Source organism: Syzygium oleosum, unplaced genomic scaffold (genome assembly GCF_021117445.2).
Source record: "Syzygium oleosum isolate NSW1041296 unplaced genomic scaffold, Sole_v2.1 Sole_v2.05, whole genome shotgun sequence".
NCBI classification, from domain to species: Eukaryota; Viridiplantae; Streptophyta; class Magnoliopsida; order Myrtales; family Myrtaceae; genus Syzygium; species Syzygium oleosum.
The window spans coordinates 2,521,309-2,590,624 of NW_026607489.1; the positions used below are offsets into that span (position 1 = coordinate 2,521,309).

At 39.5% G+C, this 69,316-nt stretch overlaps 6 protein-coding genes across 11 annotated transcripts; 4 read left to right on the forward strand and 2 right to left on the reverse strand.

Annotated features, from left to right (window-relative positions):
- Positions 1-3,960: 3,960 nt before the first annotated feature.
- LOC115661588 (protein OSB1, mitochondrial-like) lies at positions 3,961-6,990 on the reverse strand. 2 transcript variants are annotated; one of them, XM_056311190.1, is made up of 6 exons: positions 6,500-6,990; positions 6,148-6,286; positions 5,993-6,049; positions 5,666-5,744; positions 4,533-4,973; positions 3,961-4,312 (listed from the first exon to the last, which is right to left on the reverse strand). In XM_056311190.1, exons 1-5 carry the CDS (start codon positions 6,823-6,825, stop codon positions 4,702-4,704), a joined length of 873 nt encoding a protein of 290 aa, XP_056167165.1. In that variant the 5' UTR covers positions 6,826-6,990; the 3' UTR covers positions 3,961-4,312; positions 4,533-4,701. The 2 variants fall into 2 exon arrangements, with proteins under 2 accessions (XP_056167165.1, XP_056167166.1); XM_056311191.1 differs by lacking the exon at positions 5,993-6,049 and having other exon boundaries at positions 6,500-6,987.
- An 11,913-nt stretch (positions 6,991-18,903) lies between these two features.
- LOC115680849 (uncharacterized protein At4g02000-like) lies at positions 18,904-19,827 on the reverse strand. Its single transcript, XM_030604691.2, has one exon. It carries the CDS (start codon positions 19,825-19,827, stop codon positions 18,904-18,906), a length of 924 nt encoding a protein of 307 aa, XP_030460551.2.
- Positions 19,828-31,651: 11,824 nt separating this feature from the next.
- LOC115680792 (mitogen-activated protein kinase kinase kinase 5-like) lies at positions 31,652-38,070 on the forward strand. 3 transcript variants are annotated; one of them, XM_030604626.2, is made up of 11 exons: positions 31,653-32,350; positions 32,931-33,479; positions 33,551-33,638; positions 33,765-33,827; positions 33,915-34,078; positions 34,350-34,425; positions 36,190-36,249; positions 36,329-36,457; positions 36,905-37,111; positions 37,276-37,329; positions 37,436-38,070. In XM_030604626.2, exons 1-10 carry the CDS (start codon positions 32,010-32,012, stop codon positions 37,285-37,287), a joined length of 1,689 nt encoding a protein of 562 aa, XP_030460486.1. In that variant the 5' UTR covers positions 31,653-32,009; the 3' UTR covers positions 37,288-37,329; positions 37,436-38,070. The 3 variants fall into 3 exon arrangements, 2 of the variants coding, with proteins under 2 accessions (XP_056167793.1, XP_030460486.1); XR_004005683.2 differs by lacking the exon at positions 37,436-38,070 and having other exon boundaries at positions 31,652-32,350; positions 36,329-36,500; XM_056311818.1 differs by lacking the exons at positions 37,276-37,329; positions 37,436-38,070 and having other exon boundaries at positions 31,652-32,350; positions 36,329-36,500; positions 36,905-37,115.
- Positions 38,071-39,646: 1,576 nt separating this feature from the next.
- LOC115680825 (uncharacterized) lies at positions 39,647-49,445 on the forward strand. Its single transcript, XM_030604672.2, has 17 exons — positions 39,647-40,015; positions 40,829-40,944; positions 41,022-41,285; positions 41,376-41,473; positions 41,748-41,910; positions 42,027-42,137; positions 42,654-43,685; positions 43,774-43,926; positions 44,009-44,108; positions 44,200-44,294; positions 45,520-45,711; positions 45,813-45,869; positions 45,944-46,015; positions 46,147-46,245; positions 48,346-48,477; positions 48,584-48,757; positions 48,966-49,445. Exons 1-17 carry the CDS (start codon positions 39,994-39,996, stop codon positions 49,134-49,136), a joined length of 3,051 nt encoding a protein of 1,016 aa, XP_030460532.1. The 5' UTR covers positions 39,647-39,993; the 3' UTR covers positions 49,137-49,445.
- Positions 49,446-51,517: 2,072 nt separating this feature from the next.
- LOC115680824 (CST complex subunit CTC1) lies at positions 51,518-60,044 on the forward strand. Of its 3 annotated transcripts, none has more exons than XM_030604669.2 (17): positions 51,518-52,691; positions 52,834-52,952; positions 53,467-53,541; positions 53,631-53,709; positions 53,813-53,875; positions 53,990-54,067; positions 54,241-54,441; positions 55,179-55,283; positions 55,417-55,683; positions 55,759-55,957; positions 56,039-56,241; positions 56,336-56,947; positions 57,064-57,155; positions 57,994-58,195; positions 58,318-58,435; positions 58,557-58,891; positions 59,130-60,044. In XM_030604669.2, exons 1-17 carry the CDS (start codon positions 51,588-51,590, stop codon positions 59,316-59,318), a joined length of 4,041 nt encoding a protein of 1,346 aa, XP_030460529.1. In that variant the 5' UTR covers positions 51,518-51,587; the 3' UTR covers positions 59,319-60,044. The 3 variants fall into 3 exon arrangements, with proteins under 3 accessions (XP_030460529.1, XP_056167763.1, XP_056167764.1); XM_056311788.1 differs by having other exon boundaries at positions 58,560-58,891; XM_056311789.1 differs by lacking the exons at positions 58,557-58,891; positions 59,130-60,044 and having other exon boundaries at positions 58,287-58,480.
- A 2,834-nt stretch (positions 60,045-62,878) lies between these two features.
- On the forward strand, positions 62,879-64,094 carry LOC115680899 (uncharacterized). Its single transcript, XM_030604740.2, has 2 exons — positions 62,879-63,194; positions 63,505-64,094. The coding sequence occupies exons 1-2, from the start codon at positions 63,026-63,028 to the stop codon at positions 63,735-63,737; spliced, it is 402 nt and encodes a 133-aa protein (XP_030460600.1). The 5' UTR covers positions 62,879-63,025; the 3' UTR covers positions 63,738-64,094.
- Positions 64,095-69,316: the final 5,222 nt, after the last annotated feature.

Below are 69,316 nucleotides of genomic sequence, written 5' to 3' on the forward strand. Positions count from 1 at the left end.
GATATTGGTGACACAGGAAAATAGTTTGGGGTTTGGCGCCACAATGGGCAAAGTTCATAGCTTTTCTTTTGTGGGCGAAGGGTATTTTTGTTACACCAGTACAATTTTGGGCTTTGGTGATAATTTTGTTTTTGGATATTAGCGTCACAATAAGTATAATTCTCAATTTTTAGTGGTATTTTTCCTATAATTTAATACGCCAAAGAAATTTTTATTGTAGAGAGCCATCTAAACCAAAGCATCATAGAGGGAGATACCAAAACTTATCGAATCTATCCTCGGCTATGCGTAAGAAGTTAGCACAAGTTTAGCAAGACGATCCGTACAACCAAGCATTTCCCCCAAATTTCGATTGACTAGTCCCGTGATAATTCGAAAAAGACACTTTCGATGGGATCTTCTAGACAAAGAAAAAAATGTATTTTCAGATGAGTACGTAATTTCACCTGTCGACAAACCAAAGACCGAGCCTCGGGGGCCAATTTTGTAATTTCACCTGTCGACACCTAAGATTTTGCCAAAACGTCTTTCTTACTTATTTTCGAATGAAAAAGGAAACTCTTTTTCCTTCAAAACAAATAATTGATTTATTAAAGGTTACGCTCCTGTATTTTAAATTAATTAGGCATACCGAGATTAGGTTCTTGCATACATTTTTTAGATCATTTTCTCAGGTGCGACAATTCTAGAAGTAAACCTTAACCTGGCCACGGGGTGGGTTAAGTAACTAGGGTTGTCGATGGGTCAGTTCGATTTGGTTTCCACCGATACCCGAATCGACTTGAACGCAAATGATACATACTTTTTTATGACCCAAACAGAGACCCGGACCATTTAGAGCCCGAACCTTTCTTAAAGTATGGAATTGGCCAAATTGTTGCACCATCTGTTTGACTTGCAGAACCAGTTTTTTCCTTCTCATCCCCCTCCGCGACATGAGTACATCAACTCAAAAACAAGTCAACATCCAACAACATCCTGAACTAACAAAATCCGCAGGTCTAATGACACAAGGAGGCAAATCTTGGACAGGGACGAAGCTGAAACAAAGTGCTACAGAAAGGCCCGAGAACATAGGTTTAGGGCAGCTGAAGTTTCTGCATCTAGGAGTGGGACATAAGTGGTGCACCTCTCTGAATATACTACCGGTTGAAACCTCTCTGAAGCACAGAATGGAAGTGTCGATTTGGCGTTGAGAACTTGAGATTCATTTACTGAAGCCGCCCACGCGATTAAGCTATAGCCTGCTTCTGTACTTTGCTCATTCCAGGTTCCTACAACCTGCTTCTGCTGAACTGCAAGGGTATCAGCATCGCTAAACGAGATATAAACCGCACGTAATCCCTCACTAGCAATCGTATCTGGCTTACTTAGGCTCTGTTCGTTTCGCTAAAAACTATAACGTTTTTGGAAAATGTTTTCTAAGAAGTCATTTTTAAGGAAATTGACATTGTATTTGGATGAAACTTGAAAATGAACTAGAAAATATTTTTCACCATTTGGTATAGATGATTTTCCTCTGTACAATCCTTTTAATAATATTTTTATTTTATTTTTTACTGTACTCTTTACCTTTTTTTAAAAGTCGAATTTTTATTTTCTTTTTCTTTTTCTTTTCCTTCTGTTTCTTTTGGGATATGTTCACTAGAAGTCCTAAAACTTGTCACAAAAGTGCAATTGAATCCTAAAACTTACAAAAAGAACAATCAAGTCCTAAATCTTGTCAAATTGGTTAAAATGAGTCCTAAAGTTAATATCGTCAAACTTACTAATGGAAAATGCTGATATGGCGATGATGTGGCTAAAGTATGAACATAAGACTAAAATGACGTCGTTTTAGCCCAAATTTAATTTTTAATACTAATTTTATTTAAATTAAATTTAAAAATAAGCTAATTTTTTTATTAAAAAAAAAACAGGGAGGAAGGAGGACAGGCGGGGAGGGAGGACTTGCCCTGCCTCCCGCCGCCACCTCACCATTGTCGGGAGGAGCCGGTGAGGGTGGGGGGACGGCAGGTGGGGGTCACCGCCCCCTTAAGACTTAATTACACTTTTTGCAAGTTTTAGGACTTGTACTTTCGTGACAAGTTTTAGAATTTCTAGTGAACATATCCCTTTTCTTTTTCATTCTTCATTGGCCAGTCACTGGCTGCCCGGTCGAAGAAGAAGGAAAAGGAATAAAAGAAAGAAGAAAAATAATTAAAAATCATTTTTTAAAAAAGAAAAAGAAAAAAATTAAAAGAAACAAAGCAAAGAAAAAATAAAAATAAAAGGAAAAGGTGTTTGGTGAAAGAAAATGCTTAGTCTAGATGTGAAAGAAAGAGGATGGAAAATGTTTTCGTTGACTAGCTTATTTTCCGTAAACTAAACGTCGGAAAATTCAAAAAACGTTTTCCTGGAAGTTGTTTTCCGTGAAATGAACGGGTTCTTACTGTCGATCCACTTCAAAGGGGGGGAGCCGGGGAGGACACTACAGACCATGCAACTTCAGGTAGGGTCCCCCTCTTCATTTCTCCCCATACCTTAATGTGCTAATACTAGAACGGTAAAATATTTAGAAGGCAACACAAACGCGAAAAAACGAATGCTCATCATATAAGGAATCCCCCTCAGAATACAGGGCGTGCAATAGGGTGGATGATCATCACTTAAAGAATCCACATTTGGTTACGACTCAAGCGGAATCCACTAAAGAGATACGGAGTTAAGTTAAACTTTAAGTCAAGAAGTTAATTAAAAAATTCATTAAAGCACAAACTTACCCTCAAGAAAACCTTAAGAGGGGTTCATATGGACACAACTTGGAACGACCCTTCAAATACGGCCAAATACTGAGACACCAGCCTATCATTATCCAACTCAATGACTCTAGAAACAAAGTCAAATGGTTATGACTCAGTAAGTACACAGAAAGACTAAGACTCTTCTCGGGTTTTGCTGAGTACTCGGGGCATAATTTCGTCTGGAAGACTCCAATTTCCATGAAACTTGACTCGTTTGAAACTAGAGACCTGGAGCTTTCCATCAATATATTATAAGACCACATTGGAGCACGAAACCATCATCAAATGTCATAAGAAAGTGACCCTTGAAATTCTGTTGATGAACTTAACCTCTTAAGTAATTTTGCATAAATTGTTGCATAAAGCTTAATTTTCTCGAGATGTTCCTTCATCATGCTCATTTGGAATCTAGATTTAACCCCTATCACCATTTGCATGTTTGGCTCTTCGTTGTTGTGAACCGCTTTCAGCCGTCCATTTTGTTTTGCAGAACCAGAATAGGTAGATAGGTTCTGCTGTGACTTTCCCCTATACATACCTGTTTCGTATCTAATTCGAAATGGAGTAGAACAGAAGAGGTGCCAAAGATTGATGATACCCTCCTTAACACTACCTTGTACTCCCGTTCAAGACTTGGGAATATGCTTCCAACCAAATGTTTCCCGCTTCGGGGATACCGAGTCATTCATGCACAATGCCATACAACCGTCTCCATACGAGATACCAATTGGTGATTTTATCGGAGCCCTCAGATGACAGTGTTTTGGATTCACCTCATCCCAGGGCAATCTCTAGTTAATAGGAATCACAAGTTCAGCATAGAGGAGAATATTTTGGAATAGTTACAGCCAGGAGCCACCTGAAGCGAACTCCAACTTCCACTCCATTTAGCCAACTTCATGAATCTCACAATGACAAATCGTCCTCGTTGCCATTTTGAATTTTCCTAGACATATGCATTTGTTGACACAGGCATCTGGTGGAGACTAAAGCAGCTGTCTGAATTGGTTGAGGCTGGCTTTTAGTCTCATCCTTCCTTGTCCCTTTCCTAGCTTCTTCTTTTCCGAATCTTTCCGACGTACACTCCGTCTTCCAGTATCGTACTTCTTTCTCATTCAACACAAACTCAACCTTCAACAAGAAAAAGAGGAAATTCTCGTGTCCTCTAGGCACTTAGTGACCAAATTTCATGCATGACTAGCGAAAATTAATTTTCTATGTAGAGGTAGTAAATTACAGTCATAGACATCACAGGCACTACAAAAGAATTACAACACAGAAAACTATATATTGAAGCTTTGGAAAATCAAAATTGGAGGAATCAGAGAAACGCGGAGATTATCACCACTCGTCTTTGAGTTTCTTCGCTACTTCCCTGACTACCATCATGAGCTCCATAACAGACACCTTCAGTGCTTCCAGATACATCTTCCAGAAAATATCATCTGACCAGTCCAATCCAGTTATGTCCACAAGAAATAACGAGACGCCGAATCATAATTCAACTTTCAGGAGAAAATACTTGCGTCCTGCAAAAATTATACGCTATAATCCTGGAAAACAGAAAAACAAAACTTTCAGTATAATTTTTATATATATATATATATATATATATATATATCACTCATAATTTATATAAATCCACATATATGTATAAAACTGGAAATGAGTAACTGGAAGTTTCTTTAAGGGCAACTGATATGCTAATACTGACTTTATAATAAGTCATGTTAAATTGTACAGATTTACCTCCTTCCATAAGGGAATGGCAATTTGCCGCTCGTACAACATTGTTTCCAAGGACAGGCCTTGCTTCAGTGCCGCAGGAGAATTTCTAGGGGACATTATCCGCTCAGTTGAATAGTGGAAAACCTCTCGAGTCCCCATTAACACTTCGGCTTGGCCAACAAAAGAATCCCTATTCATCATACACCCATGAAGAGATACGGCGGGGAAAATGATTCCCTGGTAGTCCTTTTCCTCCCATTCGTGAATCGAGCAACTCCAGTTGTCTTTGAATCCATGGAGGATCATCTGAACAAAGCCAAAGGGATTCACCCGTATCCCTGTGCTTAAAATCAGGTTGCCTTGGGTTCACCTTGCTTGTTCTGTTATCCCACCATTCATATGGATTGGCAAAAAAGATTTGCCACAACTGCAGGCGATCTTTACGCTTCTCAGATAAAGCTCCTAAATTCATGATAGACTATGGGTCAATGCACAAATGAATAGAGAATTGCAAAGTCAACTGACAATAACAAATCACTTTTCATTCTGAGATTAAAAACTGTTTGGTCAGACACTCCATTATGTGGTTTATTGAGTAGGCCAACAGAATAAATGTTAAAGTCCCAGCAAAAACAAGCAACTACTTCTATTTCCCATCCAATCCAGATGGTTCAAAAGTTGCTAAGTTTCCAGCTAAATCAAGCAAGAATTCCTATTTCCCAGACCCAATTCCATTTAGAGGGTTAAAAAACTTTGGCCTCGTCTAACAATTATGCAAACAAAGCGAAGAAACAGAGAAATCCGTGAGCCAACAACTCCAACAGCAGAAATTAGCAACATTCCCCATTGAGGAAAAAAGTGCCCATTGTCAATTACAGAACTGATACTCTGTGCAGACAAAAGTTCCATATATAAGACGTTGGGTACCTAGTTTCCTCAGTAATCAATCAAGTCAAGTCCATACACTCATTAATGAAGCCCAAAAAAATCAGGATATTTTGCTTACACTGTACCAACAAAAGCTAAATCCCTGCTGAACATTCTACTCAGCTCTTTGTCCTACCCAAATTAAGAATCCCTCCAAAACCATAACTTGACCTTTGATCCACCACAAAAGAAAGTATCAAACAATAAGTTGGGAGACATTACTTAACCTGATTTCGATTCTGCAGATGTGGGTAAACATTGGTCTTTACAAGTTTGAGCGACATAGTTTAACTCTTTGACAATTACCTAAAGATAACAGACAGAAAGGACAGTTTTATTAGTCAAACATACTCTCTCAAAACAACTTTCCGTTGCTAGTCATAATATGCATATGCAAAAAGCAAAAGACTCCAAGGTTTTACAATTGATGACACCCTAAATAAGAACAAGCATGTGAAATGATAAAGAAACAACAAGGATCATGCACGTTTCTATCCACTGCCCCTTAAATTGCGGAAGAAAAAACTTAAGCTAAACCATTAGAATCAAACCACCATTCCGCCAGTGAAGTTAGAACTCGAAAGAATGCTCTTTTTTTGTCCCTCCCTGTTCTGAGATCCAGTTTCACATTATTAGCATGATAAGCAAAAAGCATCGATCATCACCCAACAAATTGGTCGCAGATTGTCATGATATTTTCAATGGTTACCTCGTAATAAGTTCTGATCTGTCCACCCTCAGAAGCCTTCTCGTAGCTCCCTAATTGACCTGAAACATACACGAAATCCTCCGGCCTCAAATGCTTCCACGATATCTCAGCCATCTCGTCCCACATCTTCAGCGATATCCTGTTCACAAACCGCACACAAACTTCAAGCTCTTCGGTGACAACACTTTGTAATTCACAGGTAACAAGAGGGAAATAACCGGACACAGAGGAGTGATCAAACATCAGGTCAATGACAATCAATCCGCGACCTCCTATCCTAAGATTCTACGCAAAACCTCGGCAACGCAATGATCTGGTTCGATACCGAATCAAACAACCGCGACCTTCTTACCTAAACCCGCGCCCCGAATCGCGAGGCGTGTGGACGCGGAGCAGCGTCGAGACGCCGAACCGGCCGTCGCCCGCCGAGACCCGCCGCAGCGGGAAGAGGACCGATCCGATGAAGCTCGCGGAGTTCGCTACCTGCTCGTGCCACCGGACGGTGGTCGGCCTCTGGAACCGGAGGGCGTGCCGGTACACGGCGCTCCCGGAGGCGCCGGGATCGCCCTCCCGCGGCGCGGGGCCGGCGGCGGGGGGCGGCGGGGAGGGAGGGGAGAGACGGCGGAGCGGGAACGGCGCGGTGTTGCGCATGAAGGTTCTGAGACGGTAGGTCGTCATCGGAGAGAGAAATGGGAACCGGTGGATGTCAAAAATTTGGCCGGCGGTGTTTCTGAGAATGGAGTTCGTTTGAAGAAGACGGCGGTTGAAGTTGCGCTTGCTGGCGGTACTAGACTCCCGAGAATAGGAGTGATCGGTTCCGGAGTGAATCGTTCCCTTGAAACTGAGAATCGAACCAGAAGGGCCGGCTTTGTGAGACTGGGAACCAGCCCACTTAGTCTTGGAACTGGACCGGGATAGGCTGAATCCAGGAACCGATAGTGATATCATTCTTTTTTTTTTTTATCTCCAATTTACTGCAAGATTGCAACTGTTGTTGTTGCATAGTCTAAGCTCTCATTTTTTTAGTATTTTGGATTTTTAATCAATGAAAATCTTGGCGGAAAGACGATAAAGATGTGATATAATATAATCGAGTATCATTAACTTGCTAATAAAAATATGTATTGGTCCGGTCCGGGTGATTCGGTCTATACCTGAAATTGGGAACCAGACTGATAATCACCGGTTCCTAATTTTAGGAATCAAGATCTAAACTGGTTCTCGTGGAAACGTCCCAGAATCGGCCGGTTTTGGTGATCACTCCTACTTTGAGACTTGTCTTCGGGATAGGGATGCATTAAATGGATGGATCAGTTCGGATTGGACTGTGATGGATTGGAAGTGGGTTTAATTAAAAAAATTCATACTTGTTTCGACTCGGACTCAATTCATACCAAACGCAATATGGAATTCAATTATTAGCGATTTTTTTTTAGGAAATAGTATACTAAAATCAACAAATTAATTAAAGAAACTAAACATGGAAAAAATTAGGAAATAATGAAAAAAAACGCTTAATCCTTTAAGCTATTGGAATCTTATCTTGTTATTTCTCTTAAAGCTAGAAAATTAAGCTTAATTAAGCTACAAATCAGGCTTTACTTGATGGTTATTTATAGTGTTGACAATTAGACCTTTTCCACTTCCTCTTTACCTAAAACACTCATCGACACAGTAATCTGACTATATTGCCTTCTATGGGTCCCACTTTTTAATATCCCTCTTCGGCCAATGTTTCAATTAATTGTTTCATTTTTCCTAATCATGTCCCCTTTTTTCATTGATTTTCTATTTCTTTTCTTATGGGTCCGACGTTCACTTTCTTCTTCCTTCTCTCCTTTCTCTCTCATGTAACCACCCAAAGCATTAGAGAGGTAGAGAAATGGAGGCTTCGACGCATGTGTAGGCGGAAGCAGTTGAGCTAGTCCTCAAGGCAGCACCTTCTTAAGTCGCCTGAGTGAAAGACTCTGCACCACATGCCTTACGGCAACAAAAGGATCGTGTTCACGGAAAGTAGCGCTTACTGGTGGGGCATCAAGAGGATTTACACTTTGCATCTTATGAGCCCGATGAAGGTGGAGTCATTCGCGCCAATGAGGAGGAGCTGGAAAGGCTAATGGGGAGGCTGAGGGCGGCGGCCTTAAGGCATACTATCCACAATATGAAACACTTCATCAAAAAACTTTCTCTGAACAAAGAATCAATAAGATTCGCAAAAACAGCATTACTCACAAACAAGTCATTTTAGCATTTCATTACCTCCAAGAGCCCGAGAGTCAATTTCCTCACCTTCTCCCCATTTATCTGTCGAAAAAATTGACCGACCATGTGCTATATTTCAAAGAATTGAGCCTTGTACCATCTTCAACCATTTCATCGAGCAGCTTATGTACAGTCCTCAACTCGCCAACCTTATATTACCCATTGATCAAAATAGTGTAAGAAACATAGCTTGGGCAATGCCCCCAGCTCCTCATATCCAAAACACCCTATACCCATACCTAGTCTCAAAATATAACACCACTAATCAATCAAGCGGTTAAAATTAGTCAAGGAACACATGTAGGGCTTGACATCAGCCAAACTCCTAATGACCCATAACATGACATCTTTGTCCAAGACAACATAAAAGGAAGAAACGAAAGAGACGAACCGATGATGCGCCTCCTCGAACCGTTTCGCGTTGCAAAGAGCGTGAATTAGCTACTGAAGTTAACGAGTCAAATTGGTAGCCCCAGAGACGGTGGGTTACAAGGAGGCGGAGGGCTTCGTCAACGTCTTGGTGGCGAGTTGATGTGGCCTTGACTAGGATATGTGAATACAAGGACATGACCTTTCTGATTCTCCATTTTTCCGCATTTGAAAGAGAACGGAGAGAAGAGAGAAGGTTAAGGTAAGTGGATGTAGGATCCACAAGAAAAGATATAGAAAATCAATAAATAAAAAAAAGGGACACCACAAAAAATAAAAGGAACACTTTCTTAGATAAGAAGTGGAACCCACAAAAGGCAATATTGTTATAACACTGTGTTGAGAACTCTTTTAACCAAATAGGGGTGGAAAAAATTTGCCCATAAACACAAAAACCAAACATGGTCTTTACCAAAGGAATATTTGCATAAGGAAAAATAACACAATTCATCGACGTTTATATTCTTTTTGTTTTATTTTATTTTATTTATATTTTGGGTTTGATCTAGTAATTAAAATGGGCTGAATATGGATCCAGTGGAAACCACAAAGATCCACATAGACCGGGGCATAATATTTTAAACTCATTTCGACCTATTTGTAAAATTTAAATGGACCATTATCAATTTGGCCCACTAAAATTAAGTTGAAAGATGGATTTCTAGCTCATATTGCCATCTCCAGTGGAGAGGAAAATTCCGATTTCTCAGTTCACTTGTCATTCCCATTTCATTTTTGCACTCTATTAACTGGAAAAAAGAAAAGACAAGAAAAGAAAAGGAAATGTTATTGGAATTACTTTTGAAAATAAGTTTAGATTATCGTAGGATAAGATAGGGTATTTCTACGAATCCACAATTGGGGATTGTTGACTGACAGTTGGAATAGATATCGGTCATTTATTGAAACTCTCAAATTTAGATACATAAGATATTTATGATAAAGATGTCATTTAAATTCATTACTCTGGATTACCATTTTGTCAATTGTCAGTATAGGGCCATATTTATTTATCTTCTGGGGGCATGGATATTATTGAAACTTTATTTTGGCAAGATACGAGTTTGAAAGGTTGCTTTGAGTTTACTTTATCATATAAAGAGAAAGTCCATGTGTCACAGTCTCAAGGTTCTTAAGACTTGAGGTACTGAGAAATGATCCTAGGAAACGGAATAAGCCTTGAACTACTTCTTGAAAATGTAAATTTGTATTTAAGATATATTTAATGGGGTGGACAATAGTAAATAGGGTAAAAGGTAGCTGAGAAGAATAAATCTCCACATATATAAGTAGGTGTGCAATTACCCTCATTTGTTTCGACTATTATCCAACATTTGAGCAATAGAAACACATTCTCTCTCAGAACTTCTCTCTCTAAACAATTTCTCTCTATATGATCCAAGTGGGCTGGTGATTGAGCGATCGATTCTTGGGAAAAAGGCTTAACTTGGGCAACCCAATGAACCAAAAGGAAGCCTAAGTTGCCACAGGGTGTCGATCTCAACTGTCGGCTCGTGATAAGTGGTATCAAAGCACAAGTAGAAGAAAGCTTGTTCAAAAAGATCATGGAGCATATCAAGTGGTTGAGAGACTGTCATACCAAGTAGGGATAATTGGTTCCAGGGTGGGTTGAGTCCAGACCTGGAACCTAAAACCAACCCTGTTATAACTGGTTTCCAATTTTTGGAATCTGAAACCAACCCTGTTTTCCCTGAACCCTGTTTTGGAACCGACCCTGTTTTTCCGGTCCGGTTTCAAGGTCTACTAGAGAACCTGTTTTTTTTTTTTTTTTTTTGGTTCCTTTTTCCGGTTTCATTTTTTTCTAGCAAAATAATATAGGTAGAAATGAAATGATTCAAAGTAAAAGATGAATAACAAAAACCACTATCAGCCAAAAGTAATAATCCCCAAAATGAGCAATTGAAATTACAATCCATCAAAATCAACAATCCAAAAGCACTATGTGGCAAGACATAGTCCAATCGCATAAATCTTTAAGAGTCACATTTTCAGGGAATCTGTTCAACATGTTTAGTTCTTTATTTTGCGCCATGATGAGAGAACTCCGCACTTCTGTTTCCGAATGAAATATCTTGAAAGGAAAATCAAGAGACTTAGCAGTAAAGCATCTGCTCTCACTAGAGAAATGTCTATATATCTCATCTGAATCACACAATATTTAGATGACTTTAAGGGCCATGCTGTTTCGCTCATAGTTGTGAAACAAATCCCAATATTAAACCGGAAACCGGTTCTAAAACCGGTGAAGTAGGGTAACGTGATATAGGGTTTTTACTTTTTTTACATTATCTCAAAACCAATTCTAAAACCGGTTCGGGTTGGTTTTTACTTGGAACTGAAAACCGGACCGGTTCTCAAAAAATGGAACCGGTTCCCGGACCTGTTTTTCGGGTGGGCCGGTCCGGTTTCCGAGTAAACCCGGTCCGGTTGCACACCCCTAATACCAAGAGGTTGCCGCTATTACCATTGTTGGAGAGGCTTCCCAAGAGAAGGAGAGCCGCAGTGGAGACAAGAGGAGAGCCACTTCAACGTCATGTCCGCTCTCAAGGAAACTTTCACTAGAATGAACACCATCATGGTGGAGTTCATATATGGACTCATGAGATGAAAGGGTGAATCGACAAGGTTGAAGAGAAGCTCTGCATCGAATTTATGACCATCATGAATCAATCCACAGCATCCTGACACATGAAGGACGAATCCCTTGAAGCCATGATCAAGGATTTGAACATGGAAGTCCTAGAGCTCAAAGAGGACAACTCCCACAAACCCGAAGTCAAAGCTTTGAAGTCGGAGGTCCAATAGCTCAAGACCGAACTAGTTTTGTGCAAAACTAGCATTGCGAACGGTGACGTACCCGTTCAAGTGGCACATAAGGTGAATGTGCCGAAGCCCAAGGAGTACAAGGGCAACCAATCCGCTAAAGAAGTGGACAACTTCATTTGGAGCACGGAACAATATTTTGACACCATTGGCATTCAAGACAGAATGGCCAAGGTAAGAAACATCTCTATGTTCCTAACCTATAGTGCCATGCTTTGGTGATGAAATAAGCATGATGAGACCAAGCAAAGTGCCGATCCCATCAACATGTGGCATGATTTAGTCAAAGAATTTTGCGATTACTTCTTCCTCGAGTTTGCCCAACAAGAGGCCCATAGAAAACTACATCGCCTTGAGCAAAAGGACACGTCTGAGAGTACGTGAGGGAGTTCATCAAACTCAAACTCTAAATTCCTAACCTAAGGGAGGAGGAAGCTCGTAGGGCGTTCATATATGGTTTGATGCCTTGAGCCCAACTCGAGCTTAAAAGACGGAATGTCTAAAGTATCGCAAAGGCACTCACCATAGCCAAGTCTCTTGCCGACTTCACTAAATCTGGATCTTCCAAGTCCTAAGGAAATGGGTGGAGAACGGATTGCCACCATGACGAAGATGAGGAAGGCTAAGTTACTCGTGGTCGAAGAGATCGACGGGAAAGATCATGGGGAGAAGGGCCTTCCAAACAACCTAGCCAAACATAGAACTGACCCCAAGGTGACTCCTACAGAGAAAGGGAGAAGAAGCCACCATCATCCCCTTGCTTTGCAATGATCCCCACTGGACCTGAGCCTGTCCAAAGAGGAACAATCTCACAATATTGCTTGCCATAGAGGAAAAGGAAGAAGCAAAGCAAGAGAAGAGAGAAGTACGGCTCGAAACCATAAAGATTCTCTACTCCGTAAAGATTCAAGCTCTGCATAAAAAGCCTCCAAGTACAAGTTTGCCATTTGTGGAAGTCGAGATTAGTAACACAAAACTCTATGCCTTGGTTGACACGAGCGCGTCAAACATATTCTTGTCGAGCGAAGCGACGAAGAGTTTGGGACTTCGAGTTGAACTGACTAGACATCGGCTCAAGGCGGTCAAGTGGGATGATGTACCGGCCGTTGGCATTGCTTAGAACATGAAACTACACATCAGTGATTGGAAAGGCAAGTTCCCTGTCGAGGTAATTCCACTTGATAAATATGATCTTATTTTAAGTTTGGAATTCTTTGATAGCGCAAATGCTATGATCAATATGAAAACAACGTCAATTCTTATCACCGACCCAAAATGCCCATCGGTGGTACCAATGATCTTTGGATTGATGGAGACCAAGAGCATCTCCATGATAAAACTCATGGATGAAGAACCGAGAGTTGAAGAGCTTGTAGCTGAGTCAAGAGCGAAGCCACAACTTTTAGAGGAGCCGAAGGTGGAGTTGGGACAACCTACGCCAACTCAATGTGAGATGTTAATCCATGTGTTTTTGCCAGAAGTGGAGAACTTGCCGAGCAACATGGAAATGGCAGAGCTGAAGAAGGAGTTGCTTTTGGAACGAGTTGGGATTCAAGAGCCGTGTAGTTGTCAAGTCGAGAAAGGAAAAACCGAGTGGCATCAGAAATAGAAGATCACCAACATTCGAAGAAACCGACGATTCAAGAAGCAAAAGACTCCGAGATGAGAGCGCTGAGGGCGTCACTCGATTAGATGGAGGAGAATATCACGATCCCAAGGTTCTCAAGACTCAATGAACCAAGAAATGATTATGGGGAACGAAATAAGCCTTGAACTACTTAATGTATAATTGTATTTAAGATATTTAATGAGGTAGATGGTAATCTTACATTTAATAGTGTAAATGGCAGTACATAGGGTAGAAGGTAGTTAAGAAGAGTATATTTCCACGTGTATAAATAGGGGAGCTATTCTCCTCATTTGTATCATCCAACATTCAATAATAGAATTACATTCTCTCTCAAAACTTCTTTCTCTAAACACTTTCTCTCTCTATAATTCGAGTGGGCTAGTGAGTAAGTGATCAATTCTTGAGAAAAAGGGGCTTAGCTTAGATGACTCAACGAACCAAAGGAAGCCTAAGTCGCCGCACGATCTCGATCTCAAGCGTCGGCTCGTGACGCATGCCTGATCGCCAAAATACAAAATTGAATATGATAGATGGGATAAAGTCACATATTTTTTTTATGACTAATACCATGAAAAGCCCTATAATGGTGCACCTATAACAAGTTTACCACAAACTAACTTTTTTACCACAAAAAATTCCGAATTGGTACACCTGTGACAAATTTACTCCAAACTAATTTTTTTACCATAAAAACCCCCAAATTGGTACTTCTATGACAAATTTACCCTCCGTTAAATCAGATTAATATAACAAAAAATTATAAATTGATAAATTTATGACAAGCAGAGGGGTAAAACCCTAAACTAGTACACTCGTCAACTGTCACGTGTCATCCAACTCAGCAATTTGACAGTAAAATTTACTGAAAATTAGCGGAGGGTAAATTTGTCACAAGTGTACCGGTTTGGAGTTTTTGTGGTATTAATCATTCTTTTTATTCTATTCGGATTATTTCTCTGGGGTAATCAATTTAGAGATAGTCGATTCGGGATCGGAACCTGAAAAATTAGAATCGGAACCGAACCGGTTATACTTGGATATAAAACCGGGTTATAGTTGATATTAAATTAATTTTTTTGCATCTTATTTAAAAAGCCTTGTTAGTTTTTTTTTTTTGGTCAAAACACATATCACTTCATTCATAGAACGATGTATTACAAGAGTCAGATTGACAAGAGTCTAAACAAAATAAATCCCAAAGAGGTTGGGGTGGTCTAGAACACCAATTGGAGGGAAGGGTCCCTGTTCGGTGAGTCTTGGCGACCCAATCTGCGGCTTTGTTGGCTTCTCGAGAATAGTGGGCCAGAGAAACATCTTGTAATTGGGCAAGCAGCTCATGGCATTCGTCAAAGAGGCTTCTCAAAGCCCACGGGCTCAGAGAAGGATGAGCAACAAAATTCACAGAGGAGACGTTATCGGATAGAATAATCACATGTTCCACAGATTCCTTCCTCTGTTTCGACATATCCCGCAGCCAAAGCAGAGCTTCCTTCACGGCTGTGGCTTCGATTTCCAGCAAAGAAGATCCTATCGCCCTCTTAGCAAACCCAGCCCTGAGCAAGCCTCTGTGATCCCGACAAACCCCAGCCGCCGATCCCTCTGTTGATCCTTCGATCCAAGACCCGTCGACGTTGAATTTCCACGACCCTGCTGCCGGTAGCATCCAGTGTTCTGGTAAGGATTTCTCCACCCATCGACACTGCTGAGATGAGTTTAGCGTGCAATAGTTGCTGCTGAGGAGGAAGGCGCCGTCAACAATTGTTCCTAGGTTGGGTGTTCTATGTTGGAAAATCTGGGCATTCCGTTCCTTCCAGACCAGCCAAAGTACTACTACGACCAGCTCTCTTGATGACTGCTTTGCGCCACCAGTAAGAGTTTCTTCAATCCACTTGTCCATTCTTGTTAAGTTTAGGGGTGAGACGTCCACCTTTAGCCTCAGATCTGACCAAATCTCCTTGGTCCAGTCGCACAAGATGAAGATGTGCTCTATGGTCTCAGGATTTTTCCGGCAAATTGGGCACAGCGAAATCAGGTAACGCCTTTCTCTTGAATAAGTTTTCTGTTGTGGGAAGAGCATTATGGCACACACACCACAAGAAGAAACGGATCTTGGGCTCGGTATGTAATTTCCAAATCTTAGTCCATAGGGCTTGGGGCGGTTGATATGAGGAAGATGGTTGTTCTGCGTTTTGCTTTGGTGTAGATGCACGGAGATTGGAGTACCCATGTCTGACTTTGTACTCGCCTGTTGAGTTTCCTGTCCAAACGAGTTTATCCCTTTGTAGGTTTGGCTTGATCCGAATGGCAAGAATTTCTGTCACAATGTTCTCTTCAAAAAGTTCATACAAATGGTTTACGTTCCAAGTATTAGCCTCGTGGTTAATCAATTCGGCAACTCTTTGGGGGTCTTCTCGATTTGCTTGACCCCCGATAGTTCCTTGTTCCAACCATTTGTCCTCTCTAATGTTGATATTTTCTCCATTCCCTACCAGCCATTTAACTTCTGAACAAATCGCATCCCTTCCCATTAACAAGCTTTGCCACCCCCACGAAGGCCGAGAGCCCTCTTTGCATACCATAAGCTTCCGTTTGGGAAGTAGATTCCTTTAAGTAGCCGACTCCATAATGCATTCGGATCTTGTGCAAGTCTCCATGCTTGTTTTCCTAGCATTGCCTTGTTAAAGATAACGAGGTCCTTGAAACCCAAACCTCCATCTATTTTCCTTTCTTTAAGGGTCTCCCATTTTTTCCAGTGGATACCCGATGTGGAAGAGTTTTGTTTCCACCAAAAGGATGCGATCTTTTGCTCAATTGCCTTGCACACCGATATGGGGATTTTGAAGATCGACATGGCATATTGGGGCAGTGCCTGTACCACTGTTTTGATTAAAATCTACTTGCCCGCCTTTGAAAGCAATTTTTCCTTCCAACCTTCCATCTTCATATTTACCCTGGCTAGAATCCATGCGAACATTTGTTTTTTTTGTTTGCCCCCAATCTGAAGGGATACCAAGGTACTTGCCAGTTTTCTCCATGATAGGTACTCTTAGTTCGGTCGCCAGATTGCTCTTAAGGGACTGAGGGCAACCAGCACTAAGGAATATCCCTAATTTGTTGAGATTGATTGCTTGTCCCGAAGCAAAGCAGTATTGATTTAAGATATTGGCCAAGTTCTGACACTCCCTTAAATTCCCATCCAAGAAGAATATTGCATCATCGGCAAAAAGTAGGTGTGACAATGTTGGGCAATTCCTGTTCATGCTGATCCCCTTCAAGTTCCTATCCTCCACAGCCTTGTTTAGGAGAGACGAGAGCACGTTGGCCATGATAATGAATAGGTAAGGAGAAAGTGGATCACCTTGTCTAATTCCCCGTAACGGGTGGAAATACTGTAAGGGCTCCCCATTTACTTTGACACTGAAAGTTACAGTGGATATGCACTTTTGCACTAAAGCCACCCATTCCGCACAGAAACCCATTTTCAGCATACAGGCGCAAAGGAAATCCCATTCCACTCTATCATATGCTTTTTGCATATCCAGCTTGAGAATCGCCTGGAACTTCCGTTTTCTTTCCCTAATTCTCAGTTGATGAAGGATCTCCTGAACTATTAGAATGTTATCTTGAATTTGTCTCCCACAAACAAAGGCGCTTTGTTCTATTGCGATGATGTTCGGGAGCCAGGGCTTAAGTCGATTCGCCATCACTTTAGAAATGGTCTTGTAACTGAAGTTATAAAGGCTAATGGGTCTGAATTGTGTGATACTTTCTAGGGTAGAGACTTTGGGGACGAGAACTATGTGTGTTTTACTGATATCTGGGTCAAGGTAACCTGTTTGGAAAAAAGTGCTGACTAGCCGGTGTAAATCGTGTTGAATGTCCTCCTAATGATGTTGGCAGAACTGGCTATTCATCCCGTCGGGTCCCGGGGCTTTTGCTGCCCCTTACTAAAAAGTTGCCAGTTTTACCTCTTCTAAAGTCACCGGCGCCATTAATGCTTCATTCAACCCGTTTAGAGCAGGAAAAGTGCACTGGTCTAGTACTGGCTGGAAGTTCCTTGGACCCATTGTTTCGTACAAAGACTCATAAAACCTGGCAATATGTTGCTTCAGCCCATTAGGATCTCGGACCCAGAGATCGTCTATTTTCAGCTTTGATATTTTGTTTCTTTGTCTGCGCTGGACCGTTGCGGCATGGAAATATTTCGTATTTTTATCTCCCCTTTTAATCCAGTTAATACGGGAACGCATACCCCAATATTGTTCTTCTTGTCGCCAAAGTTTCTCAATTTGCACCTTAATGTGCTGCATTTCTCTAATGCTGGAATCCCTTGTATTTGTGAGGGTCGTAAGTCTTCTTTTTAGTGACTCAATCTGATTATGGGCGTTGGAGAATTTGTTTTTGCTCCATACTGACAATGCATCAGTGGTCTTTTTCAGTTTGCTCATGAAAACTCCCGAGTTGACTTCAGGTCCCCGCCAAATTTCCTTCACCATCTTCTTACAATCAGCTTCCTCCAGCCAAAACGCCTCAAACTTGAATTCCTTTTTCCGCTTGGTTGTCCTTGGGGAAAGAGACAGAATAATAGGGCTGTGATCGGATCCTATTGTTGGTAGGGCAAAAGCTTCCGCGTTGGGGAATCGCACTCTCCAGGTGATATTACAGAGAACCCTATCTAACCTCTTCCGCACTAATGCTTCTCCATCCCTGTTGTTCGCCCATGTGAATGCACATCCCTTGCTTTCAATGTCCATGAGTGAGCATCTATTTAGAAAATCCTGGAATGCTACTAGCCTACAGTGATCCGCCGCACTACCTCCTCGCTTTTCCCAATGGTATAAGATTTCATTAAAGTCCCCTACACAAATCCATAGAAGGTTATTAGCTTGGTTTATAGCTTGAATTCGGTGCCAAAGCTATAGCCTTTGCTGGAAATTTGTGGGAGCATATAAGAAGGTTAGATGCATAAGAGTTCCCCTGTCTTGGTCCCTGCACACTATATCAATAAACTCTCTAGAGCTGTTTTCCACTTGCACTGACATCTCTTCGTTCCACAACACCGCCAAACCACCTTCTAATCCTAAAGGGTCGATTATTTCCGAATGTTGAAATTGAATATTCCTTCTAACTCTGTCAACGACTGGACTCTTGTTCTTAGTTTCCATCAGGAACACTAAGTTGGGCCTTTCTTGAGCCACTAGGGCTCTGAGATGCTGGACTGTCAGGGGAGAGCCCAACCCCTGGCAGTTCCAGCTCAATAGTTTCATATATTGCCCGGTGGCTTATTAGGGCTAGCCACCAAAGCCCATTCATTCCTTCCTTCCGCCAAAAGGATCAGAGCATCAAGGAGCGTCTCTTCGTTAAAAGGTTGGTTGAGAATCTCACACATACCAAGTGGGATGAATTTTTTCTGTTTCTTTGCTGCTGCCACCTTTTTAAAGGATTTCAGTTCGATCTTCTCCATCCTTGAAAGCTTTGCTGACTTACCCTTCTTTGTCGACTAAAAGAGGGTAATCTGGGAATCTTGTATATCAAGGCCTTGCTGATTTTCATCTGACAACTCAGCTGGTGGGTTCAGTCCCCTTGGATTCTCAGCATGTGGTTTGTCCCCAAGCGAGCCCAGCTACTTCCTTCTCCTTAGCTCTAGGCGTCACTAACTCCCTAGGGATTAGATCCCTTGGTGTTTCCGGAATAATAACATCTTCTTCAGGCATAGGATTATTCTTTCCGTAAAAGATCTTCCAAAAAGGGCTGGGTTCGCGTACTTCCGCTCTCAACCATTGTCCGAATTTGCCCCTTGTATTTTTTATTGGCCCCGACTCCTCAAATGGCACCACTTTGCAGTATGTAGCATAATGCCCTATACGGCCGCAAGTATAGCAGAAGTGTGGAAGTCTTTCATATCTAAAGTCCAGCCAAAGTTTTTTGTACTCCAGGTCTACAATGGTCCCCGCTTTCAAAGGGTTGGAGAGGTCCATTTGGACCCTTGCTTTGCAGCTCTTGTTTGGGCTGCCTCCTTTAGATTCAAATTTCACTTCTAGAACATTGCCAATTTTCCCTGCAACCTCCCGAGCCACTTCATTTGATATCCTCCCACGTGGGATGCCTACTAGGTGTACCCAAAAGGCACAATGAGAGAATTCATAGCAATGGTCGAGAGTATCCGGGTCACCTTGTAGTAGTACAAGTAAGTTACTGGAAAAAGACCATGGTCCTGCTTCCAAAACTCTCATTTTTTCCTCAATTGAACTGAACGAGAAAGAGAAGAACCCCGGCTCAATTAACTCGCACTCTACCTTGTCGGTCTTCCAAGCTCTCTTCATCGTACTTAGGAAAGCTTGATAGTTCACGTTTGGTTTCGAAATCAGCTTCCCATACAACATTAGCTCACATTCTATTTGTTTTTCTGCAGGGATCTCGCCTGTCAATAACACTATATCGTCTTCCGACCAGAGGTTGCCCAGTTCTCTACACAAGGCTGCCAAACAATCATCACAGCCTACTTCGTTGTCCATCGGGGCTGTTGGGAAAAGAGGAAAGACTAATCTCCTCTGCCTACCGCAATGTGCTTGATCGGCTACCACTAGCCTTTGAGATTGGGTTGACTGATCTACTTAGGGGCAGCAATAAACTGTAGCATCTGGCTTAGAGACCCCGGTACCATAAGCATAACTGCTCAGACCAACTTGTTCTTCTTTAACCCACGGCGACTAGGAACAGGGGAGAGTTAAGAGGTAGAGGAGGGAGGGTTGGTATGGAAGCGGAGGCTAGTAATGTAGGTGGCGCTAGTTGGGGGGGTTGAGGGGAGGAGAATTTAGGGGTTTTGGCGATGTTGAAACTTGTAAAAACTTGACCAACCTTGGATCTCCCGTTTTCTTTACCTTGGAGGGGAATTCTGTAAATGGAGCACAAGGTTGCTGGCCTCGACAGATCCAAGCAGCTCCCCGAGGCGAACTGGAACCAAAGACTTTGATGAGGGGATTTGGGTTAGGGCGCTGCTGCCCTGGGTGAAAAAGACGAGAAAGAAGAATGGAAACCGAGAAGCTCCCCGAGGTGAACAGGATCCATTGACTTTGAAGAGGGGACTTGGGTTAGGGGACTACTGCCCTGGGTGAGTGTGGCGAGACAGAGGAATGGGGACACCTACGGAGGGTAAGAGGACGATGCAGGATTGGTGAGGGACACAGGGAGTGTTAGGGTTTGTGGGTACACTATCACCATGGGGATAGAGAGGAAGCTCCACAACGGAGAGAGAAAAGCTGCTTTTCACTAAGCCTTGTTAGTTGAGTAGTCTTGTCTTTTGATATAAGGATCGAGAGCCGAACCTTGGAACCAAGAGCAAGTCCTGTTCTTCCTAGAATCAGCAAGGTCTAACCGGCTAGTTCGATCCGATTCTTAAGTGGACCAATCGATTGCTTATCCCTACTATTTCCATAACATCTGCCTTAACCTTTTAGTGTGGTTGAACGTCATTGCACTTATATGGTCCCCCATGGATAGGCTCTTTCTTTGTCCATTTGTTGGAATTTTGTGATTGCAAAAATGCCCTTGTTCAACAATTCAATGTCAAATGTAGGCCTCTCGTATAGATGCACCAACTCATCTAATTATTTTGGAGGGAAAAAGCTACCAAAAATTACAAACTCTACCCACTGTTACTCATTTATCCTAAAAAAAATTTGTGACACCAAAAATCACAAATTTGTATTTGTGTGACACATTTATCTTTCGTCAATGTTCCGTCAATGAATGTCGTTAAAAATCTGCCTACATAGACGCCGGAAAGTAAATGATATTGACATGGTGCTCGCATGACTTAAGTGAAATAAAACAATATTGTTTTGGCTGAAAAATCATCTTATGGAACCTTGATGGAGGAGGATACATATGTCACATATGTACAAATTTTGAGTTTTTTTATGTCACAAGAAAAAGTTTAGGTTAAATGTATCACGGTAAGTATAGTTTGAGGGATTTTATGTCACTAAAAAATATCATAGTAAATGTACCACGATGAGCATAGTTTAGGATTTTTTGTGGCTTTTCTCCCCTTATTTGTGCTTTTCCTATCCGGAATCTTTATCTTATTTCTTCCCCCCTCTCTTGAGCTTCTTCAAAAATAGTTTATTTTCCTTTTTATGGCAAGTTTGGTGGCTTCCTAGTCAATTTTCACACATCTCGATTGGACGACCTTTGAGGGAGATTTTAAGGTGCAGTCCCCCATATAAACCGAATGTATTTAGGATTTTATTGACCGAGTGCTCTCAACAAAGTTTGAATCCAAAATTACAAGAAAAAAATTAAACTCTCTTGCCATTGCCATCTAGGCCAACATCTTGTTGATTGCTTTTCTTTTACATTCTCAATGAAAATCCACATCTTATTCATTAATATGCGTGATCAGTGTGCCTAATTCTTGACCATTGCCTTTTTAATCAATTAAACCGCTTGAGGCATTTTTGTAAGGAGGAAAAGAAAAAGAAATTCCCAGGGGTTTACTCTTTTAAATATCGCGTGATTAATCAAAATGGATTGATAATCGACTAATTCATGACGGGTTTGGCAATTCTCTCGTCAAGAGCACACCAGATAGTTACAAAGTCCCACTAGTTCGTGACTTTTAAAGGTGACCCCATAGAATTAGTGACAGCGGGGTCGAACTTTGAACCTTTTGCTTTCCGAGATGAAGGACACGAGCATCTCAATCACAACCCATCAGGGATTAATTTACACTATTTTTTTTTTTACTGAAATTGAGAAAGTTCCATCATCGTACACTGAAACGAATTACTCATTTATACTGTATATAAAGAAACATTTTTTTTTTGTAAAACACGAAAAGTAACTATTTTTTGGTAAGAAATGAGGATACCATTACTCTCTTAATAAAACTTGATCCTATCTAATATCCAATCAACAAAAGAAGTAAATCTCTCGGTGGCCTATGAAATGTTAGATTGTCATTTACATCCTGAAGTATACAGTTTACCTCATTCTTGAAATCAGGCCCACAGGTGCGGCACAAAGAGAAAAGTCTATCCGAAATAATCTCTTGTTTCTCCAATTCTACAAATGCCAACAAGTTACACAAAAACTAGCGGCCAATCAGCTTTTTATACTAGAGTTGTTGAAGCAGAAAAGTTTGCCAATAACCACTTGTGCAAATCATGGGCAAAGAATTTGCCCCTTAAGCTTGCTGGCAAAATCTTTTGCCAATTAGCCTTTGCATACTTACAACCTTGAAGCACGTGTAAAATTGTTCCACATGATTGCGAACAAGAAGCGCAAAGTGATTTTACGTTAATGCCCTTCGTAATTAGTAAGTAGGCGTCGCTGAAAAACCAGCCATAAAAGTAACTTTAAATTAAGTATATCTATAGTATTATTCGAGACCGCGACCCTCGATACTTTTCATTAATTATGAGGAGGAGGGTAATGTAGTCCCTAAAAGAACTGCACAAGCCACAAAATGCGTAGCAGTACATATGTGCAGGACCCACACAAGGGCAATGATGTCCAATATATTGAAAGGTTGTGGCAGCATCCAAAGATGCTGTGCAAATAGCACAATCCTACTTGTTTGGTGAACGCCTTCTTGGAATGGCGACACCACGGAGGTGGTCACTTTGCCGGGGTGGGCATTCGAGACCAACCCGACCGATCTGATCCATCATGAGACAGAGAAAGAGCGTATGTACACTTGCGCGCCACAATGCTATGTTTGCCACAGCCGAGGGTTCACAATCCTCTTCCCGTGGTCGTTGCTCTCTCTCTCTCTCTCCTCCCATTTTCTCTCTCTCCAATTCAATTGTTTTTTCTTTCTTTCTTTTTAGTTCTTTTTAACTTTTCATTAATTTATGTAGATGAGATAATATTATCTCAATAGTCCGAAGTTATGGGGCATTTTTTTGGATTTATTCGATCATTAGTGTACCACCAAACCCTAGATATGATAATTTTTACTAGAGTGAGCACGGGTCCAGCCTCAAGGCATTTTTTGGCCCAGCCCGAAACGACCAGGCTTGGAAATTCCAAGCACGGACCCGATCACACAAAAAAAACTTGGAACGAACTAAGCCTGTCCATTTCAAGCTTAGGCCTGAATTTTTATAATAAAAATTATAGATAATGGTTATTTATCATATTTCTAATATAAAAATCTTATTATAAGGCAATTAACATATTATTATTTTCCGATTCACAAATTGCATTCCCAAGCACCTCAACTATACCAGAGCATAACTTTTGATCTTGGTGGAGTTATAAGTTACATAAGCACAATCTAAAAGTCTGTTTAGTACTCAACGCCGTGGGGCCAATTGCCAAAGGCATTTCGTGACATTTTCGGCCTCAAAAATCACTTTTTTGATATAATTCTGTCTTTTTTTTTTCCAATTCAACCTGTATTCGTACATCACTGCTTACTCATTTGAATTGAATCATTTCTTAACTTATTTTTTACTATTAAAATATTTAGAAAGTAAATAATGTATATTCTCAATATACTTTTTCATTTTTAAAAATAGTTCGAGACGGTTACGACTAGGGTCATTTCAGGCCAGAGATTAGGCCCGAAGGGCCGTACTGACCTAAATAATATAAATAAGACAGGCCCAAAACATCGAGTTTGATCGGTCCTGACTTTCATGCTCCCATACTTTTTTGCTCCCACCAAGCTTTTACCATATGCTAAATCTCATTTGGGTTACGGAGGATGCTGTAAATCGCATATCACACATGAATTACCTCAATAAGAAGATTAAGTTATCACTCCTAGAAACTAGAACTTTAATCTCAAATTATCAAAGAACCCCTGGCGACCCAATCGAAAGCTCTCCACTCGTCGTCTCGAGCCACCAACCCTTGTCGGCAACCACCGTCACCTCACTTGCGGAGCGGCATAACCAACCTAGTTTGTCGAACCCTAGTTGCAGGCTTAAACCAAGCATCCGAAAGTTGTCTAGTAAAACCAGCAGTTTGCATGACAATTGATAACTAGCTTTCTTTTGGATGTATAAATAGGACTTCGGGATTTATAGAAGATTGGCGATTCTAATTGAGAGAATACATTTAGTGAAAAGTGTTCACAATTTTTTCCCCATGTTCAAACAGTCAATTGATTGATTGAAACTGTGACTCAAGCTTGACCTACGATTTCTAAACTTTATAGATGAGCTTCATTCAACAAGACCTCTCTTTTGATACTCTTTCTGATCATTAAATTCGTAGGCTCGATGCTTTACCCGCCAAGCCTAACTGCCCACTTTTGGTGCCGTCCGAAAGTGTGTAACCTCTCAATTTGAAAGTACAACATGAAGCTAGAAGTGCAAAGATTTTCAGTGCATCCAGAATCAAACATCAAGAGGAGCAGGGTCAGCAAAAATTTGAGCAAAAGTTCCTAGGCTTGATCGAACCTTGGATGTTTGTAACCATATCTAGGGTCCGAATCACGATAAACGTTTAAGACATCTTAGATGTTTTTCAAGCTATAGCGCGAGGGCTTGATTTCGCAAAATCGTCGTTAGATACACCAACCCGAGTGAATCGCTCTGGCCAAAACTCGAGTCTATCATATTCTTTAAACTAGTCCATTACTAACGGGGTCCTCAGAAAGCAGTTATTACAAGCACTCCCAACGACTTGAGAATCACGTTAAAATCAAACACAAGAAGTGACAACATGGGCTTTCCGAAGATTTTTTGGGTGCGTCTCTACGTTCATGCTCCGCATCAAGGTGGGCCACAAAAAATAGCACGAAATAGCCTCCTCGTTTCCTCTTCCCTCGCAAGGAAATCACCTCTAAGCTTTCGAATCCTCTCACTTTGATTCTTGAAAGTTTTCTATTGGAGATACTATATTTCTTTGGCTTCAAGGTTACGCATTCAATTTCTCTTCTTTGGAATGCTTGTCTAGCTGTCTTGGTGTCCATTTTTTGCAACGTCATGCATGATGTTCACTTGAAAATAGAACTTTTTCCCCTTGTCTAGCCAGCTAATTTGGTTCATGAAATTGCCTCATGAAGCCAAACCCAGGTGGTGATTGGAAATGATTCATATACCCAAGAAAAAGGTAGGGCAACCAGAGGTGACGGGGTCGGATAGTTGGAGATTGTGAGCGTCCGACTTGATTGACTCGTGCATAAAAGAGTATGAATCGAGAAATTTAACCTTGTTGGAAAGTTGTTTGAACGTTTACTATTTAAGTAAGGAAAATTTCTATTGATGGAAAAAATCGAGCAATTCAAAGGGTTAGATCCCTCGTATCATATTCACATATATCCAAAAAGACATGGATTGCTAAAATATATAATAGAAAACGGATTTTCTATTTTAGAATTACTTATGATACTAGGAGATTTCACTAAAGCTTATTTACTAAGTGATACCGTCAGTTCCAATTAAATAACGAAACACTCGAAACAAGTGGAGCTTATGCATTGAATGATTACCTCGTTAATAACACATAATAGAAGATTGTTCCATCTTTTATTGGAAGATTTTTATTAAGAATTGCACATTTCCAAAAAAAAAAAAAAGGATACGGGCATTGCTAGTGTATAAACTATTGCAAAATATTCAATCAAGTTTCGACACATTTCTTTTCTGCTGTATTGAGTTCTTGGAGTATGTCGCTGTCACGGCTTCTTCTTGGTGGCCAAGGAGAGTGGCTAGGGTTTCAGCTCCAGCTTGGCGTGCGGTGGCTCAGAAGCCTGGCGACGCCTCCAAGGGCATGACTTTGCGTGCAATTATCTTCCACTTCTTGGTGAACTTTCCCATTTTGACGATGATTGACACCGATCTTCACTTTTGGAGTTGCGAGCAATCATCTTTCCAAATAGCTATTTTTGGTGTCAACAAGAATACAAATTAAATATTCACATTTTTTTAAATTGAAAAATTATAAGAACTACTTAAATTTTGGAAAAATTGATTTATAGGATGATTTATCTCGATAGTCTATGAAATTGTAAGAGTATTCTATTAAATTATAATTGTGTAATGGGTAGGTTTGCAAATGATGATAAATGGACAATGGATTTCCATTGTTGACACGGCAAATGTCAAAAAGGCTAGTTGATATTATTTGCGAACTTTGCTATTGAGTTGAGCATGTCAATCGATATGTTATTGATGTCATGCGATGAAGACCTGCTCGTAGTAGAGCAAACTCCCTTGTATGAATATGTGCATAAGGCTATATAGTTAGCCAGATGTTTTATCGTCTGGAACGAGTCTCCACAATGTTGAGAGGCCATGCAGTCTTATGATTCATGTGGCGTGGCAAAGAGGTGTTTACGATTTCGACCCTTATCGGTTAATAGTGACGATGCATCCTTAGTCGAGATGGGTCTTGACCAATGACAAGTAGGGGATAAATACGTACTTGCATATAGCAATAAGCTACTATGCGGTAGTTATGCATTATGAAATAATATGTCATTGATTTGCATTTGAATGTTTTATGCCAATTTGTCTAGTTATTTTTATTTGCGTATCATGATAGAAAAGATAGTGCATTTATTCATTCATTTGGCATATAACAATATTTTATACTTGTCATGATATCATGTTGTTTCGTTGGTATCGAGTCGAGTGGTAAAATGACCTCTTACCTTAGACTTAGAGATTTCATTTATTGGGTTTTGGCTCATCCTTATATTTTACAGATACGTTGGATGGATCCTCCTTCCGCGCTACAATGCGGAGTGCCTACATGTTATAAAAGTGATTATCATAATGAACATATACCGGGGTTCAAAATAGTACATATTAAATGTGCTTCCATTATATGGGTTGAAGTAGGGCTATAGTAGTTTTTTTTTTTTTGGGTCGGTCCTACTCTATCTCTCACTCACGATACACACTCAGACTTGCGCCCCATCTCTTGCAAAACGTGGGCGTCGAAACCTGGCCACCCTTTTCACTTGAGAAGGGGGAGGTAGGGAGTTCGAATTCCCACCTTCACAGGGGTAGAGGTGGGGCCGCGTAGGGCTATAGTAGTTAATCACTCATCATTTCACCGCATGGTACACTAACATTAATGGTGAGATTGTAGGACCATTGAGGGGATTCAATGGTCCACCGGTCATGACGATGGAGGTGATGTCATGATATCCAAGGTCATAAATCCTTGAGTCGGACGGTGGTTTAAATAATGTACAGATAGGCTTTTGGCTAAGTATGAGTGTAGCGATTCTAGTTGGCCTGAGCGTCCTCCCATGATTAATGCATTGTTTTCTATTTTATTTTGGTTGCTTGTTTTAATACTTGGAAGATTGATGTAAAAGAAAGGTGCACATATATATATATATATATATATATATATATATATATATATATATATATTTATAAGTATGTATGCATGTATGTGTATATATATGCATATATTATTTAAACTTGTTACCAAATGATGTGATTGTTTTACTATGCTTTTGCGTGCTTAAAAGAGTAGCAGACAAATTAAAGAAAGATCTCATGTCGCGTGTGACGTTTTAGGATTACATCCTGAGTGTTTGAAGCCATGAAAATCTTATGTTGAGATTTTTTATAATTCTTTTGTGAGATTGAGAGATTACTTCGTTAGAAATTATGGGGGTTAAATACTATGTGAGTTATTTGATGTAATTGGAGGCTGGGAAATACTAAAAGTGTTCAAGTGACTTGAGTGTAACTGTAATCTCCGTTTGTGTCGCTTGATATGTAATGTAATTATGAGCTGCTCTCCCCATGGACATAAGTTACATCGAGCAAACTACATAAATTTAATGTCCAATTTATTCTCTTATACTATTTATTTTATTATTTGATCGCTTAATTATTTTCGCGATGATGGCTTGATTTCACAAAATTGTTGTTAGATTCGCCAACTTGAGTGGATCTTTTTGGCCAAAAGTCAACTCAACGGTATTATTTTAAAATTAGAGGGTCCTTAGAAAGCAGTTATTACAAGCATTCCAAGGACTTAAAGAGTCACGTTGAAATCGAGCTCAAGACATGGCAACATAGGCTTTCAGAAGATTTTTTGGTGCGTCTCTACATTCATGCTCCCCATCAAGGTGGGCCACGAGAAATAGCACGAAATAGCCTCCTCAATTCCTCTCCTCTCGCAAGGAAATCACGTCTAAGCTTTCGAATCCTCTCACTTTGGTTCTTGAAAGTGTTCTAATTGGAGATAACATATTCCTTTGGCTTCAAGGTTACGCATTCAAGTTCTCTCCTCTAGAATGCTTGTCCAGCTGTCTTCATGTCCAATTTTTGCTACGTCATGCATGATGTTCGTCTCTTGAACGTCGAACTTTTTCTCCTTGGGCCCTTATCTAGCCAGCTCATTTGGTTCACGAAATTTCCCTTTTCACGTTATTAAATTCATGAAGTCAACCCCAGGAGGTGATTGGAGTGACTCACACCCAAGAAAAAGGCAAGAAACCGGAGGTGATGGGATTGGATTGGATGGTCAAGGATTGGCGGCGATCGACTTGAGATGAGCGAGACTTGTGCCTAAAAGACTATGGATGGAGAAATCAATCCCTATGTTGTTTGAATGTTTACTATTTAAGTAAGGCAAACTTTCATCGACCGACCAAAAATCAAGCCGTGGAATTGATGCTAAAATATATATATTTTCTATTTGAGAAGGACTGCGTTTTTTCCACTTCCACCATGGCTACAAAACACTCCATGTTACAGTGTTTTGACAATATTAATCTTTGTGGGTCTCACTTTTTTAAGTATCCTTTTTTGTTTGGTTGTGGTATCCCATTTGCTTTCTTCTTTATCTTTTGTCGTGGGTTCCATTTTCCTCCTTCTACTTCTCTCCGTTCCCCCTTAATTCCGATCATGGTTCAAGCCTTTTGTAGTATCTGTAAAAACAAAAAAGAACACTCTCTTTTGTGGTTTGTCTCTATCACTAGTTGTCTATGCAACATAGCACTCATCAGTTTTTGAACCGTTAATTGGAGTTTGATACCCAGAAACACGATAGGCATAAAAGCTCCCGCATTGAACTTCTTAACAGCTATCAGAACACGGAGATTCAAACACTTGATGGGCAACATGGCCACCTCATCGCATAAGGGCTCAGACTTGAGGATTAAGTACATAATCACCTCTTCAGCCCTCTTAATCACTGGCGGTGGCGGCTAGGCAATTGAGATCGGCGCAAAAGTATGAGAGACTACAGGGGCAAGGAGGGAAAATCTTCGCCGATCTTGAGGATGGAATTGTTGTTCTTGAATGTGGCATTTTTTATTTTCGTAAACAACTTAGTGAGAGTTTGGGGATTCAAGCCATGGATCTATAGTTTGGTAGGTGATGGCGAATCAGCGATGACGATAACAATTAGGACCAAGATGATGAAGATGGAGAAGCACACATCGCTGATGATCTTGATAAGGTTTTGGGTGAGGGCTTCAACTCCTAGATCTGATTTTTTAACGGGGGTTTTTCTTGTCTTTATAATCGATCAATGAAATAGTTTGATGTGAAATGGGACAATGAAAAACACAGAGAGAGAAAAGGGATGGTATGGGGCAGAAGAGTGAAGGGATATGAGATGCATTTTTTTACTAACAATTGAGCTTGACTTGAAGAAATGGAGATAGAAGAAGACTAATTGGGTGAGGGGGAGGTTTATGCATATGTGGGCTACAACACATATTATTAACATGAGATGGGTGTTTTAGAAAGGTTAATATTGTCAAAACATTATGCTAGAAAGTGTTTTAGTCACAGTGAGAGTGAAAAAAGAGCAATCATCTAAAGAAATCCAAATTGAAGTTAGGGTTCCTGCTCAAAATCTCCAATTTCGTTTATTCCCAAATTATAAATTAGGGTTCGTGCACAAGAGTTCCAAATCATTTCTCTTGAACGAACAAGAATCAGTTGTAATGTTAATAGTAATATTAGAGAATTTGGGAAAATTAGGGCTTGCTCCAGATTACCGGCCAAATGCCCACCTCGCTCACCCCGAGCTCCTCGCCTCCATGGCCGACGCTATCACCGACGTCGCCCAGACTAGACTCGTCCTCAAGAACCTCGACAACCGCCCCAACCTTGAGGCCGTCGACCATGCTCGATCAAATCCGGCCAACATCGAGTCCCTCCCTATCGATGAAGGTCACAGGTCGTGCTCTCCCCCGGGGCCTCCCAACGTCAATTGACTCAAGTGGCGGGACCACCTAGCAGAGAGGGAGAGAGTGTACACACGGTAGTAATGTCGCTTGACGTGAAGAACGAGGCGTGCCCGAAGATGTTTGAGCATAAACCAACTTCAATTTGGGCAAAAACCAGAACATTCCAAACAAAATTGCCAACCACTATGCCACTCTTCTCACTTGAGAAGGGGAGGTGGGGAGTTCGAATCCCCACTTTCGCAAGGGGTAGGGGTAGGGGTGAAGCTGCGTAGTTTAAGATGTGCGTTTTGACGCCCACGCACTGCAAGAGGTGGAGCGCAAATCTGAGCGTGTATCGTGAGTGAAAGATAGAGTAGGACCGATCAAAAAAAAATAAAAATAAAATTGCCACTAATGTTGCCGCCAGAATAAAACATGCGAATTGCACGTGCAAGTCGGTGAGCTTAAGGCCTTATTTAAGAGAACGTTCTCGCTGAAAACTCTTCAAATGAAACGGTCCTACCTTTATTTTCAATTTTCCGATTAGATTATAATGAGAACGGGTCGACTACAATAATGAAATCCATCAAATCAAAACAAAAAAATGTGGACAATAACGAAAAGTAAATAATAAAAGGGTTAAAATTATGAAAAACCCCGAACTGGTATACTTGTGACAAATTTACCAAAAACTAATTTTTTAACCACAAAAAACCTCAATACTCTAAAAAAACCCCAAATTGGTACATTTGTGACAAATTTATCCTCGATTAGTTTCTGTTAAATTGGATTAATATAAAAAAAAATCACAAACTGGTACACCTGTGACAAACGGAGGGTAAAACCCAAAATCGATACATCCGTCAACTGCCGTGTGCCATTTAAACAAAGTAATTTAACAGTAAAATTTAACGGAAACTAGCGGAGGGTAAATTTGTCATAATTGAACCAGTTTGGGGTTTTTGATGATTAAAAAATTAATTTAGGGTAAATTTATGATAGGCGTACTGGTTTGGATTTTCCATGGTATTATCCCTAAATAATAAATAGGAAATGAGTTTCAATTTTTTACGTTTCTTTTGCGGAAGTTGCTAGCTTCGAGGATGGGAGGAGCATCAGGTGCTGCTCACGTGCATCCCGCAGGTTGACCGCCACAACGACGGATCCCGTCAAACCTTTGACCTGCAGCCTCCGAAAATGATAAAGAAGCTTGCTCTGACTGAACGCTCTGTCCTCGCGTTGACAATGGCGACCCTGTTAGATTTCTTTATTGAATGCGTTCGATTCATCAGTTCAAAGACAAGCGCTTCGTGTTTAGGTGTTGAAAGCGAACATGGAGAAATCGCCTCCTCGTCCACCTCTGCTCCTGCTCGGTTTTGTTGACCAAGCAATGCGACGGTTCTCTTCCTGAAAAGTAAACGGAGGAGGAGGAGGAAGACGAGACCCACGAGGCGATTCCCATGGCCGCGTGAGCCCTTTGCTTGCTCTCTGTCGCGCGCGCGCGCCGGTTCTTTGGATTGCCGTTTCTGGGTGTTCGTCTACTGCCGTCGTTGGGTCGTTCTTGGAACCGAACGCGTGCTTCGCGAGATGGACCATCGCGCTGGTTCGTCGTCCTACAATGCGTCTCCGTGCGGTTCTCCGACGAGCGGCGGCCGGGGGCCGTCGGTCATGCAGAGGCGGCTCACGAGGCAGAGGAAGCTCCGGTACGCGACGGACGACGAGGTCGGGTTGGTCCAGGTGGGCTGCCTCTCGCGGTCGACGCCGGTGTCGCCCGAGTCAACGCCGGAGCTGCGGTCGCCGGGGAGGTCCGAGCGCCGGTGCTCGACGGCGGTGCCTCAACCGTTGCCGTTGCCCGAGATGGCTTCTTTGCGGATAGCGCCGGATAGAAATGGATTGACCGAGGAAGGACCCGGCTCCGAGGTAGGGAGGTAGGGCTGCTTTACGAGCTTAGTGGTAGTTCTGAGTTAGTTTGGCCACATCAATACGAGTCCTATGTTGCATGGTTTGCCTTGAAATGGTTGTAGAAGAGCATTGGGTTAATGGTCATTGGCATGTGCACTTAGACCGAAAGCTTGATATGTTTCACCTGCTTTTTGTACTGTTAATGACAGCTGATCGTCGTTCTTTGTCAAGAATTGGTCAAGAAAATCAGTGGAAATTGTTATTGTTCTGAGTCCAACTGATTTAAGCTAGCCAATTCGACGCCGTCTATTAAGAAAGAATGTTTAAATTTGTGTAATACGTGTCTGTAGAATCTCTCTCTTGTCAAGAAATTCTCTAGATTTGTTGCTTCCTTTTTTATCTTTGAAATCAAAAGCGAGTGTTTCTCCTGTGTTTGGATAGCAACTTATACTGTATAGATTAAACTAAACTATTGTGTCGGAGAAAGAAAATTGTATGCACTGGTCAGACATACCACTCTACATTTGTTTTGAGTTTCTTATATTATATGCAAAGAGCGAGCAGTGACTTTTACTGATCAAACTATTATGGTTATGAAACTTTCAGGAAGAACAATGGTCATGTCTCCCCAAAATCAGCTAAACCTTCAACATGCTACAAAAGGGGTTTCTTGCAAGACTTGAGCTTGGACAATCACAACTTGCGGATCAATATCCCAGCCAGGAGCGCTCCAGCTAGTAGTCTGTCAAGTCCTTATCTTAGCCCGCATAATCCAGCTACCGGGTACTTTCTTTCCTGTAAATCGCCAGTTCCAGACGGTTGGTCTACTTTCAAAGGTCAAACTCTAACCTTGCCGAAGTCTTTGGGTCATCTTTCGCCACTTCAAAGCCCGACTTCAAGAACTCCTGGCCCGAACCCCAAAAGTCCAAGTGGTACTGCAACATGGTATCAACACAAATCTCTTTCCGAGATTTCTATGGGTCAGCATGAAAGCATCTCTTATATCAATGCCCATCCATTACCTCTTCCCCCTTCAACGTCAAATATCAGCCATGCCGCAGAAAGGCAAAACGTGGCATCCATGACAGGTCAGTGGCAGAAAGGGAAACTTATTGGACGTGGTACATTTGGGAGTGTTTACGTTGCAACCAACAGGTAAGCTCATGCTTAAGATAATTTATAAATTCTTCATGATCTGTGACATCATTAACTCGGTTCTTTATCAGAGAAACAGGAGCTTTATGTGCAATGAAAGAAGTTGACCTAATAATGGACGATCCTAAATCTGTTGAATCTGTGAAGCAGCTGGAGCAGGTTACTGCTGATAACTTCATCTTAAATGGCACCTTATAACAGTAATTCTTTGTATGAGCATTGATATGAATCATCAATCTGACAAGTAGCCTTGCTCTTGTTCTCATTATTTTCTTATGGTTGCAGGAAATCAGAGTTCTTAGACAGTTCAAGCATCCAAATATAGTGCAATATTATGGTAGTGAAATTGTAAGTGCTTTCTAGTTTCCCCAATTTAGATTGGATTGTAGTGCCTTTCTGAAACTTTATAATGAAGGGAGCTCATTCTATCTACAGGTTGATGATCACTTCTACATATATTTGGAGTATGTCTATCCGGGTTCAATTAACAAATATGTCCGTGAACATTGTGGAACTATGACTGAATCAGTTGTTCGCAATTTCACTCGTCACATTTTAAATGGGCTTGCTTATTTGCACAGCAAACGCACCATTCACAGGTAAGCAACAGTTTACATGGGATACACTTGTATGACTCTCTTTAACATAAAATTGTGAACAAGTTTCAGATAACAATGCCAACTATGAATATTGTGGCAAAACTTTTTGATTGAAAAGGAACGTTCTCTGTTTTATTACAAGAATGCTATGTGCTTTATTATTCTTGCCTGAAATGTAGTTTTAAAGATTCACAACTTCTTTTGGTGAATACATTTCCAACTTGAATTGTGCTTGGAGCTGTACTCATTTATGTGATTCTTTTGTGAATAGGGATATAAAAGGGGCAAATTTACTTGTTGATGCCACTGGTGTAGTCAAGCTTGCTGATTTTGGGATGGCAAAACATGTAAGCTTAGTTTGCTTCTGCAACTTAAGTTTGTTGTAGAGCCTGCCTTTCATATGCATTTGCATGTTCCAAGAACTTTTTATGTTTCCACATGCCAGATTCTCACAAGAAATTATCCTTCATTTACCTTTTGCACATCTTTTCCTGTTTATTAAATGGCCTTACATAGTCATTGTGCATTTTTCATTCTTGAAATATTAAAAGTGCTTGAAGGAAACTATTAGAAGGGTTTTGGTGTCAGAGATCGCCGGCTCAGATCATATATGTGCACTTGTTAAATTGAAGCTCTCCTTTGCGAAAATATAAAACTAATTGTAGATTCTCAATCATTCTTGTACCACCCCATTAAAGTTGGACCCTTCTTTTTGGTCAGAGAGAATGAAATCCTTTATAAAATTCCTTTGTAGCAGTTACCCTCTATGTGCTGGTCAATGTGTCCATAAGTTCTCGATAAGAACTGGCATGCAACCTCTTCAGCGATTCAAGGCATTGTCATCAAATTATTTTAGCATCATGTCATTTAGATTCTTCATATAATGGAAAATCATTATGTCTAATTCGGTTGTAGTGATAAGGAAAGTTCTACTTTTTCCTTACGCTAAAGCAAAATTAAAGAAGAGAAGTTTAAAATTTGATTTTGTTTTTACTTTATTTTTACGTCAAGGCCAGCCCTAGGAGTATGGATTGTGCTCTCCTATCAATATTTGGTGTGCATGAGATGGAAGACTGCCATGCTCAACAGCATCTAGTCAGATACTAAAAAAATGTTGAGCAGCTCATTGCTAGGAATAAATTGTTGGTTAAATCCATGTTCATAACACATTAAAATATAAAGTCAAAAACTTGAATTTTCTGTTTTTACAAGGCCACTTCTAGGAGCATGGACTATGTAGTCCCATTAATTATCTAGTTCGCGAGAGTGAGGATTGTCATATCTATAGGTGACTAATCAGATACTAAAAAAATCTCAAACACTTCATTGTCAGGCAAATTTTTTTTCTATTGGCTATGTGTTCAAATAATTTATATATTGGTGTTTAATAACTATGGAATTGTTTGTAGCAATTTCTATGCAAAAAGTACATGCATCAAAAGAATCAATTGGGTTTTCAATCTAGGATAAAAAGATTAATCGACTTTCTTTAGTGGAAGTGGTCATTCAACTGCCAGTTAGATCTAATAAAAAGGAATTATCCTACACATGATTAGTGAAAGGTTTTGTTTTTCACAAATAGTCATGTGATACTCACACATGCACAAGCACAATTATGAAAGCCAATCGAAATATTCACAAATATCTAACACATAAGTATATGCATTGAACATCCAGATAAAAACCAAAATTTTAATTCATGCAGAAATCCATATTATATGAATGCACGAAAATTGCTTACTAAATTTATAATGGTAACTACTGCATAAGTAGCATAAGAAATAATGTTAATATAAAATATTGTATTGCTCAACTCATTTTGCAATGAGAAATATATATTCCCCATAGAAAGCATAATTAGGAAATTGAAGGTTTTGGGGAAGTTTATTTGACATGTAGAAACTTGGCTTTTAGCTAAAAATTTAAGTAAAGATGGGCAAGCCGGGGGTTTGGATTCAGGAAAATTCAAGGGAATAAAAAACATAATCAAAGTAGAAACAGGCGCTGTCATGGATGGAGGGGCACCGCCTTTGCATTACATGAGTAGCATCATGGAAGTTTACTGCATCAACTTTTTAGTTGCCTGTATGCTAACTCCAGCTTGTATACAGCTCACAGGACAGGTTTCCATTCTCTCTCTGAAGGGTAGTCCTTATTGGATGGCTCCAGAGGTAGCGTACCTGAAACTGATTTAAACTCACGTTCCATGCAAGTGCAGGCTTTGTTGTCTTATTTCAATTTGTCATGCAGATCCTGCAGGGATCTATGACAAAGGAGAAGACAAGTCCTGAGATGGCTTTTGCTGTTGATATATGGAGCGTTGGTTGTACAGTCATCGAAATGCTGAACGGAGTGCCTCCTTGGGGTGAACTAGAAGGGGTTAGTGTGACAACTACTCGCGTCATTCAATTTCATTGTGAAGGTTTCACATTTTTCTGGTTCTAGGATTTTCCTTTATTTCAGCCAATTTTTTCATTGCTTGTGTAAGTTCCAGCATTGGCATCAACAATTGGCCTTTTGCACCAATACTTAATGTGCACATGCATGGTCAATTTGCTGAGATTTTATGAGCACAAAACCTGTACTTCCGTTGTTTTTCAATAGTTTATCCTTGAGGGACCACTCTTCCGGTCAATTATTTCTTGAGATATCATATAGCAAGATAGTTTTCTGTCCTCAAGTGTTAACATCGGATATTTTTCACGAAAAACGGCTTCTCGTATCTCCACTTGGTTGCTGCTTCTTACTGGTGATACTGTATTCACACGTGATAGTGTTCAGAATAATGCTTTTATTTTGATTGTCTGGCATTCTTCCATGAATCAGCCTCAAGCGATGTTCAAAGTTTTGAACCGAAGCCCTCCCATACCAGAGAAGCTATCATCAGAAGGAAAGGATTTCCTACAGTGTTGCTTCCAAAGAAATCCAGCGCAGAGACCCTCAGCTAAGGAGCTGCTACAGCATCCTTTCTTGAGAAACTCTCCCAATCAAAATGGTTCAAGCTTTAGACCACTTTGCCAACTCAAATGGATGGTAAGTTATGACTTCTTTCTCAGGTCGAAGCATCCTCTATTGCATCTTGTAGCCTAGGAAAATGTGACGTTCTTGTTCTGTCTCAAACAAACATTTCTAGGGTAAATCACAAAGTGCTGAGTACACTGTAAGACATAACTTTGATTTTTTCTCCATGACTTCAGGCACGAAGATGACAAATGACCCCTTGGTATGCAAATGGCGAGTACTTCTTTGAGGTGCTTTTCTTGTCATAATTTATCTAAGTCTTGCTCTAGTGGCTTGGAATTTTATTTCTTGCAGACATAAGACATCTGATGTTGCTCTAACGTGTTCGTTATGCAGATACTCCCCGGTACATGATATAATGCAGTTAAATCTGCGCCGTGACCTTTTCTGCTTGCGTCTTACATAAAGAGTCACCCTATTCCTCTTGTACCATAGCTTCATTCTCATCCATTCTTTTGGTGACTGACCTGGTTCAGCGATTAACAGAAAAAAATTAGTATGGCACTAGCAATACAAATCTCGTGATCCAGTGTGATCTGCACAGTAAAGAGTTGTCGATGAGGCTACTAACCCGACACATAAAGTGCTGTCGAATTTAAATCTTGCTATACAGGACTTCAAGTCCTTGGACCGGAGTATAGCTCGTAATTGATTGGGATGTGTCTTTTTTGCCTCATTTGAAGGAGGATAGCTCTGTTTGGGAATCAAAATGACCGAGGATCAAGAACCTTGTCTTTCATCCATCATGAGGGAGCAACTAAAGCAGAAAGAATCACGGATTAGCATGGTGATTCTGAGTCCTGAAGGTGCTACAAAATCTGTTGAGATAGAGAGAGAGAAAGAATAGGACATTTGAAATGTGCTGGATAATTTCGTAGCAAGCGAATTCGTTCGAGGCAAATTATGCTCCTTTTCTTCTTATGAACTGAAAAATTACTTGCATTCAATCTCCTTTTCATGTATTCTTCTAATCTTTGTGTTTTTTTATTCTGCACAACCCTCCTTCGTCACCATTGATGGATATGTGTTGTGTTAAGAAAAGTGTGTATAGGTTGGGTACTTAGAATTTTTCCCTACCCTTATACTCTGTTTGGGAGCTTCACAGAAGAAGACAATGAAAAGAAACAACCTACTATTTTAATTTTTCCTCCCTTCTCTTTTCAGGAAATTTTAAATTTTCGAATCAAATTTTCATTGCTCAGCATTTTTCCTATATGTCAAATACTCCATTAGTGATCAAAGTTTTTACTGATGGAGTAAAAGGAGATTGAGATAATTACCAAGTCGGTCCTAAATATATTATACGGATGTCAATTCAATCTTAAACTTTTCAATTTTGTCAATGTAGTCCTAAACCTTAATAGGAAATTTCAATGTAATCATTGTAGCCAATCGCAACCGGAAATTATTGATGTGGCATCCAGTCATCGCCGTAGACAACTTTACTCGAAACGTTTTACAGTCAGCGATTTCAGACGGTAATAGGTTGGAAGAATTATATTGAAATTTCATGCAAATGATTTCGAATATATTGACAAAATTGTAAATTTTAGAATTGAATTGACATCCATACAAAAATTTAGGGCTGATTATAATTTTCCCAAAAAAAGTTTCTTACTGGTTGCTGCACATTTGTTTGAGAGAACTAAATGTTCTATAACCTGACGTGATGCTCTGTTGGTGTGGTACCTTGAATATTTGAAAAGTACTTTTGATGAAGTTCCTATGCTTACGATTTATTCTTACCTTTATTTATGTCGCTAACTAAATTAAAATGAAAAACTTACGTTGCACTTGATTCGTCTGTTTTTCTAATTTATTTCAAAAAAAAATCATTTTCTTTTTCCCTTTAATTTTATTGAAAATACTATCAAGAAATAATATGATTTACTACAAATGAGCGTTTTTTACCATATGGGATATATTTGATTGAAAATGAAGATCATTTGCGGTGTGCTGAATGCATTTACCAAATATATAAGGAGCTCATATTAACATCATGGATAGCAAGTTAAAAAAAGAAGAAGAAGAATGGTCGAGATTGCTTATAATTTCTTTTTTCAAAGGAAAATGACATAAATAATATCTATACTTTGGCCTAATATGTAATGTGGTTCATAAACTTTCAATTCGTTCAATACGGTCTCTAAAATTTAACTCAATATGTAATGTGGTTCTATAACTTTTCATTTGTTCAATATAGTCCATGAATCAAACTAGTTTCTGAATTACATGAAAATATATAATGTTGTCCTTCCATTAATTTAAGTTCATTAGCAATATTGAACATTTTCATATAGTCCAAAAATCAGTTAAACATGTATTAAAAGTTCAGGAACCTATTACACATTAGGCTAAAGTTCATGAACCGCATTAGATAAATTAAAAGTTTAGGAATCACATTACACATTAGGCTAAAGTTTAAGGACCATATTATATTGCTTATTGTAAAAATTTAGGGATTATTTGTGTCATTGCATCTTATCTAGAAATTTAAATAATTTCCTGTTTATTATCGATAATTGTTCTGGTATCCCCTGTTTCAAAAATGCAGTTCCGCTCTCCCTCCATTTCGATGAACGGGTTCCGACAAGACGAGCAGCGACCCCGTCGATCTGCAAGCAGCCGTCTTCTTCTTCTTCTTCTTCAAGCTCTGCACGCGAGCGAAATCGATCGATCTGCATTCTTCTTCTGCTAGAAGAAGCAGCAGCAGAAGCTCGTCTTCTTCTCCTTCGGTTCGCGTGATCTCTGTTCGTTTCTTCTTCGCGCATTTCTCGCCGCCCCGTGATTCCTTTTTCCACGGTTCGAATTCCGCTTCACGCCGTGTTTGATCGCTCATCTTGAGCGGGAATTGGATCGGCTTTTGGCGTGCGTCGTGTTGGGTATCTTTGAAAATGGAGAACCCTCTTCGCTACGGTATGATTATCTCGATCTTGTTCCTCCCTCTGCTTTTCGGGGTTGATTTTCTGGCGAATTCGCTTCTAGCACCGGGGCGTTGGTCAAGTTTTTCAGTTTCAGTGTGTGGGTCGGTGGGTGGTTTTCCACTTGCTTGCTGATTGCTCCGTTTTGTCGCCGACTGAATTTGTGAAGTTTGAGTTCGTCCTTCTTGGGGTTTATTTTTGTTTTTCTTTTTCGGGACTTGAGGATTTACGGTTTTGGAGGTGTCATTGCGCGGATGTCGTTCACATTTTCACTATGGGAGAGTTTTGCGTGATGATAATGCCGTCTCTTTCTGTAATTACTTTGTGCATTCGGCCAATCTTGTTCGTGGGTTTTCCTCTTTCGAGGCGAACCTCTCTTTTAACTGTTAATTCTGGTTCTGGGGTCTATGCAAAGCATGTTTGTCAATCATGACAAGAATAGATATATAGTGAATCGGCACTTTGTCATGGTATGTGAGCTTGCTAGAAAGGAGTGGATTTTAATTATTAGATTTTAGTGGATAGGAACAATGGAAGCTCTCATTAAACACTTCCACAAGAGTCAAAGGGCTGTATATGGTTAGGAACAATGATGAACTTGGATGCTACTGTTTGAGCGAACTATACATTATGAATTATGTCAATATGAGTGCTGGATCAGCCACTTATGATGCAGCATGGATGAGCAACTTGTGCTGGGTTTGAACAACCTGTCTTGTTTCTGGTGCTTTGTGGTTTTGAAGTCCATAGGTATTAAATCATATTGATGTTTCATAAGGTTAATGATTTTGCCTTTTTCGCAAAGCAGATGAAGTAGACATTAAAGCGTGTACGAGTTTGGTTGATAAGATATATGGTGGTTTCTCTGATGGTTTGCATTTCGCTACTCCAAGTTCGAGCTTGAGGACAAATGAAGTTGACCTGGTATGTCCCTCATGTCAGTACTCATAGATGTAACGTTTTCATACTCAGAGACTTCCTTCTGACTTTGTTTCCTCTAGGTAAAAGGTGTCTTACAGATATTGCAAGGTTTATCTAGTTCTTTATTCTATTGGGACCAAGACAAGAAGTGTTTCTGTGCCGCAACTGGGATATATGTCACCCATCTTTCCCGGACGAGTCTTCATGCCATTCTCAGTCAGTTTAGCTATGCTGCTACTTGCTTAAAGCTGGTTGATCTTATAGTTGATAGGGTAAAGACATCTTCAAGATCACCTCCCCCTACCTTGAGGGCATTTGTATGTTCTGTTTCCTCATGGATTACGGTAAGTACTTTGGACTGAACACGCGTGAAATTATTGGCTGGTAACTAGTAGAAATACCTAGAGTGATCTTGGATTTATTTCTTGCTATAGAGATTGCGGCAAATTGCTTTGAAGGAGGAAATTCAGATGAGCAATTCACATAGTGGAACGACACCAACCCTGTTGGGACTGGCAAATTCTTTATCCAGGTCTGACAGTATACATATTTCATGGAATTAGATTATAGTCACCATTAATTTTAGGGATGATGTAATTATTTTGGTACATAATTGTTTTTGTCACGCTCTCTTGCTTCCTGCACCTATGTAAGAGAAGATGTTTGCCTTCAGTTCCTGCTACATTTTCTCAAACTTCTTTCATGGAGGAGCTCATTCTAGGTTTCAGTCTCAAAACCTGTTCTTGTAGGTATATGTTGGTTCAGTCTTGTTATAGTATTTCTGATGATGTTTGGTCATATACCAGTCTTTGCTCAGGTGCTGAGTATCTTTTGGAAGTAGTTCATGGAACAATTCCTCTGGCGTACTTTGAGCCTGTGTCTTCTGTTACAGCTTCTGAAGTGGCAGCTCATATCCTTGACTCACTTTATAAAAGGCTAGACGAAACTTGTCTGGTACAAGGTGGTGAGGTGCTGTTCTTTTATTGAGATTTGCTCTTTTTGATCTTTTCAGTTTTCAGTTTTTCTTTTTGTAATTTCTCTGCTAGAAGCACTTCAAAGAAGTAAAAAAGAAATGCTAATTACAGGAGGAAGCTTACCAGATGCTACTTTATTTATTTGTTGGAAGTGTGTTGCCATATATAGAGGGTCTGGATTCCTGGCTATATGAAGGAATATTGGACGATCCTTTTGAGGAGGTAATTGAGATTCATATTTCGCATTGCTGCTCTCTCTGCTCATTTTATAAAGTGAATTTGTTATTACAGAATATGTACCTCATGCAGTATCATTCTATAACTCCGATGAAGCTTTGGGTTAACTTTCTGTTAATTTTGCTGAATTAATAGTTTGTCAAATCAAGAGCTTTTTATGACCATGCTGGCGGAATCGTATTTGCACACCATTTTTCCAGTAATCTTCCTTGATTTTGTTATGATAATGCTGAAGTTCTCCCTTGTGCTTTGGTTGGAAGATGGGAAGGGGAGGAAAATGAGAGCTGAGGTAAAAATGTTGGGACCAAATTGGAAGTTTTTGTGAGAGAAATTTCATATCCCCATTTTCTACCCCCACCCCTTATTCAGGCCCCCCTCCCTCTCTGCCCATCTTCCAAACAAAGCCTTAGTCTGTTTTATATTTGTGAATATTTGGTGTGTTCTTTTTGGCCTTCTAATTGGCTTTCTTGCTTATACTGTTTCCTTTTTCCTCCCTGGAAGATGTTTTTTTATGCTAACAAGGATGTCACGGTTGAGGATGCTGACTTTTGGGACAGGAGTTATCTTTTGAGACTAGCACAGGATCGCAAGTTAGATGCTCAGCAATCTGTTGTCAATAACTCCAAGGATCGTGTACCTTTAACGGGTGATAGGAAGGAAACAACGGAAAGGGAACTGAATCCTGGCTCTTTGAAAGCTAGGGAATCGAGTGAGAGAGATAGGCAAGTGTGTCCTATCTTTATTAAGGACATTTCTAAATCAATTGTTTCCGCCGGCAAGTCATTCCAGCTAATACAGCACGTTCCAACAATTTCCTCTGATGCTTTGCTTCGGAGAAGTAATTATGAAGCTGATTCTTTAGGAGGTTCTGTTAATCTTAATGGCTTAAAAAAGATTTATTGTAGGCAGAGCATGGCCGGATTGACTCTATCAGAAACCTTTTCTGTGTCTCTGGCTGGTCTTATTGGCCATGTTGACGAATTGTCGAGATACTTTCAGCAAGGTGACCGCTTCCAATTGGAGATAATACCTTCTTTTGAAACCCATGCCAACCACCAAATAAAAGCGGGGAAAGGAGAGGAAGCTTTGCCTTCTTCTTACCTCTCAGAGAAGACATGGTTCAAGCTTTTGATGAATACAATTTCTCAAAGGAAAGAGATTTCTTGTGATACTGGGGCAGCAAGTGATATTCTTAATGTGGAGCACTGTAATATAGGTTCAGAAGTAATTAATGATGAACTTTCTGTTGGGTCCTTTTGTCCTGAGAATCCAGTTCTTACTGTTTGCCATAAAAGACTAGCTAAGAGTGTGGATGCCTGGAAATGGCTGAACTTATCTAAATGCTATCGTCTTCCTCCACTGAATGATGAGGTCACGTGGAAGGCAATTTTTGGTGAAGAGAGTGGACAAACTCGAGGAACTGATTTTGCATTTAAATTTAGTTTTGGCCAGTTTGAATATCAACATGCGCAAAATGACACAAAGCTATTGGAAGGGTTGTTTCCTTTTCCTACTCTTCTTCCTTCCTTTCAGGTATTCCATTTGATACTTCTCCGGACTATTTTTGCTTTGACTTCAATGAAATCTGTAGCAATAATCTTAATCGATAATACTGAAACAGGACGACATCCATGTGTCAGGACTCTTGCCATTTCAGAGAAATAGTACGCTTCCATCAAGAACCCTTGGTTGGATTCAACATGTTGAACCAAGAAGTACTCCCCTTCCTCTGGCTATTATGCAGGAATGCCTTGTAGTTTACATAGAGAGGCAGGTAATGGCACAGCTCCATTACTTTCATGTCCTTTTTTAGAAATGTACATTTAAAGTGCTGCTAACTTGCTTATGTGTCATAGGTGGATTATATAGGCAAGCAAATATTGTCAAAGTTAATGCATGACTGGAGATTGATGGATGAACTAGCGGTGTTGCGTGCAATATACTTGTTAGGTTCAGGTGATTCCTGCATTTTGCACTTCCATGTTATTTTTCAAGAGTAAGCCTTTGACATAAATTTCATGGCTCATGAGTTGAAGCAATAATTCAGGTGATCTATTGCAGCACTTTTTGACGGTGATATTCAATAAGCTGGATAGGGGGGAGAATTGTGACGATGATTTTGAATTAAACACATTATTACAGGTGGAGTTGGTTTCCTTGAGCATTACGTACAAGTTCTTTGTGTGGTTATGTCAACTTTCAATTTAGTTGATTCTGATCAGGTTTTTTTCATCCTTGCAAGTTTTTATTTGGATTCAACCAGTGTTTATTGACTTTGTGTTTTTCAGTCTTCTTCCCTCCAGTTTTTTATTTAAGAAATAATCTACATCAAGTTTCTGCTATCATCATATGCCCAAAAAAAATTCTTGAATGAAGTTCATGAGTTGATGAAACCGGGAACTTTGAGTAGTACAGCCCCTGTAGAGATTATTTACTAAGTAAATGTTTTTGTTTGAGTAATCTGGTTATCATTTAGCTTCTGATTTTGTTGCTATGTAACTTTTTAGGAAGATCTTATTATATTCATTATTTGATGTTCCATTGTCTGCTCTTTTGAAGTTCCATTTTCTTTGATTTTTGTGGTAATAGTAAAAGAACAACCAAACGAAGGACTAAACATCTGCTTGGTAAAATTGAAAGTTAAATACCGAAAATTTTAGTGCTGAAAAATGAAAATAAAATGTTGTTTGATTATTGATGAATATTTTGTATAGGATTATACTTCTTTTATTTTGCCAAGTATTGAGCTGTGAATATTATTGGCAGGTTTTGGGCTTTTATTGATGAATATTTAGTATTGAATGATACTTTTTTTTATTGTGCCAAATATTGAGCCGTGAATATTATTGGCAGGTTTTAGGCTTTTAGCAATGTAGTAGGGAAGATTTTATTTCCTATTTGGATGCCTTTTCTATTGAAAGAATTAAGTAACCCCACCCTTACTTAGCGAAATAAGTGATTTTTTGACCTAATTAAATCTTTTAAGTCAAAATTGGTTATGGTTATCAAACGTGCTTAATTTTTTTTAGTGCTGAATATATTCATTTTCAGTACTTATTGGAGTCATCAAACAGGCCCCAAGTGTATGGTCTTGCCTAAGAATGCTAAGAAGACATTACCACGCACATTTGTCTTGACTGTAATATTGTGTAATTGAATTTAAGCGTTTAGCATATTCAATTTGTCAGATGTTACTTGTTTTGAATATGAATATATTATTAGAGTGGCTGGTTCTTGAATACCACCACATGAATGGGGTAAACCACATGTTTTAAGCAAGCGTGCACATTGGGGGGTACAATGCTGCTGCAAGGAATGCTTGATCAACATAATGACTTTCCTAATTGACCATGTGCATTGACTACAGGAGTCCATTAGGAATTCCGCTGATGGGAATCTACTGACTACTCCTGATTCGTTAATTGTATCTATCTCTAGAAGTCAAGGCTCTAATAATGATGAGCAAAATACCACGACTGCCTTTGCCTCCAATCCTCGTAAAGGATCCGTACAGAGCTTTGGAATTGACGGTCTGGATTCTCTGAAGTTTTCGTATAAGGTTATTACAACGCTAAAAGACTCTTCAGAATGTATTGATCTTACTCTATTTTTCTGATAACCGCTAAGTAATTAAGCATCTATATGTGTTAATTGTGAAAGGTTTCTTGGCCACTTGAACTTATTGCAAACACAGAAGCTATTAAGAAATATAACCAGGTAATACTTTCAAATACTTTGTTTTACTAAACCCATTCTTCCTTTCTCTCATGGTTATTTGGCTTTGTCCACAGGTTATGGGGTTCTTATTAAAGGTCAAGCGTGCAAAGTTTGTCCTGGATAAAGCTCGGAGGTGGATGTGGAAGGTATTCATTTCTTATGGCATATCTCATGGATTCTAGGGAATATGGTTGTGAGTTAAGGCTAGAGAATCCCCACAAGAGTTTTTCTAACATTGGCATTATGAGTAGTCTAAACTTTATTTCGTACATTCCAGGGAAAAGGAATTGCAGCATACAGCCGCAAGCGTCACTGGTTGGTCGAGCAAAAGCTTCTCCATTTCGTTGATGCCTTTCACCAATATGTGATGGACAGAGTAGGACTCTTCCCTTTTTGTTGCTGTATTCGCATAAGTTCTTGAGGAGTAGTTGCAGTGTTTTGTAATTATCTTTGGGCATGGTCACTAGCCTGTTCTGCTTTGGCATGCTATTTGCTCTTGTGCTTGCCACTCCTAAATTTCACTTCCAGGACCATGCTTTCAGCAACTTTGGGATAACTTATATATATATTTTAGTTCATAGAAGATGTTTGCATGTAGTTTCTTTGTTTGTATACCCACTTCATCACTAATTATATTAAACAGATTCAAATCTTGTACTATTTTATTAATCTGCGGGCATGACCCCTATCCAGAAAAATTGAACTGTTTTCTTTTCTGGCTTACTGAAAAAAGAAACATTACGTTTCTCTCCATCGACTTAACCCAAACTTACACAAAGCGAAAGACCACCATTCAAATGAAACCTACAGACAAGCTTTTGAATTTTGTCATTTTCTTTTTATTCATGTTGGATGCCATGTTGAGAAAGTTTGGTTTTCATGCTTACATACCTCTTTGTTGACAGAGTATCCTCAATGTAAAATCATGATGCTGGAGTACTTTTGAAACTCATTTTATCATATTTTTTAGTAGCATACTATGACAGAAAAGGACAGGTGGAAGAATGTAAAGGTGGAGAGAGTGATAGTATGATTTACCTGGCTTAACTCAGAAATTGTGTTCCTAAGTTCTAAAAGGTTTAGATGACAAACAAACTGTTATATTGTCTTCATTAATATTTTGCTGATCTCTTTGGTGTCTCATCAAGTCTCATCTATGCAATCTCTTTTTTTCACTGTCCATTCCAGATCATTATGTTGAGACAAGCCTCGTGGTGTTACTGAAGTTAGCTTGAGTCCCAGTGGCGAAGCTTTTGTCTTTGCTCTCAGTTATACCCAGTCTGAATTTGAAATGGTTCTAAAGTGAAGGAACTTAAAATTATCTATATTAAGCAACATTGTGGTTATATCATAAGAAGAATTTGCAAAATATTTTAATTCTTCAAGAGGAAGGTTTAGTGACATAAATGTTGGACGTTTTGCATTATGGATGAGAAAATGATCTACCATCATCCCCTGGCACTAGATTTTCATGTTGGTAGTTGCATTGTTGGGTGTGCCTCTTCTTTACATGATAGTTGACATGTTGTCGTGTGGATTGTAGTGGTGCTGATTAAGTTGGGGAATTTGAACAAAGCATTATGGCTATCTTCATCTATGTAGATTGAAACTGCCGTAGGATATCATGCACTGGATGTCTTGCTTTTATTGATTGGCTGGTGAATGAATCAACATCAATGGTGGCAGATTGAGAGTAGCATTAGTTAATAGATAAATAATAGTGGATGGCGAGACATGATAGCAATGACATTGCAAGCTTATTTATATCCATTGGAAGTTCCAGTGAATGAATTGACCCCATGGTTTTTTTTTTTTTTTTTGCCAATTGACTGGAGGATAACAAGTTAAAGTAGTGTCAGGATCAAAGTAGGGTTTATGGCAAGTGGAAAGTTTGTTCCAGAACAAGACGGCATACTTTGTGAGTTTTGTTTTGTCCCCATGTCAGGGTTGTGTTAATGGTTTTTGTCAATTTGTTTCAGCATAAGAACATGATTGATCAACCAATTTATTCTGCAACCTTGTCTCGTAGTGTCAATTTTCAAGTTAAAGAATTTTCTGCGTCATATTCAGGTTTCTCTAATTTGTTCAATTCAATGTAATCGGATCATCTGTAGTTATTACCTAGTTGAGGTGTGATCAGGTTAGTCCAAAAGGGAAAAACTTAGTTACTTTGTATTGATACAATGTAGATGATGCAGTCAAAATGTTAAGAAAGGGATGGATCAGGTATGGACCATAATAACGGACGGAAAAAGAGCTGTTTAGATATTCTGGATATAGTATAAACCATAAGCTCCTAATTTCCAAACTTCATGTTTCTAAATATGCTACTTTTGAGCACAGCATCATATCTGAGTGGGTTTAGGTAAAATGACGTCTTAGTGGCAATAGTCATGTTGAGATTAATCATTCCATATTGAAGCCTTACCTTCTACCTAGAGTACGCACAGATCTCTGATGCATAATTTACATTCAGGTGTATCACAGTGCATGGCGCGAACTTTGTGAGGGTATGGCAACTGCTCGATCACTGGATGAGGTCATGGAAGTGCATGAGGCCTACTTACTGTCAATTCAGCGGCAATGTTTTGTAGTTCCAGATAAGTTGGTGGGTAGACATCTTATTTCATATGATGTTTGTGGTTTTTCCATTGAAGGAAACTTTCCCCCTGAGTTCTGATTTTTGAGTATTTAATGTGTGTGTTTGCATGTAGTGGGCTCTGATTGCCAGCCGGATCAACAGCATCCTCAGTTTAGCTTTGGACTTCTATTCTGTACAACAGACACTTAGTAGTGGAGGAGCAATTCCTACTATCAAGGCCAGATGCGAGATGGAAATAGAAAGGATCGAGAAACAGTTCGATGATTGTATTGCTTTTCTACTTAGGGTACGGCACTGTCTTCCCATTCTGCCATCACTAATTCAACTCAGCTTGATTTGCCTGAAGTGAAATTTCTGCATGTAATGTGGATTTATGTTAAGAAAACATAAGTATAGTTGTATCGCCGTGTGCAGACTAGCTACCTGATTCATGTGTATTGCGTGATATGGTACGGTCAAGCGAAATTGACATGATTTAAGTTTCTGATATGCAGGTCCTATCTTTCAAGCTTAATGTGGGAAACTTTCCTCATTTGGCTGATCTAGTGACTAGGATAAATTACAACTATTTCTACATGTCCGACGGTGGAAACTTGAAGACTCGCACTGGCACTGAAAGTGTGGCTTCTAGATTTGGGAAGGCGTCTTCTGGTGGTGCTGAGTAGATTCTGCTGTGATTGATTAGTCACCCATTAAGAGACAAAGGCTTTCTTGCATCTGGTGTTGCTTGCGAACATCAGCTTCGAGCTACATTTGGGAGGCCGTCGGAGGTGAAAAGTATGCACGAAAAACCGGGCAATCAGAACAAGCAGAAAGTACCTCTTTCCATTTATTACCCGGTGTTGCAATTTTTGGGTGGAATTTCTTTTATCTGTGCAACTCTCTCTCTCTGATGGTCAAGTTGTAGATTCCCTGTAAATCATAGACTATATTTCTCTGCTGTGCTTTTGCTAGCTACTGATGAGTACTCCAAACCACTTGTGTTTTGGTACTATAGTTCTGAGTTCGTCGGAAACGTCTAAAATATACATCAAGAAAGATCAATTTCTTAGTCCACATATAGGATCAATCATAGTCATATGAGCTTACCTGTGTTTTTCCTTGTCAATAGGTCTTTTGCCCGACTTGTGTGGGTTACACGTGGATACTTTAACAATTTGGGGTATGATTGCACGCCATCCATGGACCATGGCCCGGCAAAATTTTTCCCAATGAATGCCTGCGATTTTTTATTTTTAACATGTGGAGAAACCTCTACGCATAAGTGGAACTCGAGAGCCCGATGCTAGATAACTATTGAACCTAATTTTTTTTATAGGGTCGCGACGTATTCATGCTAGAGAAATAGCTAGATAATGGATGAAAAATGGACAAAATAATACTAGAATGGCATATACATATGTATAATATATATATATATATATGTATGTATGAATGTTTTTCTAAATGATAGCTTATTAAAAAAAATGATACAATAGTAAATCTAAGGAAATTTACTTGATTAAAGTATTATGACCCATTGATGAGTATGTCCTGTTGATCATCAGAAGCTATATCTTAGGTCATTATTGAATGAACCTCACTTTTTAAAAAATAGCACGTCTCTTTAATAATTATACAATTCACGATTTCAAGTATAAAGTATATCAGATAATTACACCAATATATCTCACTTAGTTAGAAATTTTATTTGGTTCACAAATTACTATTCAGTATCACTAGTAAGCTTATTTCATCCGGTGGATAAATTTGAATTGACTCTTACAATATCAGAATTATGTCAATCATAAAAAAATTTAAAAGTCTATCTATCTTAAAATGGAGAAATTAAAGAACCTAAAATCATATCTTATCACGAAAACATTCATTTATAAATCAATTATAGCTTTTACTGTTAGCGAAATAAATTCCCCTCATAAGATATATGTTAATAATAAATATATAATTGTCAATTAAGCATCATTGATTTTATTGAAGGTCAATACCACAAAAAAACCCCAAATTGGTACACTTGTAACAAATTTACCTTCCGCTAGTTTTCGTTAAATTTTGCTATTAAATTGCCGAATTGGATGACACGTGGCAGTTAACAAGTTTACCAGTTTGGGGTTTTACCTCTTCGTTTGTCACATATTTACCAATTTTTGATTTTTTGCTGTATTAATCCAATTTAACGGATGGTAAATTTATCACAAATGTACCATTTTTTGGGTTTTAGGTGCTCAAAGAATTAATTTGGGGTAAATTTGTCACAGGTGTATTAGTTTAGGATTTTTTGTGGTATTAACCCTTTTATTTGAATAATTTGCAACAAACAAATCGCATGAACAAATAAATCACCTACCTTGAGAAATATAGAAAATTTTAATAGAATGTCGATATTTATAACACAATATATTAAATTTACTTATATTGAGTATGAGGAAATAAAACATAATAATTAACAGATGTTACCTTGTGAAGAAATTAACAATTTATCTTAAACTTGCAACAAAATCTGTAAAGTAAATAGAATATAAAAATTTGCAACGTATTTAAACTCGCTGGCCCCTCCCGGTGATGGTGGGGTGACGGCGGGGGCGGGGAGGGCCTCTTTTTTTAAAAAAAAGGTCACGTCATCGACACGTAGGATAGAAAAAATAATAAAAAAAAGTCACATTAATATTTTCCGTTAACCAAATTGGACGGTATTAACTTTAGGACTCGAATGAACCAATTTAACAAGTTTTAGGACTTGATTAGTTTTAGAACTTAATTGTATTTTCGTGACAAGTTTTAGAATTTCTAATAAACATATCCTATCTTTTTTTTTTTAAGAAAGTTCATTCTGGGAGGAATTTTGAGAAAATGGCTGTACTATAAAGGGATTTCCGAAATTTCTCCTTTGTTCTATAATGGGCTTGGGCTTGGGCTGGCATTCAGTCCACCTTTAGTTCGGTCCGGCCCAAAATCCCAGGCCCAATAGCCGCCAACACGTTAAAAAAGCCCATGGTTTTCCCGCCACGACACTCCTCATTTTCCCCTCCCTCCATCCCAGACTCCCCCGCAGTCACCGAGTCGATCGAGCTTCTTCCGCCGCGTACTGTACTGTTCGGTTCTTTCGCGAGGTGGCGGCGATGGAGGGCTCCGACGCGACGGTGCTCTCTATCTCCGATCTGCTCCGCCGGTCTCGCCCTTTCTCCGCCACGTCGTCTCTCCGGTCGACCCCCCGCCGTCGGTTCTCTCCTCCGCCTCCGGAACCGAGCCGCCGCCGCGAGGAGTCTCGCGATCCCAGCCCTAGCCCTAGGGTTCTTACTCCTCTGAACCACCCCGCGATGCTCGTAGGGACCGTGACGATTCCTGTCGGCGACGGCGACGGCGATTCCTCCGCAGCTCTCAAGTGCTCGAACAACGGCGGCACTTGCTTCCAGTTCTCCGACGGTGCTTCCAGGATCTGCTGCGACGTCCTCGACTTCAGCGCTCACCTTTTGGGGAAGAGAATCCGTGTGGTCGCTTTCAATTTCATTCCGTTCAAGCACGGCGGGGGGTTTCTGGAGATTATTAGATGGAGCTTTGCCCAGTCCCATGGTGGGCTCCGGCCTTGTTCGAGCTCGAGCGCGCTTGCGTTGGGTTCAGGTTCCTCCTCCGAAGACTGTTCCAAAGCGCGTTACTGTGTTCGTGGCGTGGTGGAGTCTATCAGTCCCGTTTCTGTTGTTCCCTGTTCCTCCGGGACTAGCTTTGGCTCTGGCAGCACGAGGAATCTTCGCGGTTTCCTAGCACGAATCATGATTTGTGGATGTAAATTATGTGGCTCCAGAGATATAACTAAGGTTTTAATGGATAATTCGAGCGGGAGTTCTGAAAGTCACGCTTATTCTCTGCCCGAGTTTGTGTATTTCTGCGGGTCTGCTTCGTTTTGGCACCCTGCAATTACTAAGCTGATAGGTGATGTTGTAGTGTTATCGCGATTGAAGAAAAAGTTGGTTTACATAGGGAAGGATGAGTCTCAGGTGATGTTTGTGACGATGGAGAAGTCCCTTCTGCATCTGCCCGAAATGTCTTCAAAAATGTCAGCGCATGAGAGGACTAGTAGTGAGAAAACAAGACATTGTATTATTTATACTGGCCTTGTGACTGGGATCTACATGCAAGGAATGGTTGTTGAGCTGGATAAAAAAGTTTGGCTTTTGCTAACTGATCAGCAGTTTCAACCGCCCCACAGTCTAAGAGTTGGCGCCATTGTGCGTACTTCGTCTTCCTTAATGTTTGTGCACAATATTGAACTTTGCTGACAATAAATTGAGAAAAAAATTGAAACGGGCAAGGGTTGTGGTTTTACTACTAGCTTTCATCACCATAATATTTCCTCGCTTGTTCTTGCAGATTTCTGTGAAAAATGCTCATCTTCTGAATGGAAAATATTCTTGGGCAGAAATGCTGATACTTGGAGGTTGCTTTAGGACTAGTATTTTGGTAGAGTCCTTGTCCCCTTTTGAAATGAGGTAATGTTACTTTTAGTTGTTTATTTGTTTATCTTTTGCTAATGGGTATGTTTATTGTTGAATAAATAGATAGACAGGTCGAATGATCTTGCTCGACACCCCATGCTTTGCTTATAGAAACGAATCAATTTTACAGTTGAATTACCCAGTCATGAATAATGTCTGCAAGTAGATAAATCCTTTTTGCTCTCACTTTTCTGGCATCATATATAATAAAAGTGAGTATTCTCCTTACAGATGCAAAGTTCGTACCATCTTGCGTAATTCTGTGGAACATAAAAGTTCTTTTATTGTTGCTTGCATTACTCTGTATTTCTCCACTTGCTCAGTAGTGAGACATTCGGGAGTGCATCTCCTTAAAGACGCTGGCATGATGTACAGTAATACTGCTTTCATGGGTGTTGACAAGGGTAATGTGTTGTTGACTGAAGACGAAGTTCTTTACTTGGGGATGTCTGGCCATAATAAAAGTTCCCCTCCAATGAACAATGATCAACTAATTTACCTTTTGCAGCTGCTATAATTTCTCAGATACACAGAGCATGTTGGGAAAATTCATTGCAACCCTGTCATATCCTGCCAGGTTATGGTAGGGGCATTTCATGTTCTTATAATTGATATAGTTTTCGTGGTCATCTGTCAATCTTATTGGTCTAATTTCTTTTTGGACTTTCCCAGGGTTCTCCTCACAATTTCATGTTTCCGCAAAAAGTTTTCTGGGATCTTTTCTGAGAAGGAGATTCTGGGATCGAAAAATGTAACTTTTTGCCACATGATTTCTGTCATTTCAGTGGACTTATTTTCACATCTTATCATATGGCTTTGTCTTTCACTAACTAATGGTTGAAAGGTGATCGCAGAAGGAAGGACTGTTGCAGATGTATGCTAGTTCACATTTACCTTCCTGGGCATTTCGAAATCGGGTAAGTTAAACTGCTGTTGGATGGAGCAATGCAGTATATATTTTGCTAGATATTCATTTTTTACTTTCTTTCTTTGTTCCCCATGATTTACTATCAAAACTCACTTGGTGGCAGCATGGAGTTTTCGTGGAGATGTGTAAGCATGATTTTTGTGGCCATGGTTGGGAACTAGGCTGCACGAAGCTGAAATTGGTAGGTCAAGGGCTTAGCTTCGCTGTTATGTTTCTAGGAATCATTCTTTTTTCTCATTTCTCTGCCCTATAAGAAGGAGCATCAGTCCTTTTTTTTTTTCCGAGTGCTATGTTCCGACAAGAAATGCGATTTGACGAGGGAAAATACTTAAAAGTTTTTCTTCACTAATTCAGACAGTACCCTTCTCCTTGTTGGTTTGTTGTTGTGAATCCATATGGGAAGGATTGTTGGTGGAATCAGAAAAGGCTTGTAAAGTATCAGATGATGACAACAAAAGCAGCAATCTTTATGGTGTCAGAGGATCTTATAGTCAGTTAATTAAGAGGATCATTCCAAGCGACAACATTGGTGTCACTCTACTTGGAAATCTCAAGGTTCCTCTTTAATCTTATGCTTCCCTTGTTTACTGGAAGATCTACTTTTATCCAACAGTCTGACTATTTACAGTCTCAATTGAAGTTTTCTTACCAACTTATAGCTCAAGGTACATGGGAGATTTTCTTTTGGCCACGTATGAAAATCAACATGAGTGTAAGAACTACATATGTCATAAAGTTGGAAGGAGCCGTAGAGTTCCAGCCAACAAAATAAGTTTTTTACTTACAAGAGTAGGAAAACTAACATATAATTTATCATGATCCCTTCCACAGGTTTAGTAACTTATTAATCAGTAACGAGTGGTTTTGTTGTGGAAAATACATCACTCAAATGAGCAAACATGATAATACAAGCAGATATTCATAACTTGGCATTTTCTCTTTCTTTGGTAATAACAATCTGACATTTCATTGATAGGAAGAGTGTTGAGATTTTTAACTCTTGGTCTCATCTAGATGTTAGGGATGCTGGTTAAAAGGTATAATAAGGAAACAAAAGAAGGCATGGATGAAACTCTAGTGCAGATAACGAATATAAAGGGACATGACAAGACGCATTTAGCAGGTATTGGCATAAGAAGATTCGAGAAGCCAACCTTATTTGGAGAGGATAGGCTTTGCTGTTATGTCTATTCTAATTTTCAGTCATCTTTGCTTCCGGTTATTTGCGCGAATGGTGAAAATTGGCTTTCCCAGATCTAATTAGCAGTGTCCTCTCTCTTTTCTCCCGTAAGGTTTGTCCATTTACCGGAAGGTTGCAGTTGGTTGATGCCACCAGAAGTCTTGATGTTGTCATTCCTGACCTTCCATCAACTTGGAATTCCAACAGCCTATATGAGGTCGTATGTGAAAATGATGTCATAATTTTTTCCTTTCATATGTATATGAGCTTGTTGAAGTTAGTAGGAAAAGGCTCTACTTGGACTTGATATATTTAGGATCTGGAGTAACTTTATTTTTTCATATGTCCAGGTAAGCGACTATAGTGTTATTATAACAGGTGTAACTCAGCGGACAGGTCAACTTAGACCATTTGATCGAGAATCCTTTTCCTGTAGAAGTATCTTTAATTACATACCCTTGGTGAGGGAGATGGGATTGGACATCTCCATCTGTTTTCTTTTGAACGATGCGAACCGCATAGATTTTCATGAGACCTCCGAGGATGGACATGAGGAACTTGGCAGTGGCAGTTATCATATATTGCGTATAGTGCACAAGTTTCCTCTGTTGCGAAAGGTGCGCACAATTGGTTATGTGGTTTGATTGCTAATGGAAATAGTTGTGTGTGAGTACTTTTCTCTGTTTTCACAGTTATCAACTGATCCTATGATATCGGCGTCTATGTTCGTCGAGGCCATAATCTTACCATGGTACTTGTTTCTTGCGGATAAAGATGGAATGGAACGTCTACCATATGCTTTGATGGACCAGCTGGAGGAAGCTGTGGGACGTAAGTCCAATAAATGGGCTGATGGTTCCTCAAAGAGACTTAAAACTGATATTACACTGAGTAAGTGCTTTCTTTTTCAGGCTAACGAATAGAGTTGTGATGTCGGGACAGATGATAAAGCCTGTTCACATTTTCATGCAGGCAATGGCGATAGAAGGTTCCATGACTTGAATTATCATAAAGTACCATGCCAGGTTACTGTTAGAGGGGTAAAAACCGGCTTGCCCGCTAGGCCAGGATCATTGGGTCGTGTTAAAGACAATAGCAGGAATGGCATTTCCTATAAAGTAAGCCCTCACAAGGTATGGCTGGAGTTTAAGCCCTCTGATGTCTCCAAGTATCAGGTATCAATTTTCCAGTAACATTTCGCTCTACATTTGTTTTTCACCAAGATCTTGCTTGGTACAGAATGAGTAATGTTGATCTCATTTATGACAGACGTTGAATATCGGTGGCTATTATATACTAAATCATGGTAAAGAAGAAAAGCTCTGTCATCTTGAGGACTCTGCTAGGGGTGTGAAAATTCATTTTCCCCCTGAAACAAAGTTGTGGAGGCTTTCGTTCTCTTCTAGAGATACTCTCCTTCACAATATACCCAATGATTCTCCATTGTGCTCTGATCAAGTTCTTTTGGGAGAAGAAAGTGGAAATTTCACAGAGGCATTCTCTGGCTATTCTTCAAAAAGTTTCCCTGATATTTGTCTTGATGTATCCACTGAGGCAGCAGGTCCCTTTCAGATGGATCTTCTGGAAATAGAACATAGCTTGACAAATCCAACTGTTAATACTGAGGATATCACTGTGTCTTCATGTAGCGGGGACATGATTTCTTCCCTTTCCTGTAAATTTCCTAGTCGTGGTCATCTTTTTCCAGATGGGGATCTTGTCAGTATTAATGGAGATGTCGTTGCCATTCAGAGATTTGAAAGTACTTCCTGCAATCTGTTTCCAAGCCATGAAAACCTTCTCACAAGCAGTCAACAGTCCAGAGATTTTATTGGAGATACAAGTAGTATCCGTGTTCACGTTTTGACGGGCAATGGCACTGTACTATCATTTTAACGTCTTTTTTTGGGATTTAAGATGAATTGAACATATTATCTTATCACGTCCTTACCAAAAAAAAAGAACATATTATCTTATCTCATTCCTTCTAATAACAGGTGCAGATATTTGGCTCTTTGAGAAACCATGCTTATCCAATCGGTTTTGGACCTGGTGTAAATGCAACATTCTGTAGAATCCTGAAGCTCGGGTACCTTTTCCTACAAAGTGCAAATTCAGTGTTCCAAGCTTTATTATGTGCAGTTCAATGACCAGTGATTTAATGTACTGTTGTATGCTCTCTCGAATTTTGTGAACATTATTGTTTTACTATGCAATACTAAATATTGGTATCATTTGTATTTGTATGTGTTCAAATGTCATTGATTAGAACCATCTTTTGGAATTCCACATGTATTTTATATGTCTGATGTCCAAAGATAAATCATTCCCGAGAGTTCCAAGGTACAAAGAGGGTGGCAATCATCTTTTAGCAACCAATTAGTGAACCATGTGGTAACTTGCAAGTGCTGTCCATGGCAGTTATTCTGGGAGGATTAACTTAGTCATGGACAAAAAAATTTCAAATGATTTGTATGAGGGCAAATGTGAAGAAGGGGAGTAAATGTGGTTAGACTCTATCTGACAGCTGAATGGAGAGAGTGACGTGAGGAGGCTGTGCAAGTCAAAAGCGGATATTGCTACATGATCATTTTGTGTAGGAAATTGGAAGTCCATTACGTCTTAAGTTACCAATTTTTTCTGAAGTTCTACCCCTTTCCCTACTCAAGATCAACTCTACGAATTTGTGACGTTTTCCTCAAAGATATGCTGTTGGCCCATTTTTCCTCAGGCCAAGTGGAATCTATTTCCAGCACATTTGTATGTTTGTAGTTTCTACACAACCCATGATACTGTTTTCCTCTGGCTGTGTGGCCGGTCGGATGCGGTTTTTTCTGACATTATATATGAGCTGAAGTTTATATATTTCATGTGCGGTTTTAAGTTTGCTCCAACATGGGTAATTTATTTGGTTTTTTATTATTTAGTGGGCAGGAAGGATTCTTGTTGACACCAATATCATTCATCATGACAAATTCCATGAGGATGATCAATGAGCAGTGCGGGACTAAGGATACTGCCATGCAGTCTGTGTCCGACAGAAAGGTCGCCTTCAATGATGCTTCTTCAGGTTTTATTTCTGAATTGACACAAGACCCTGGATGCAGCACGATGCAACTCCGTTGCAAGGTATATTCTTGTGAATAGGTAAAATATATCGCGAGACAATTGTTATCCTGGCCCCCTCCTTTTTATTGTTGTTCACTTTATTGTTTGGAAGGTCCTACTCATTGCAGTTTGATATGATGAAGGTTATTGCTGTCCACATTCTGATACTGGAAAAGACAAATATAGAAACAGATTGTGTACAACTGGGGTTCTCTCACCGGTCCTCTCTTGTCAACATTCCGATTGCTGGTTTTGTAGTTGGTAACTTTGCCTTCTCTCTAGAGGATAACAATTAATTGGCTGTAATTTTCCTTGCATGACATGGTTTAGTCTTGCCCTTTATCTTCACTTTTCCATGTCTTGTGTTTTCTTCTTTGCACAGAAGATGGCTCCTCTTTATGTTTTTGCTGGGCTAATGCTGATCGGGCATCGACCTTGTTAAGATTGAACGAAAAGCTCCCAACGACAGCTCTAGAGAGCACTAACTGGACGCTAAAATGGGTTGGAAAAGAAAAAAATGCCTCCAGAACAAGTGCATATTATGTTGATAGATTTCTAAAGAAGCATGTCAAAATCACTGTGAAAAATTGTGGGTCCATGCTGGATTCTTCTCGTCAAGATCTTATGTTCTCAGTTGGTTCACATGATGTCCTCAGCAACTTCGAGGAGGACATTCTGAAATATATTCTCTTCAATGCTAGCTTTGCCACAGATTGGGTAAGTTAAATTCATGCAGGATCTGTTCAATAAGTTCATGTTGGAAATGTTATGATTTTCCTACAGTAACTTATTCATAGCCTGGAGAACATGCTCAGAATCCTATTTTCTCTATGATTATCTTTGTGGCCTTACTTACTGAAAGTTCTCACTTCCTCTGTAGAACTCTGGTATCACTCACCTTGCTCATGCTGATATATTCGCCGAACTTTGTGCATTGTCTCTTTTATTATGGCAGAACATAGTTGGAACTGCCATGGATTTAAATGCTGCTCGACAGTTGGAGAAACAGCACTTCCTGGAAATGGATATGGAATCGGAGTCCATTCAGCACATGTGGGCAGTGGAAGTTTCTCATGTAAACCCTCTTGCTGAGGCTAAAAGGACTATCGAAGAGTTGCTACCCAGCAGTCGCTGCAATGATTAGATTGGTTGCAGGATATGGGTGGAGGTCTACTCATCATACATCTGCTGAATTCCGGGGGGGTTGTCCAGGTGCTTTTCAGTGGGCCTGGCTGTTGCCTTAGACCCTGCTAGGCAAGTGCAGAAACATGTCCCACAGTCAGATTAAAATGCATTCGAGTGCTCAGATGTTAAGATCCAGAAAATTAATCTGACAAGGCCCAAGGTGTATACCAAAGGCTTGAGTTCTCGGTATCTCCACAGATCATCAGCAACTTGAGAGGTACCATAGTTTCTGAGGGCCTAACATGCCTTGATATAGGCTGCTATGTTTTGTGCGCTGTGCTCCCGTTCAGCAAGGGCTTGTTTGTGCCTAGTGATGGGATCAGTGTTCACCGTTTCTCAAAGATACCTCCTTGTTCTCCAACTAAAACTTAATTGATCACATGAGAGTCGCCTTATCAGAAGTTGATATCAATATCTTCCAGTGAAATAAAGTAAGCAAATTTTAGAGGAGAGTTGTCAGAGGTTGGAAATCCAAATGAAGGGCGACTGGTGGGGGATTGCTGCTCAGCTCAAGCTGATTTCGATGTGTTGTTTTGATTTTATTTTTTCATTTTATATAAGTAGCTGGTGAATGTTGCTTAGGAGGCAGAAATGTTGGTTTTTCTCTTTGATATCCTGAGCTTGTGATTGGCAAGGCTTCACCGAGTGGTACTCTTTTGGAAAATGTGGGTGATTTTGTGTTGTCCAGTTCCTTTTAGCAGGAACCATCTTCTTAGCCCCTGCCATTAATCCTGAAAGAACAAGCTTGGGGAAACTCCACCTCTTCAAAGCCATTTCCATCCCATTTCTCTGTGTCACTCTCTCTTTATGCCATTTCTGTACCCTTTTCAAGAGAGCAAGCTTGTTGGGTTCCTATCTGTTTTGGAACCATTCAACTCGTTAACTAAAATAGGCCCAGAAAGTAAAAATACCTCAATCTTACAAGGTTGGGTTTCGGCCGAAACCAAAAAGGTTAGAAAGCATCTGATTGTGACCTTTGCTAAAACGTGTAAGAGAAAAGAAAAAAACAAACAGTGTACAAAGCTTTCTGCCATATTATCTGTGAACTCCAATGAACACGATATTATCTGAATTCTCGACTTTAACCACGTATTCTTTGTGGAAAAATTAACAAACTTATTTTCAGTTCGTTATAATGTAGAGAAATTTTTTGAAGTTTTAACTAGGGAAAAATTATCTAATCAGTCTTAAATCTGTTGTACGGATGCCAATTCAGTCCCAAACTTTTCAATTTTATCAATTTAGTCTTAAATTTTTGCTCAAAATTTCAATATAGTCATTCCGATCAATTTTCGTCGGAAATCATTGACTTGGCGGTCCAGTCATCACCAATATCACCACGTCAGTGATTTCCGGTGAAAATTGATCGAAAGAATTATATTGGAATTTCACGCAAAGATTTATGTCTAAATTGGCAAAATTGAAAAGTTTAGGACTTGATTGACATATGTATAATAGATTTAAGATTGATCGGACAATTTCCCCTTTTAATGACATCATTGATGGCGAGACACATGAATATGTTAGTTATGTCAAATAAGATGTTACTCTTGTGCAATCGACAATGAGTGTATCAAAAAAGTTCTACCCACTTTAGTTGACGCAACGAAAACCCAAAACTTTTCTTTTTTCTTCTCAACATAACTGAAAAGAATCCATAAATTCTACGGCCTAGCAAGAAAAAAAGGCATGCCGTAGCTTGACCGTAGGAAGAGCTCCAATTGAAGAAGAGAGAAAACCGTCCTCACCAACCCACATTGCATATATGTAATTGAGATGGACTTCTTGAATGGCTTCATAATCATTGCCTTGCCCTTTTTTTTCCTTCTCTGCAAGAAGTGGATTAGTGCCAAACTGAGGAAGACCTAATCTTCTCAGTCAACCACTCAAATTCTACCTTTTCTCCTCATTATAGTCAATCTTCAATTCAATGGCTATGTAAAATACTCCATAAAGATTGCAAGAACAATTATAAAAAAACTATCATAAACCTATTATATTTATGTCAATTGAGTTTTAAATCTTTCATTTGTGTTAATTGAGTTTTAAACATTTTTACAGGGAAAAGTACCAAAAAAGTCATAAACTTATTGCATTGATACCAATTCAGTCCTAAATTTTTCAATTGAACCGATTTAGTCCCAAACCATTTCGCATTGGTATCAATTCAGTCCATCCGGTCAATTTAGATTGGAAATTGCTAACTTAGATGCTGGCGGTCCTACGTGGCATGGCTGGTGCTGATGTGGACAAAATTTATAATTTTTTAAATATTTTCTCAGAATTTTTTAATATATTTTTTTCTTTTTTCTCTTTTCTTTTCTTTCTTTTTTCCTTTTCTTTACCCTCTTGGCCGGCGAGGTCACCGGCCAACCATCGCCGGCCACAAGCTGGTCTGGGTGAGGGCCTTTGTGCCTTCGCATATGGCTAGCGAAGGCATCGCGCCCCTCACCCGCCATGAGCAAGGGCCTCTGCGCTCTCGCCTGTGACCAACAAGGACGCGGAGGCCCTCACCCAGACCAGGGGAGGGCGACCCTTGCCTGTGGCCGATGATCGCCGGCTGACAGTGTAAAGAAAAGGAGAAAATAAAAGAAAAAAACAATAAAAATTATAAAAAAATATTAACAAATTATAAAATTTGTACACGTTAGTGATTTCCCGCCTATATTGGCCCGATGGACTAAAATAGTACCAATGCACAAAAGGTTTAGGACTAAATTGATTTAATTGAAAGGTTTAGGATTGAATTGGTACTAATCCAATAGGTTTATATGACCTTTTAACATTTTGCCAATTGAGTCTATTTAGCCAATTTTAGCCGGAAACTATTGACGTTGATGCTGGCCATCCTACATGGCATGGCCGGTCCTGACGTGGACATTTTAAATAATATTCTAATAGTTTTTCATTTTTTTTATAATTTTTTGGTTTTTGTTTTTTCTTTTCTTTTCTTTACTTTTTTTTGGCTGAGGGCTGCGATGCCCTCACCCGCCGAAGTCCTGGCCCTTGCCTGTGGCCGGTGATGGTTGGCTGGCAACCCTTGTCGGCCCTCAGTTCCAAAAAAAAGAAAAGAAAAGAAAAAAACAAAAAAGATTTTAAAAAATTCAAAATATTATAAAAAAATGTCCATGTTAGCGTTAGTCGTGCAATGTAGGACGTCCGGTGTTTACGTCAGAGTTTTTGGCCAACATTAGTCGGATGGACTAAATTGGCAATATGTGAAAATGTTTATCATTTGATTGGTATAATTGAAATGTTTAGAATTTAATTGGCTCAAATACAATAGGTTTATGACTTTTTTCGGTAATTATCCCAAGATGACAACCGCCTGAAGAATGGGATGGTTCTAAGGTAGCTGGAAAATGATAAGAGAACTGGAAGAACTAAGAGCCGCAATCTAGAAGCATGTCATTAGAGGAAAACGGATTGTATGACTTAATATATTAAAAATCTTGGAAAAACGTGTTCTCTTCATTCTTCAAGTCAATCCATTTCGATCTTTTTGCCGAACAAGTTGACACAACTTAGCTGACTATCGTTGCGAAACATTGTGTATATAAACCTCCCATCAACGTAGTACTTGGAAACACACACATTCAATTGCCAAACCAATTCAATCCTATTATCGTCTTTAGAGGGAGAGGTCTTGAGAATAATAGCAACAAAATGGCAGGACTGAAGTGCGCAGGACTCGTGCTGCTAGTGATGGCCACAACCATGGCGATTGCCGAGGCTAGGACTATTGTTGTGGGTGGATCTCAAAATTGGCGTTACGGCTATAACTACACGGATTGGGCTCTCAAGAACAGTCCCTTCTTCATCAATGATAAGCTTGGTGAGTCAGTAACCAAGCAACTTCTAGTTTGGATTCCTTGTCATCTAGACATATTTCATTAGAGCGAGCCTATCGTGTTTCAAATGAACGACCGGACTCACACTAGCTAGATCTCATAGAAAAGCATGTTTTCCTAGACATTTCCTTTATTATAATTGGCTCGTGAGAGACGCTTGTTATTTTTGTCGTCACACGATATATGATTGGTTTCTTATGTTTGAACTTGTTAGAGTTATTATTGGAAGTGATTGGTTATGATTCAATCGGAGTTGAGTTACTTCCACTAAAGTCCTCATTAACTTTTTGTTAGTGTTCAAGTATGATGCACCCCACAATGTGTACTTGCTGCCCAACCTCTATAGTTACCTCAAGTGTGACTTCAAGGGCACGAAGTTGCTCGCCGGCCCATCGAACGGCGCTGGAAACGGCTTCGAAGTTGTGCTGAACCAATACAGGCTCTACTACTTTGCTTCTTCGAATGGCAAAGACTGCTCCAACGGCTTGATGAAGTTCTTCGCCATGCCGCTGCCGCGATGGCAGTGATCGACCCCGATGCTTACGGAATAAGAACTGGGTGATGAAACCGATCGTGTCTGTGCTTTTATAGGCATTGAATAAATAGATACTTATCTGGAGGAACCTTGTAGTTGGAGTAAATAAAAAAGATCCTCCAAAATGAAGTTCCTTTGTTATTGGAAGCCAGTTGTATTGTGGATTTAAGAGAGTTCTCCTCACTTGTTTCTTCTATTTTTTTTTCATGTAGTAATGTCTTCATGACCTAAGTACGTACATTTGATATTATTTCAGGGGTCAATAGCAGTCAATGTAACTTTCGAGCTCTATCTTCCAACGAGCTATATGTAATATTATAAGCTGAGCGATATAGTGTGTTCTTGTATTGTTTAAATTGGCGATACTTGCAATTAATATGGACATGATTTGAAGATATGAATCGGTGACGTTGACATAATCGACTATTATTTAATTAATTACCTTTTCTGGTTGATATCACAGAAAAGGATGATTACTACTTATTGAATTCATCAGGGGATTAAACATGATCCGCTCACGATGCTGCTGCTTTGATACGTGTGCAGATTTGTCAGAATGGAGGCGAAACAGCAATGTAATTTATTGCACTAGTTTTTTTCCAGGTGTTAATGGCCCGAGGGTTTCCCATAGAAATCTTCTTATTCCATTTATCAGAAGTAGAAAGGTTGAAATCTGTTTGAAAATATGGATTGAGTTTGAATTCGTGAACGAAATTCGATCTGTAGTTCGATAATGTAATGTAAATTAGGGAAGTTTGGGTTGGACTTTTGGATGTCCGAGTATGCAAATCAATGGCAAATCCTTGTTGGACTTGGAGTTGGAGTCTTGATTGAGTCGGCCATGTAGTCCGTTTGTTTCCAATCGCCATGTAGAAGTCGGTGAAAGAAAGGGTTTTGATGTCTTGATATATGTGTTTCTTGAAGGTGAGATTCGTCTCTAAGGCTCCATTTGTTTCACGAAAATGAATAATTTGTAAAGTTTGAGAGACACGATCTGCTCTTCAAGAAATAAAACTTGTGTGCATTATGAGTCTCTGAATCTTCTCTTCTACCTTTCTGCCTGGTATGATTCTATAAATAAACGTATGTGCGCTGAGCAATCCTGGTAGTATGCTTTGCACTGGCCATGGTATGGAACCTGTGTATCAGAATCATGCTACTATAAAGCATTTCTAAGGGGCAAATCAAAATTCGAAGAAAGGTTTGGTAGCTAAAAGGCAGTCCCTTTTATAAAGGCTTGGAGAGCCGTTTGTATGTGGGATAGCATATTTGCCACAAGCCTTGGCTTCGTCTTCCCTGATTTGCATCTTACCCTTCCCTTATGGTATCAGAGCCAGCCCTCTATTCAGCCTACTTGTTTGTTTTTAGATGAAATACCAAAGGTAGCCTTGTTCCATCATGAGCGATTCTACTGATTCCAGTCCACCAATCACTGTAAATGTTCCTTTAGATCTTCGCACTTCAAATGTTTCTAAAATTGACTATCTTTATGAGGTTTCATACCTTAATGAAGATAGCAAAATTTTGGAAACTCATCTCCCCCTTATCAATCCCTACTTTGCTTTCGCCAAACCGCCTTCCTTCTCTCCTCTTCGTTCCATCAAACAACTCATCAAACATATACCTCGAGAAGTTAAATAATATGTTCAATCATCCCGGTTCGACTAGCATCCTATTCCTGCTACTTAGCAAGAACATTTCGTCACCCTCCAGATACCTTCTGACTTTCCACGTCAGTGGGTACAGCAAGGATATGCACATCTCCACTTTGGAGCTATCCGCCTTGCTCTGTCTTTCCATGGCCGAAAAGGATTACCTATTGTTGCTCGCATGACCCTTTTAGGCACTCGTTTCTTGGACTACCAACATGCCTGCATTGGTACAATCCAAACCACTCCAAATGCCGGAACAATGTTTGTAACATTGTTTCTAAATTTTAACATGGCCCTTTCGAATCCGAGACTTCTCTCTACTCTTAAAGTTCAGCTAGAGCTCACCAGAGCTCCTCAGACTCCTGATTCTATAGCTTCAACTTTACACTACCAGATGGTATACCGGATCCAAAACCATGCTATTGATCTCAACTTTCCAGGCATGGAGGACGCTCTTTTTATCTCAGTGGATAATGATTAAACTTCCTGCGTCCATGTACCCAGATAGATTCCTCGAGATCAACTAGTTAAGTTACTCCCTGACACTTAGGTAACTAACTATAAAAAAATCCATCAGAATTCCAGGCCTATTCAGTTCATGGAATCTCAGTTCACAAAAAAGAAAGATGATATGATTGTCATTAATTTAGTAAGGAAAATGAAGAAGCCTCTTCTTCTATATTTCGTACTATTTTTATGATGCAACCTTGTCATGCTAACGTTTCTATTGAGGAAGGCGACTCATATCCAAAGGCTATAATCGAGTCTTTTGACCAAGAGGGACGACCTATTCATTTTTACAAGGATCCTCGAACAGGACACTGTTTCTGGGATCTTGATTGTCAATGTTCCCTTTGTACAAGCCCTCCTGATGATGAAGAAGATGACAGACCATCTAAAAGGAAAAAGAAATGCCCCAAAGATAGTCTTTACCAGAGATATCTTGATGGAGATCTTACTGTAGGACCTCTTGGTGAGGACGGAGGAAAATACCAATCTATGGTTTCGTATGGACCACCCTGGTCATAGACTCCTCCTCCAATTCTTGAACCTTTTGAGCCTCTTTCACCACCACAATCACCACCCAGAAAAGCTCCATCACAAAAGCCAGTTGTTTCACCCTTTTATAAACCCATCCAAAAATGGATTAAGAAAAATTCCTATCCTTTGCAATTACCCAAATCGGGTGTGCGATTCATTTCTTCATTCTATTAATTTTTGCATTCGATCACTTATTTAAAACCCTTGCCCTTACTTTTGTAATTCACAGTCATTTTATTTTTTTGGTATTCTATTAAAGTATGGTTGTTTAGAAAATTTGTGTGGACTCTGATAACTCTATAAAAATAGAGTTATTTTACCTACTTTAGGCAACAAATAATGCAATATTTGTGAGAAAATATTTGGATTTCCTTCTATTTACTCAAATTTTCTTTGTTTATGTAGAATAATGAGATATGAAAAAAATCAGGAAAAAATGGCAAAATGAAGGAAAGGAATATGCTATCTAGAGAAAAGTTAGAAAGCTGAGGCATGCAACATATTAGCTATGCCGATCGTGTCCAATTGGCCAAATCGTTACTTTTTCCATCTGTACCTTTTGGATGCAAATGTTTTTACTTCCGAAGCAAATTATATATGAAATTGAAAAGAAGATTAGACATTTTTTATGGGCTGGAAATACAGAAGGCCATGGATCAAACAAAATTGCTTAGGAAGTTGTTTGTTCGCCAAAAAAGGAAGGAGGTCTAGGGTTGCTTCATCTAAAATTATGGAACAAAGTTTTGCTTGGCCGTATGCTTTGGAACCTCATAAATTGTCCGTCGTCTTCCTTGTGGAGTAAATGTGTTCACAAGTACCAAGTGTAGAGGCAATTCAATTATGTAGCTTGAAATCAAGAGTGCTATGGCATGGAGTTGGCGTTGTATTCTTCAACTGAGAATGGCTTTAGCTTTGGTCATATCTAGACCAAGATATTGTTGCCAAGAGGTATACGATGAAATCAGGAGTGTGAGATTGGCTGTGGAATGGTTCCAATTGATTTGGAAAGGTGGTTTCAGCAAGCACAACTTCATCGGCATGCTAGTTTGTAGGGATAGACTACAAACAACAAAAATCATATCACGTTGGAAGCCTGAAGTAGATATCCACTGTAATTTTTGTTTGTCTGGTCTGGAAAGCAAAGAACATCTCTTCTTCCAATGCACCTAGACCGGAAGCATTTGGCGTACTATCCTTGCACAATACGGAATTCAACATTCTTTAGGAGGATGAAATGATGAACTCAAATGGATGATTAGGGCTACCAAAGACAAGGACTTGGTAGTGAGATTTCTGAAGGTATCTTTTCTAGCGACCATATATTGCGTTTGGATAGGGCGTAATCGTAGACGCTTCTAATGAAAGTCAAATGATGCTCTTATCGTTTTGGCTAAAGTTTGCAAACTTGTCAAAGGGCGAGCTTCGCACTACAAATCTTTTAGATCATCCCGGACAAATGAAATATTGGCAACTGTATGAAGACTCCCTCACTCCATTTTTTCGTGATCTTAGTTCTATTTGTAATGCTGGGGAATGCCCCTAAGCTTATGTACGTCAACTTATAAATACTACTAACATTTTACACAAAAAAAAGTTAGAAGGTGGATACCAAATCGAGAATTCTGTGATTTATTTCCTAGTTTTATGTGAAAAAGAAGCAATTGCCTTGTGATAAGAGTCTTAAATGTTATCCTATTTATAAGATAACATTGAGGGCTTAGGGGTACATCAATTTTTTTTTTATCAGTTTTGTATTCACTGTTCTAGGAGTTTCTCAAGTATTTTGAAGAGAAGACAAAAAGTGGTAATAGAATTCTTGCTCTTTGATTCAAGAAGTTCGATTTAATTTATATTTTTGTTTCTTCTTTTATTATGTTCTAATTTTCTTATGTTAGGGCTATGATATAGCCTGACTATGATGATATGAATTTCATGCTTTTTATGTTTTGCAAGTGATTTTATTTATGTGAGTTATATATTATTGTGCTTAATGCCTTTAAATGACTAGCCACCATTTGAATGATTTGATGTGCATGTTTGAAACTAAGAAGCGACAATATGCAATTGTCCTTATACGACCATGAATTAAATGTGGATAGAAGTATACTATGTTATTTGTGTAGCTTTCGGTGCTAAGGTAGTCCAAAAGATTCATTGTAAACTGGGAATATTCACAGATTTTAATGCACTTCTATTTATTTAAATTCACATAGAGATATAGTGAATTAATAAACTGAGTATGTTTGCTATACCTAGAGATAGGATAGTAAATAGACTAGGAAATTCGGCTATAACATGTTTGATATTGTTCTTGTATGCATAATAATTTGAAATTCAAATCTAATGGTTATGGTAAAATCGAATGCTCTAATATATTTTATCTGATTGATTATCTGCCTTTAGTTCTAAAATTTCATTTATAAAATTGTCAATTTTTATTTATTCTCAATTTTATTTTGATCCATTAGATAAATTTTAGAATTGGTCTATTTTTAAAATTTAATTGGTATATTAATCATCAATCTCTGTGGGACGATACTCTTCTTATCATTATATTACTTGTTGGACACGTTCATTGACACGTTCATTTGCATTTAGAATTTTATGAACAGACTTTTTTTCCATAAAAGTAAATAACTCTTGATAATTAGTAAGGGTGAGCACCTGTCCAGTTCCACTAGTGAATTGGACCGAACTGGCCAATTCTAGGTGATTTAATTTTTTTATCATATATCCCTAAGTAAGTTATAATAATAAATAAATAAATTATAAGAAACTCCCACTAGTGGATGTGAGATGTCACACTTTGGCTCTATTTTGTTTTGAAAAGTATAAAGGTAGCATTTCTCATTCCTTGCAGCTTGATGTGGAATCTCAC

What these genes read in the sequence shown, in the direction of transcription:
- LOC115680792 (XM_030604626.2), top strand. Translation starts at nt 32,010, where the DNA reads ATGGACCATCGCGCTGGTTCGTCGTCCTACAATGCGTCTCCGTGCGGT. An exon ending in CCCGGCTCCGAGGTAGGGAG is followed by an intron (nt 32,351 to 32,930) that starts GTAGGGCTGCTT and finishes TGAAACTTTCAG; the next exon opens with GAAGAACAATGGTCATGTCT. An exon ending in GTTTACGTTGCAACCAACAG is followed by an intron (nt 33,480 to 33,550) that starts GTAAGCTCATGC and finishes GTTCTTTATCAG; the next exon opens with AGAAACAGGAGCTTTATGTG.
- LOC115680899 (XM_030604740.2), top strand. Translation starts at nt 63,026, where the DNA reads ATGGCAGGACTGAAGTGCGCAGGACTCGTGCTGCTAGTGATGGCCACA. An exon ending in CTTCATCAATGATAAGCTTG is followed by an intron (nt 63,195 to 63,504) that starts GTGAGTCAGTAA and finishes ACTTTTTGTTAG; the next exon opens with TGTTCAAGTATGATGCACCC.
- LOC115661588 (XM_056311190.1), bottom strand. Translation starts at nt 6,825, where the DNA reads ATGACGACCTACCGTCTCAGAACCTTCATGCGCAACACCGCGCCGTTC. An exon ending in GATTCGGGGCGCGGGTTTAG is followed by an intron (nt 6,287 to 6,499) that starts GTAAGAAGGTCG and finishes GTTTGTGAACAG; the next exon opens with GATATCGCTGAAGATGTGGG. An exon ending in ATCTGCAGAATCGAAATCAG is followed by an intron (nt 4,974 to 5,665) that starts GTTAAGTAATGT and finishes TCATGAATTTAG; the next exon opens with GAGCTTTATCTGAGAAGCGT.
- LOC115680849 (XM_030604691.2), bottom strand. Translation starts at nt 19,827, where the DNA reads ATGGACAACGAAGTAGGCTGTGATGATTGTTTGGCAGCCTTGTGTAGA.
- LOC115680824 (XM_030604669.2), top strand. Translation starts at nt 51,588, where the DNA reads ATGGAGGGCTCCGACGCGACGGTGCTCTCTATCTCCGATCTGCTCCGC. An exon ending in GCTGCACGAAGCTGAAATTG is followed by an intron (nt 54,068 to 54,240) that starts GTAGGTCAAGGG and finishes TCACTAATTCAG; the next exon opens with ACAGTACCCTTCTCCTTGTT. An exon ending in GATTGCTGGTTTTGTAGTTG is followed by an intron (nt 58,436 to 58,556) that starts GTAACTTTGCCT and finishes TTCTTTGCACAG; the next exon opens with AAGATGGCTCCTCTTTATGT.
- LOC115680825 (XM_030604672.2), top strand. Translation starts at nt 39,994, where the DNA reads ATGGAGAACCCTCTTCGCTACG. An exon ending in CTCGGAGGTGGATGTGGAAG is followed by an intron (nt 46,016 to 46,146) that starts GTATTCATTTCT and finishes CGTACATTCCAG; the next exon opens with GGAAAAGGAATTGCAGCATA. An exon ending in GTATTGCTTTTCTACTTAGG is followed by an intron (nt 48,758 to 48,965) that starts GTACGGCACTGT and finishes TCTGATATGCAG; the next exon opens with GTCCTATCTTTCAAGCTTAA.